At 35.2% G+C, this 72,089-nt stretch overlaps 1 long non-coding RNA gene across 1 annotated transcript; it reads right to left on the bottom strand.

Annotated features, from left to right (window-relative positions):
- Positions 1 to 19,071: 19,071 nt before the first annotated feature.
- On the bottom strand, positions 19,072 to 64,108 carry LOC134739212 (uncharacterized). The gene is made up of 7 exons (XR_010125804.1): positions 64,044 to 64,108; positions 59,597 to 59,634; positions 54,792 to 55,174; positions 43,910 to 44,045; positions 42,438 to 42,660; positions 37,010 to 37,170; positions 19,072 to 19,195 (listed from the first exon to the last, which is right to left on the bottom strand). It is a non-coding gene; the product is annotated as an uncharacterized LOC134739212 (long non-coding RNA).
- Positions 64,109 to 72,089: the final 7,981 nt, after the last annotated feature.

Here is a 72,089-nt window from a genome sequence, read left to right as displayed (position 1 = left end):
TGACACATTTCATGTCCTATTGTAAATACATATTTTCTTTAGCATCGTCATTGCAAAAGGAATCTGCATTCTCATTGCTGACTATTGAGGAATGATTATGATATAATAAAGTTTGACTGTATGACTAGTGGGCATTAAACCATATATATTGTTTCTCCTGCTGATCTCTTACAAAAAGCCAATTTAATTGCATAAATAAAAATTGGCAAAAATTTAAAAATGTGAAAAGTGTTTATCAAATGACTGCTAAGTTACCTGTTTTTCTATCTGCCAGGAGGTCTAGATGAAAGATTTGATTTCTTGTCAAGGAAAAGTGCTATGCTTCCACTGATTATAAAGTCTTTTGTAGATAATAGACATTAATTTTTGAAATCAGATAAAGACATATGATTAGAAAATGTGATTTAAAAAAAACTATGAAGAAAAACTACAAGGAGCTTAGATAATGTATAACAGAGTTTCTACTCCAATGTAAGGATAAATTTGAGAAAATTTTCCCTGAGGGAAGTGTATGTGAAATGAGACCCGGAGCATATAAGAGTAAAGTAGATGAAGAGCAGAGCAAAGAAACCAAACTTGTAAGTGGGAAGAATGGTATGCATGGAAAACGGGAGATGGTAAAGGACTTGGTGTTCACAGGAGTGAGAAGAGGGCTTATGTGGCTGGAGCTAGGGGTGGAGGCTAGATCTTGCAAGGCATTTAGGCAAGATGAAGAATTTGGATTATATTCCATTCTATGCCGACTGTAATTAGGAATAGGTAGAAAAGGTGGGAAATGTTTCAGGCAAAGGGATTGGCCTGTACAAAGGTCCACGGTCATCACAAAGCATGACCTGGATGTGAAACTGCACAGTGCACAAAATTGGAGGGACAGGAGTCAAATAGGAAAAGATGAAGCTGGGTGGTAAGAGACAGCCAGATCATGTAGGGCTTTTGGTCCATGTTAAAGAGTCAGAGTTTTAACTCGTAGGTAATGGAAAGACTAGAGAATTTCAGCACGATCTGTCATGTTAATGTCATCATATCTCATGCATTTTAGATGTTACCTGATGCAGTGTGCACTTCACATTACAGAAGGAAGAGAGCTGAGGTAAGTAGGCTGAACAAGTTAGTAAGATAATGCAAGAATCTAGGTACGTTTTTTAAAGACACAATATTTACTGAGGATTGTTACACGAAATATAGAAACACCGAAGGATTGCCTTTTAATGGGTACATAACATTTATTAAAATACTATATTTGAAATGAAACCAAAAGTTAGCTTTTTGAAAAGATAAACAAATTTAACAAAACTTTAGCTAGACTAAGAAAAAAAGAGAAGACTTAAAATTGTAATAGAAAGAATAGACACTACAATTGATATCACAGAAATACAAAGGTTTATAAGAGATTACTATAAAAAATTATAAGCCAACAAGTTGGACAACAGAGAAGAAATGGATACATTCTTAGAAATACGTAACAAGACTATAAGATCACAAACTATAGGGATCCAGGAAGAAAATCTACAAAACACCATTGTTCTTTGCAACAACACTGATGGAACTAGAGGCTATTATCCTAAGCAAAGTAATGCAGGAACAGAAAACCAAATAGAAAATCTGTACCCCTCCCATCCTTTCCATGGGAGCCCCCTAAGTGCCTTGTATCATTCTTAGGTTTTTGGATTCTAAGGTAACTGAATTCAATTTCTGCATTGAAATTTTGCTGCATTGAGCCATCAGAACGTTCTCAAACTAACATCACACCTTCTAAATTATTTGATCTTTTAAATATATTTTAATATTAGGTAGGACAAATCACATTTTCATGTTTTTTATTCAAAAAAGACATTTTTGTAAAGAGTAAATTACCAAATACTAAAACAGAAAATAACTTGGAAAGAGACCCAGTGCATATTACCTAAATGAAAATTTGAATGAGATGAGTGAGAGAACTTAAATTATCTAAGAAAGTGGATGTGATTACCACATTGTGTGACCTTATAATCAAATGTCTCCATCTCCTACCTCATTTTGTTTATTTTTTAAATAATTACAACTTTTATTTTATATTCCGGGGGTACATGTGCAGGTTTTTTACATGAGCATATTGTGTGATGCTGAGGTTTGGTATATAAATGATTCCATCACCCAGGTAGTGAGCATAGTACCCAATAGATAGTTTTTCAACACTTGCTCCCCAATCCTTCACCCCTCTAGTAGTTCCCAGTGTCTATTGTTGTCATCTTTACATCCATGAGTACCCAATGTTTAGCTCCCACTTATGAGTGAGAACATGTGATATTTCTTTTTCTGTTCCTGTGTTAATTCACTTAGGATAATGGCCTCCAGCTCCATCCGTATTGCTGCATAGGACATGATTTTGTTCTCTTTTATAACTGCATAGTATTTTATGGTGTATATGTACCACATTTTCTTTATCCAGTCTGCTGCGGATGGGCATCTAGGTTGATTCCATGTCTTTGTTAGTGTGAACAGCACAGCAATAAATATGCACATGTATGCGTCTTTATGATGAAATGGTATCTATTCCTTTATATACCCGATAATGGGATTATTGGGTCAAATGATAGTTCTGTTTTAAGTTCTTTGAGAAATCACCAAATTGCTTTCCACAGTGGCTGGACTAATTTACATTCCCACCAGCAGTGTATAAGTGTTCCCTTTTCTGTGCAACCTCGCCAGCATCTGTTATTTTTTGACCTTTTAATAATAGCCATTCTCACTGCTGTGACATGATCTCTCATAGTGGTTTTAATTTACATTTTTCTGATGATTAGTGATGTTGAGCATTTTTTATATGCTTGTTGGTCACATGTATGTCTTCTTTTGAAATGCGACTGTTGATGTCCTTTGCCCACTTTTTAATGGGGTTGTTAGATTTTGCTTGTTAATTTACTTAAGTTCCTTATGGGTTCTGGTTATTAGCCCTTTGACTGGATGCATAGTTTGCAAATATTTTCCCCCATTCTGTGGATTGTCCATTTACTCTGTTGATAGTTTCTTTTGCTGCACAGATGCTCATAAGTTTAATTAGATTTGACAATTTTTGCTCGTGTTGCCATTGTTTTTGGCTTCTTTGTCATGAAATCTTTACAAGGGCCTATGTCCAGAATAGTATTGCCTGGGTTTTCTTCGAGGGTTTTTATAGTTTGGGGATTTACATTTAGGTATTTAATCTATCTTGAGTTGATATTTGTATGTGGTATAAATAGGGGTCCAGTTTCAGTCTTCTGCATATGGCTAGCCAGTTATCCCAGCACCATTTATTGAATAGGGAATCCTTTTGCCTTTGCTTGTTTTTGTTAATTTTGTCAAAGATCAGGTGGTTGTTAAAGATCAGCTTTATTTCTGGGCTCTCTATTCTGTTCCATTGGACTATGTGTTTGTTTTCATACCAGTACCATGCTGTTTTAATTACTGTAGACTTCTAGTATAGTTTCAAGTTGGGTAATGTGATGCCTTCAGCTTAGGAGGCATCCTAAGGATTGCTTAGGATTGCTTTGACTAAGCAAAGATTAGCTTTGGCTAGTAGGTCTCTTTTTTCATTCCATATGAATTTTAGAATAATTTCTTTTATAATTCTGTGAAGAATGTCATTGGTAGTTTTTCAGTGAGTTGGAGTAACAACTTGCAGTTAAGGACATCACCTAATGAGAAAAAAGTTCCTGCACTTTCTATCTTCTTATCACAAAAATATACAGTAGGTCAGTATGCCCCCAAATTTGGACACTTGTTTTAAACAGAAACTCAGTGACAGATTAAAGGAGCAATACATTTCAGCACCTTGATTGGCTCAGTATTTAGCACATCATTGGAATTCAGTTCTCATCACTTATCTCGAATCATTTTCTCTCACACAATGTAAAATGATGAAGATTTAAATAAAATAGTCCCTCTTTTCATTGTAATTGCATATAACGTGTTGTTGGTGAGGGGCTTAAGAAAGAATAATAAAAAGCATTCAGTATTTGTTTCTTTGAAAAAGCAAAAATCATGTTCAGAAAGTGATGAAAATTAGAATTTTGGTCTCCAGAGCAACTGAATACAATTTTAGCAAACAATCTTTGTATGGATATCAATTTCTGCTGTACTTTAAGGGTGATCAAATCTGTGGTCGTTTTATTACCTACATGTAATTGTTCTCTGCTCAAGGATGTGTTGGTATATGCACAGAGCCTTAGGTTTCTTTATACAAGTGCATGTTTTCCTTTGCAATATTTTTGATGGAAGTTTGCATATTTGAATGTGCAACAAGGACATTCTCCATATAAATTGCAAACAACTATTTCATTTTCAAGGAGAGAATGGCTCTCCCTAGTATCAGTGTTGTTGAAGAGTATATCTTTTTAATTTCATACAACAAAATTTGCATATTGATGTAAATCTTATAAAATATTTTGACATTTCATATCTTTTTGGATCTTCAAAAAATCCTCAAGGATTTTTATACAGGGTATATATTTCTGTTTGACTGATGAAGAATCTGAAGCCCAGAGAGACCTGATTTGCAAAAGGTTGTTCTTACAGTATTGAACATAAGGTTGAGCTGTAGTCTTATTTTCTGCTCCTGCATAGAATCTAGCATGGTATATAACTTGAATTGTATTACAAGTTTAAGTATGTGCATATATATTTCAAATAGCACAGACTCTCTTCCCTAAAAAGTGTGGGTGTGAGTGTGCCATATTTCAAATAAAACAAACCCTCACTTTTAAAGAGTGTGGGTCTTGGCTGGGCACGCAGGCTCACGCCTGTAATTGCAACACTTTCGGAGGCTGAGGCAGGTGGATCACCTGAGGTCAGGAATTTGAGACCAGCCTGGCCAAGATGGTGAAATCCCGTCTCTACTAAAAATACAAAAACTAGTGAGGCATGCTGGCAGGAGCCTGTAATCCCAGCTACTCAGGAGGCTGAGGCAGGAGAATTGTTTGAAACCTGGAGGCAGAGGTTGCAGTGAGCATACATCACACCATTGCACTCCAGCCTGGGCAACAGAGCGAGCTTTCATCTCAAAAAAAATAAAAAATAAATAAAAAATAAAAATAAAAATAAGTCCAGGCATGGTGGCTCATGACTGTAATCCCAGTACTTTGGGAGGCCAAGGCAGGCGGGTCACCTGAGGTCAGGAGTTTAAGACCAGCCTGAGCAACATGGAGAAACCCCATCTCTCCTAAAAATACAAAAAATAGCCGGGCATGGTGGCACATGCCTGTAATCCCAGCTTCCTGGGAGGCTGAGCTGGTAGAATTGCTTGAACCTGGGAGGTAGAGGTTGCAGTGAGCCAAGATTGCACCACTGCACTCCAGCCTGGGCAACAGAGCAAGACTCTGTCTCAAAATAAATAAATAAATAAACAAATAAATAAAAATAAAAGAGTGTGAGGCTTTAAAAATCTTGCTTTCAATTGAATCTTGCTCTCTACTGAAATATAAGCAGGGAAATGGTGGTTTTGTGGTTAGAACACTTCTCTTCTTAGTACCTTTTTAAAAAGCGAAATGTTTATTTCTCATTCCACTGACATGTTTCATCTGTGCTTTACTCTAGTCTGTGGATGTGTTTTATCTCTGACCTTCGAGTTTTTGTATTCTGAGATCTATACAAAAAAGTCCATCTCCCATGTGGGCCCTGTACATTCTCATGACCAAAGACTGAGGGGCAAGAGAGCAGGTAGGAACTTGAAATGCCTTTAAGAGCTTTGATTATCTGTGGAATATGCCATGTTTACTAGTAATCTTAACCAAAGCGTGCTACAAGGCTATACTCCATGTCAGTGTATGGTAGATGTAAATTCCTCCCATAGGCCAGGCACAGTGGCTCATGCCTATAATCCCAACACTCTGGGAGGCCAAGGCAGGCGGATGACCTGAGGTCAGGAGTTTGAGACCAGCCTGGCCAACATGGTGAAACCCTGTCTCTATTGAATATACAAAAATTAGCCAGGTGCAGTGGCAGGCACCTGTAATTCCAGCTACTCGGGAGGCTGAGGCAGGAGAATCACTTAAGCCTGGGAGGTGGCGGTTGCAGTAAGCCGAGATCTTGCCACTGCACTCCAGCCTGGGTGACACAGCCAGATTCCGTTTCAAAAAAATAAAATTCCTCCCATAGGTGCCATTGACAAGTAACACAGCAATTAATGAGCAAGTATAAACCTCTCACAGAGAAGGAGAAGTTAATAGTTGTGAAAAATAATGTGACCTACCAAAGACTTCTCCCTTGATCACAAATATTTACATCTCTCTTCTGTGCATAAAATATTTTATTTCTTTCCCCAATGAATATACTGCAAAATTTTACCAATACCCCAAATCCCATTACAACTCCTCTTAATCAGAGACCTATGTGCTAAAAAGACAAATTTTGCATCCCCATACACACTAATATACAAACCATTTTGACGTGGAAAATGGGAAGCATCAGGAATAACTTGACTATAAAAGTTCTTAATTTCTTTTGGGCAAATGTTAGGCAATTTCTTACCCTAAAGATTGGTAATGTGTATTGATGGAGCCCAAGTTCCACTTCCCATAACAGGCTCCGATTCATTATTCTCGATGAATCTTTATTTAATCCTCTGAGAGTACCTTTCTTTTCCATTATCCTTTTCCAAATTTGAAGAGAGCAATGCAGAACATGGCTTCCTTGGGAACTGAGAAATTTTCTCAGCCTCCTTTACTCCTATAGATATTTGGGAAACCAATAATTGTTTCACATTCAAACAGTCACAATCTCTTTTAATTTAGAATACACCTGCATGTGTATATTATGTATTTTATACAAAATATAAAATATTTTTATGTAGGTATACATTGAAATACAATATGTAAGTGTACAACAATATATATTTAATGCAGTCAACTACATTTGTTATTATCTACCCCTACAATACTTTTTAAATTCTGCATTTCTCTGTACTGAAGAGAGCACTTTTAATCTCTTCTTCTTGAGCCTTTGGGTCCAACTAAAAAGATTCACTGGGGTCAATGTTAATTCATGCAGACATTTTAACAAAATAAACCAGAGCCACATCCTTGATTCTGGTTTATGCCTTGAGACTGAGTATGATTCTTCGTGTAGTTTCTCAGTTTTTTCTTTTACATATTGGACAGGAGGAGTTGCCACTCTCAGCCCTGAAAGTTTGAGAATTTCTGGATTCTTTACTTTTCCTTATTGCCCTGCTTGCTTGTGGGTCAAGCACATACAGTGGTGCTTGCCTTGTAGTACTTGCTTAATGTGACTAATAAACAAAAACTCAGAAAATGTTCCTTCTCAAAATCTATCCCTTAGCTCTCACAAGCTCATTAGGTACATTGCTTGCCTTTCAGGTTCTTAAAACCTTCGGTATTTTAAGGTTTACATTTAACCAAATGTTTACCAATGCATATCTAGTGCCATTTTTCCATTCTCCAATAAAATGTCATCACTGGTATGTTACACATTTCTAATGATATAGCTTAGGTATTTTGTTAGGGCAGCATCTATTTCTGATACTACTTTTTGCATAGAAATTAGTTTTGCTGTATAAAAAATAGCACTAAAACTTCAGTAGTTCACAGTAATTAACTTTCTTATTCATGTTACATGTAGGCTGACTCTGGTTGCTATGGTTTTATTTATTGCTGCTCTGTATGAGTTTTCCTACTGGAAAATAGTCTTTAGGAGCAGCATCTATGTAGAACGTATTCATTCTCATGTCAGAGAGGAAGAGGTATGATAGCATTTTTAAGCAGAAATGAATTTCTCAGTTCTATGATTTGGATATGTCTCCCAGAATGTTGGAAATGTACGCATATGTTGGATACTTAATACCCGTTGTAACAGTGTTAAAAGGTGGAGTCTTTAAAAAATGATTAGGCTCTTCTCTCTTAAAGGGATTAATGCTGTTATTGCTGGAGTGAGTTTGTTATTGCAAGTGTGGGCTTCTAATAAAAGGATACGCTTGGCCCCATTTCTTTCTGTCTTGCACACTTACTCTTCTTGTGATGCCTTCCTCCATTAAATGACCTTCCATGTCATGCTCCTGCACTTTCCAGCCTCAAGAACTGTGAGAAATAATTTATTTTCTTTATAAATTACCCAGTCTGTGGTATTCTGTTATAACAGCAGAAAACAGAGTAAGGCAGTTTCCAGGATAGGGTGCCAGGTTTGTTTTGTTGACAATCTTGTTTTGCTGTAAAAGAAGTCCTTGTGGCATTACTCTGAGTGTTCTTCTGCTGAGAGAAGCTCTACAATAGTGCCTACATGCTTTGTTTTGCTGATATTCATCAAATCTTAGATTTGTCGGAGTTAGCAGATCTCCAGAGATTAAGTAGGCAACATTATTATTATACAAATGAGTACATCAAAGGGTAAAGAGGTAAAGGGCGTTCAAAGAGTAAGAGTAATGCCGTGAATTAGTATCTAAACAAGGGATAGAATTTGGCTCATCTCATTATTAGCATAGAGTTTTGTCTACTATTCCACCTTATGTTTCTTCAGAAGAAATATAAACTTATTTAGTGAAACTATTGCTTTTTATTGTTATTGCTGTTTGTGTTGTTAATACATAGAATGAGCGATTCCATCTCCTCTTCTTCAATCTCATGCTTACACATAACTATCTGTCAGCTTAGGCTAAGTTATACAGCATGTCTGTGTCAGTTAATTTAGGCTATGTTATAATAACAAATTATCTCACAATCTTAGACTTAAAACAACAAAGACTTATTTCTCAGTCATATTCACATGCATTGGAGAGTGTTTGTGGCTTTGCTCCATGTTCATTGTTCTTCCAGAATGAAGGATAAAAAGAAGATTCTATCTGAGACATAATTGCTTCATGGCAATAAGAAAGTAAGATGAGGGCCATGCAATAGCTGTAATTTATTTTGCTGGGAGGTCACCCAAATAACTTCTGCCCACGTATTATTGGTGTATTAGTCCATTTTCACACTACTATACAGAACTACTTGAGACTGGGTAATTTATAAAGAAAAGAAGTTTAATTGGCTCACAGTTCTGCCTGGCTGGGGAGGCCTCAGGAAACTTACAATCATGGTTGAAGGCGAAGGGGAAGCAAGGCACATCTTACATGCTGGCAGGAGAGAGTGAGCTATGAGGGAACTTCCCTATACCTTTAAACCATCAGATATCATGAGAACTCACTCACTATCACAAGAATAGCATGGGAGAAACTGCCCCCATCCAATCACCTTTCACCAGGTCCCTTCTCTGACATGTGGGGATTACAGCCAGCCATGAGATTTGGATGGGGACACAGAGCCAAACCACATCAATTGGCTAAGCCTGATGTAATTGTAACGGATTCAGTAGTCCTTCTATAGGTAAGGATTCAGAGCAGAATAAGGGAGGGCAGCAAATATTTTCACTGTAGTACAATGTGCATGTACATACAATATCTCAGAGGAAATGATGTGTCCATCTTCATTATTTCATCAGAACAATAGATTTAAAAGAATGTTTGATCAAAAAGGGCTGAACATATGTAGAAAATGGAGTTTCAGTTGGCTTTATCATGATATGCGTATGAAGATTTCTGGTTGAAGCACAGAGGAGTGAGCTCCTAATAAATTAAACTTCCCACAAATAAGAGCTATTGACTCTCAAAAAAGAACTACCTGAAGGCACCGGACACTGGAGATGGAAGCTGAGCAAGAATTTTTTGAAACGGAATTGAAACTTGGAGCCTGTAACCAGCGTGGGAATTGAAATTTGGAGTGTGTATGTTATTTTTTAACTGCTCTACACAGAAGGCGATCTCAGCAGTGGTACTGGGCGTGAGGTGGCTATAGGTCTGATAGAAAATAATTCATCCTTTTTTTGGCAGAGGAATCAAGGAAGACAGTTAAAATACAAAAATAGCTTCTGAAAAGGAAGAATACAGAGAAAAAGAAACCTAACACCTAAAATGTTGACATTTGATGAATGCATGAATAAGCAAGCTGAAAGCAATCAGGAGTTAAGATTTAAAGAACTAAACTGTACTCTGAGCCACTGCCATCGCACATACATAGTCTTTAATCTGAGTTTAAGTCATTATTCTGCGAAACAAAAGCATTAACACTTTTTAAAGTGATATGAAAAAAGCCACAGCCTAGATTTTTATTCATAATTACATTCATAATGTCCACAATTCAATCCGAAAACCGCTTCATATACAAAGATCCAGGAAACAATGACCCATTTTTAAGGGGAAAAATGACCAAATGTTGAAATTATCAGACACTAACTTTAAACAGAGTTATAACTATGCTTACTCAGGTAAAGAAAGATACACGTGGAAGGAATAAAAAAATTAGAAAATACCAGCATAATTGTAGAAAACATAAAAAGGCATAAAAGTAATTTTAAAATTGATAAAAACACAAAACCTGAAATATAAATTTCCTGGGTAGGCCAAATTATTAAAATAAAGGTGTCAAAAGAATCTAAGTAAAACCAAATATAAATCAATAGAAATCATACAATTTGAAAAAAAGACAAAAAGTTTGTGAAAAAATACAAACTGGGCCAGGCGTGGTGGCTCATGCCTGTAATCCCAGCAGTTTGGGAGGCCGAGGCGGGCGGATCACGAGGTCAGGAGTTCAAGACTGGCCTGGCCAACATGGTGAAAACCCATCTCTACTAAAAACACAAAAATTAGCTGGGCATGGTGGCATGTGCCTGTAATCCCAGCTATTTGGGAGGCTGAGACAGGAGAATCGCTTGAACCCAGGAGGCAGAGGTTGCAGTGAGCCAAGACTGTGCCACTGCACTCCAGCCTGGTGACAGAGAGCGATTCCATCTCAAAAAAATAAAGAAAAAGTACAAACTGAGCCCCAGAGAACAGTGGAACATTTCAAAAGGTCTAACACCCTAATTAGGTAATTGGAGTCCTAGAAAGAAAGGAACAATTTGAGACAAAAAATATTTGAAGAAATGATGACCAAAACTTTCCAAATCTGGTGAAAGGCCTATATTTATAGATTACTAAAGGTCAGCAAACTCCAAATAGGACACATTTGAAAGAGCATCTACACAGGTATAGGTACCTCATAGTAAAACAGCTGAAAGACAAAAGGAACAAGAAAATCTTAAAAACACCCAGAAATTAATACTTTACATATGGTGGAACAACGGTTCAAATGACGGTGGATATGACATCAGAAACCATTAAGGACAGATGACAGTAGAGCAACATATTTAAAATGCTGAAAGAAAAAGAAAATAATGGTTAACCCAGAATTTTATAGTTAGTGAAAATAGAACAAAGTTAAAGACATTTTCAGACAAAGTAAAACTATGGGAAATACAAATAAAATTATTCAGGCATGAAGAGGGAATTGATACAGAAAAATTCATATCTTACAAATGAATAAAGTTTAAATGAATAAAGATAAAAGATAGTGACTGTATGGTTAAGTATAAACATAACAATTTTCTTATAACTTTTAAATATAGAAGATTAAAACAAATTTAATTGCATATTATATACTTTCAGCAAAGACATAGAAAATAAAATTTTAAGAATTTAATATACATTTACCCCCCCAAAAAAATTATGAAATGCTTACATAAAAACTTAACAAAATATTCACAGGACTTTTACACTATAAAATAGAGAATAAAAGAAATTAACAAAAACCTAAATAAATGGAGGAATATTACTCATTCATAAATTGGAACAATCAATATTATTAAAATGTAAATTCTCTTCAAAGTGACCTATGAATTCCATGCAATCTCAACAAAATGTCTAGAAAGTTCTCTTATAGAAAGTGACAAGTTGATTTTAAAATGTGCGTGGAAATAAAAATGATGTAGAATAGTAAAACCAATGTTACACAAAAGAAAACGTAGAAAAATACACTACCAGACTTCAGAAATTACAATAACACTGTAGTAATCAAAACAATATTATATGGGCATAAGCATAGATATGTGTATTGCTAGAGCAGAATAGAGTATCCAGAAATAGACCCAAACATATATGATGAAAAGATTTTTGACAAAAATGCCAAGGCAATTCAATACGGGAAAAAGTACTTTCCAAAACATGCCACTGGAAGAGGTGCAATGACTCATATCTGTAATTCTAGTGCTTTGAGAGGTCAAAGCAGGGGCATCGCCAGCCTGCACAACATAAGAAGACCCCATCTCTACAAAAAATAAAAGAAATTAGCTGGGCATGGTGGGACACACCTGTAATACTAGGTATTCAGGAGGCTGAGGCAGGAGGATCTTCTGAGCTGAGTAATTTGAGGTTCTGGAGTTATGATCGCACCACTGCACTCCAACTTGGGTGACAGAGCAAGAATCTGCCTCTAAAATGAAACAAAAAAGGCACTGGAACAACGTGATATCAGTAAAAAAATAAAAATATCTGAATCTTAATTCACATAACATTATTCTAAATGGATTATTCACTTAAATATAAAAGCTGAAACCATATAACTACTACTTAAAAACAAAGCTAAATTAATCTTGGAGACTTAGGGATAGGCAAGCATTTCTTAAATCAAACACCTAAGGAAAAATCATAGGAGAAAATTTCACAATTGGGCTTTATAAAATTTTAACACTTTTCCTCTTCAAGAAACTGTTAAAACAAAAAGCAATACAAAGAGAGAGAAAATACTCAAAACACATATATTTTATAAAGAACTGTGCCTAGAGTATATCAACAACTCTAATATCTTAACAGTAAGAAGACAACCCAACTTTTTAATGTTCAAAATATTTGAATAGGCATTTACAACAGAAAATATATGAATAGCCAATAAATACAGTAAAAAATACCCAACATCATTAGTCATCAGGGAACTGCAAATAAAACACAATAAACTACTACTAACCATGCATAAAATGGAAAAAAATTAAAAAGACTTATAAAGTATTATTAATCAATAAATTACAAAGTAAATGTACACATTCAATGGGAAACTAATCAGCAATTCAAAGGAATAAACTACTGATACATACAACAATATACATGAATTTCAAAATATTTTGCTGAGATAAAGATGCTAGACACAAAAGATGATCATATGATATTATTCTCATTATAAAACATGCAAACTAATCTACAGTAACAAAAATCTAGTAGATTTTTGTTTGCAGTTGAGGGTCAACGGAAGAACTGACTGCAAAGATATAGTAAGGGTCTTTGAGAAATGATGAAAAATGTTACTCTTTTCATTGTGATGGTAGTTTTATGGGTGTATACAGCTGTCAAACTCACTGATTTTACACCTTAAATAAATGAAGTTTCTTGCATAGGCTTTTTTCTCAAGAAATTTGGTATATTTTCATATACCACTGATTTTTGCTTTGTTTTGCTACCATAAAATCTAACAGTAATATTTTTTGTTCTTGTCAATGATAGTCTAGCATATTGCAGATCAGCCATTCTCCTGAGACAGCTATAAAAGATGAAAATAATATTTAAAAGGATTTATGGGAAGGTATTCAATATCTTCTAAGGCCATCATCCGACTTGGCAGGCCAGGATGTCAGAGAAAAGTCTAGAAAGGTAAATGCAATATTCAGTACACTGATGCTTTTTCTTGGTGAATTTGAAGATTTATAAGCTACATCTAAGAGGCAAAGAAGACAAGCAAAATTTCTGACATTCTAATGGAAGCCATTGAAAAAAATGAACGCATGAACCACCAAGTAGGTGGGTCTCTGGTGAATGCCCTTGGTTTGCCTGTGGTCCAGGACAATTTCCATGTATACATGCAGCAAAGATAACAGTATTGAGAAAGAAACAATAATTCTTCTTGGAGGGAAAATACATACGATATATAATAATGATGCTAAGCTTTGAAAATAAGTTGTATGTTTTTCACTGAAAGAGCAGAATGGGTCTTTTTAAGCAGAAATCTTTTAACATCTAGTCCTTTAAAAGGTTTCTGAGAGAGGTTTCTTTTCTCAGCAGGGGGACAAGACAAAGGAAATTCAGGGAAGTACAGAAGAGGTTCTATGCTTTTCTCAGAATACATAATTAATGCTTTTGCTTCCTCAGTTTCTTTCCCACAATCAATCTATATTCTTCCAAAAGCAGAGTAAGTCCCAAAGACTGTCCTTCTCACTATTTAATAGCTGTCAGGAAGAAATTTAAATACCAGGAGGATGAGAATCCCTCTTTTAGACCTCTGTCTCCAATATCATTCTTCAAAGTGAACTAATTTTGTGACAAATATTGTGCAGGAAAGATGTCATTAGCTGGCTTTAACCAACCACTATGCTGATCTTGGGGTCAAAAAAAATCATGTTTTTATCATTTTTCTGCTTACGCGAGACTGTGACCAGTTACTTCACCTCTGAACTTTTGATTCTGACAATGCCATCAGACTAGGATATCATGTCATTGAATTACATGCTTACAATGGCAGAAGAAACATTATAAATGGCAATCTATTTACTATATACCACACTGCCTTTAACAAAAGTAACATGTATTCTGCCTGCTCTGTGGATAGTCTCATGCTAAGCCTCTTATTGGTGAGTAAGCCTATATAATGTTGCCTGTATCACAATAATTTCTGTGAACCTTAAAACACTGCTGACATTTTCTTGTATTAAACATTAGGAACAGGTCCAGAGGGAACTGTGCCTCATTATTTTTCTTTGAACATTTCTTTCTTTCTTAAACTTCCTCATTAAATTAGTCATTTTCTTTCCTGGATGTAAAAGTAGCTGACACAAAAGGGCCACATTTATGGTATAGTGAAGAGTTTTACAGAATCAATTTTTAATTTTAAAATGACTAAATTGGAAGGGAGATGAAGCATGCAATTAAAACAAATTAAAATTGATAATGATTATCTGTGGAAAAAATTGTGTTCTGGTTTTTTTCCAGTATTCCATACCGCTTACAAAACTAATTCCAGTCCCTTCAAATTTACTTGTTATAGGTAGATTTTTTTGTTGTTTTTTAATACTCTCCTGTAACAAAAAAGTTGAATTCCTTGGCAAAGATCGATTGTGTGATATGAGTTTTGAGCCATAGGTTATGGTTTATTTTTAATTGCATATTTCCAGAATTTTGTTAAATTTTTTTACAAGTAATTTCTAAGTGATAGTCACAAACAATGTGAACGCACATATCCACACACAAGAATCCACAAACCACAAATGCATCTTGTAAGGTGTGGTGAAAATTTGTGATTGTTATTTTTTAATGTTTCCAACTCTATTCAGGTTGTAATTCAAATTTGCTCATACCAAAATCCTGAGCTAGTTTTAGTACTCTTTTTTCTCAATTCTTATATTTAATCTAACATGATTGTTGACATTATCCTTAAAATCTATCCAGTCTGACTATTGTTCATTATCCCAATTTCTGTCACTCTAGTCTAAGCCACTAGTATATCTACTTTGATCCCTGTCATGCCTAGCATTCCTGTCTCTGCTTTTATTATGCTAAATTGCATACCACACGCAAGAGCTAAAATGATCCATTTAAAACATAAATCATATCATGTTGCTTTCCTACATAGACTTCAATGACATTTCACTGAACTTAGAATAAGGTGCAAACAATTATCATGGTCTATGAGGGACTATATAGTCTGACAACTACTCAAAACATTGCTTTCTCTCCTTCCACTCTTCTCTCATTCATTTGACTTCATTAGTACTGGACATGTTGGTATTCCTTGGAAATAACAGTTCTGTCCTGGCTCAGGCCCTTTTGTGCTTGGTATTCCCTCATCCTGGAGTATCCTTTGCCCACACCTTGGTCTGAATTGCTGCCTTTCTTCATTAAGGGATCTGCCCAAATATCTCAACAGAGAGCGTGTCCCTTAATGATCCTACTTAAAGTGGCATGAGACAAGTAGAAAGTAGTCTATTTTGTTTAAAATGCTACAAAATGTTGAAACTTGGTATTTTGGGGAAAAATCGCTGATGATTTTTGCATGGTACTTTTTCTCATCTGCTAGAAAAGTGGGAGAAAATAATGTATCTTCATAGAGTGCGGCAAAAATCTGAGGAAATATCTGCAGGATAATGGCTCCGTAACTACATAACGCAGTAAATATATAAAATTCTATTTTATTGGTGTTGGTAAATAATTGGGGACAATATTTTTCTGACAGTGCTATTATGGCAAAACCATATATGCAGCACCTATATTTGTATGATGCTTTGGATTTTAGGGTTTCACAAGTATTTGTATAGTTCTTCAAAATCATCCTGTGACAATAAAAAAAAGTACTACCTGTATTATCATCATTTATATATGAGGAACTGAGGCCCAAAATAGTGAAACGGCTTGTATTCACAGCCTACAAGTGTTAGATTTTGTACCTTATACCAACTTTTATAACTATAAATTTAGTATTTTTATAACACTATATAACAGAAGATCTAAATGCCAGAGAAAAATATATAAACTCAAATAGTCAATCTAATTAGATCCATGTTGATGAATTATCTATTGATTTTGATTAATTATCTATTAATGTGTTGATACAAATACTGAACCATTTATGCTTATGCAAGAAAAGATACTTTTTCTATTGCTACAGTCATAAAAGCAAAAAAGAAATTACAAAATGGTTGGAGTGAGTTAAGAGTTGTCTTTGAGTTCCTGAGTTTGTCACCACAAATGGAAAGCTTTCATAGACCTTAAAATTAACTTCCTCCATAGCCAAATGACCAGCTGCACAAGACAGTCTACAGATCTTCATTAATTGGATTAAACAAGCTTGCTATGTTTTTCTTTCTAGCCACATGAGCTATATGAAAATCTCCAAAGATAATGCCCTTCTTGACAAGATTTATTCCTGACAAGCTGTCAAAGCAGCATAAAGCCAAGGCTCCAGTGAATGAATATAAGTGAAGATTGCCACCCTATGTACAATATCCAAGAAGGAGATTTCTCCAGGTCATAGATCCTGGAACTGTATGTTTAAGAAAGTTTTTAATCTATTAGAATTCGAGGTATGAGAGGCATTGTGTGGCTACTCACACCTTATTTTACCATTACAGAGGGAGCACCACCTTTTAATTATGACGGCTCTAGACTATCACTTTCAGGACCACTGCTTCAAACTTTAACATGTTATCATCAGAGAAATCGGCACAGAACACAAAGTTTTCAGTTTAAAGGTGTATGTCATTGTTTATTGTTTAAAATTTATTAATTGCTACTATTTTCAATGCTCTGTGTTAAATTCCACGGAAGACACAGAGATAATTACTGATTTTCTGCCCTATCATGATTATTGTCTAGAGGATGGATGAGATGTTTATGCAGACGAGCAGGCGATGAAGAAGAAAGTAATAATTTCTATAAAAGAATACTAAGTTTTGGAGTTTGGGAAAATGCTTATTTTTATCATGGAGTCTGGGTTACAGAGCTGGGTAGTTAGAGATTATTTAGTCTATTCTTCTCATTTTAGATACGAGGAAATCTAAGCCCTGGTTGGAAAAATAATTTTTTTAGTTCATCTTGCTACTTAGTAACAGATTCAGGAGCAAAAATAAGCTATCTGAGTTCCCAGTCTTCTGATATTTATAGGAATGGTTGCACACGATAGTTAATAATAATAGTTAGCCTTGGAGCTCAGAATTGAACACCTGGATGTATTTTATACCAGGCAACCAACTGGTTGCCACATTCACCATTTCGAATCCTGGCCAGCTTCTCACACCATATCCAACTATGACTTTTCCAGTGGGAGCTCTTCAGGGAAATGGGCCAGGGTTTTAAGAAAAGAAACAAAGAAACAAAAAAAATCAATTCTAGCCTTCGACAATCTGTACAACATCTAACTCTTAAATTGCTCAAGATTCTGCCTCATCACAACTCTATCTACAGCCTTTAACACCAGTGCCTTCAACTACTGTCATTGACACAATATCCCGACCAGTCTTCATCCAGAACCCAGGTTCATACTGCCTATTGGACAGTTACACCTTAATATCTAAATGACATATCTAAATGGAAATATAACTATAATAAAATGGGAAATCTCTAAAGCTGAGGTCATTACCTCTGTTGCTTTGGTATATTTCTCCTGTTCTATGCTCCCTCTCTCCATGCGATTAAACCTGCAAAATTTTAAAATAATTTGTCAATTGTGTTTCCCCATTCATAAGTCATTTCTATCCTTGTCTCCTGCTCTGTAAAAGCTTCCCTGGCTTTTCTTTTCTCTGTGCTCTACCACTTACTAGAGTTGACAAATTTCTTAAAATCCCTGGGTGTTAGTGTTTGCAATTGTAAAAGAAGGATGGTCATTTCAGTTACCTTAAAAAAGATTATTATGCTGGGATCATGGGGGTTATTGGATGACTTTCTGCTTATTTATTTTTTGTTACTTTCTACATTTTCTATAAAGAGAATTATTTACTTCAATAATAGCCAAATAAATGCACAAAATTAAAGCAAAAAAACATGAGAATTTTTTGTGCCACTTTTGTATTTTTTTGAAAACGATATTTTCCTGTTTTAAATTCAAACAGTAACAACTAGTTATACAATGAAAAGTCCCTCCATCTGTGGAAAAAACTGATAACTATTGAGCAAAATTTATTGCCTCTTACCCCTGGCACATAACCAAATTGCCACATTGTCAGACTCACTGGCACTTAGGTGTGACCACGTGATAGTTTCCTAGCCAATAAGTAAAAGTAGTAACGTGCAACCTCGAAACCTCCAAGCCTTCCCATAAAAATCTCCATCTGCAATCCTCCATGCTCTTTCTCCTTCTTCCAAATGAATTTTACTATCTATGAGAACTTTAGAAGCCAGTGGGAAAAAATATTACAAAGTTGGTCATCCTGGGTTGCTGAACAACTGTATGATATAAGACACCCCCACCCTCATCATTACAATTAATGCAGAATCTCAATGAAGTGACATGTGAGCAAAAAAAAAAAAAAAAAAAAAAAAGACTTCTATTGCATTTGAGCCATTATGTAATTTGGACTGTATATGTTGCAGCAGTAAGCCAATTTTAAATATATCTGACTTCCCAAATTAACCACTTATAACAATCAGAATAGACTAGGTTTATTCGGTGGTAAACAAAACCCAAAATTCACAAAAGTTTAAAAACAGTAAAAGTGTATTTCTTGTTTCTGCAAACTTCTTGATAGTCCTGGTGACTCTCAGGCAGTTGTCCTTGTATATGAGTCAGCCATCCAAGCTGCTTTTATCTTGTAGCTCTACATTTTCAACACAAGACCTTGTGCATTAACACTGTAAGGAAAGAGAGAGATGGCAGAATTTAAAAAGGGCTTTTCATTTTTGTCAGCTCAAAAGTCAGTCCCACTCATTTTATTTGCCAGATCTAGTTTCCTGGCTTCGGTTAACTGCAAGAAGTATGGAAACTATAATCTTCTGTATGTCCAAGGAGAGAAGAACTAGCTATTAGTGAACACAATCATGTCTACTACACAACTGTTATCTATTTCTAGAGAAATGAGTGTCTATTATATGGACAGTGTTTGAACTTTTGCTTTTTCATTTAGCATATTTTGCAGATTAATATACAAATTATTCCTTTCTAATGGCAGAATTTATTCACTATATCGCTCATTGTCGGAAATTTGACTTATTTCTAGACATTTTCTGTTGCAAACAGCATTGCTGTGAACATTATTTGAGTACATACTAGAATATATATGAGATAAATTCCTAAAAATAAAATTTCTAGGTCATGTTTGCATTTTTAATTTTGATATATATTTTTATGATACATCTTATATATAATTTCACCCAATGAGTTTGCATGAATTTACATCATTGCCAATGACTTAGGAAGTTGTTTCCTTTCAAGTTTGTAATGACAATATATTATTAAAATCATGTGAGGGTATTAGGTGTAATCTGCATAGTAGCCTATCACATACAGTCATGCATTATTTAACAGTAGGGGTGCCTTCTGCAAAATGTGCCATTAGGTGATTTCCTCATTATGTGAGTATCACAGAGTGTACTTACACAAACGTAGATAGTATAGTCTACTACGCAACTAGGCTAGATGGCATAGCCTAGAGGCTACAAAACTGTATAGCACATTACTGTGCTGAATACTGTAGGCAACTGTTGCACAATGTAAGCATCTGTGTATCTAGTCATAGAGAATGAACAGTAAAAATACAGTGTTATAATCTTATTGGCCTGTATATGTCACCTGTCTTGACTGAAACATCATTATGTGGTACATGAATATATTTATATTTAACTGAGTAAACTTTACTGAACATTGATTTTGTTTCTAACATTCAAATTACATAAAATATTACACATAAGTATGTACCCACATTTTAATTATTTTATTAGATTTTCCTTTTAGAAGTGGAATTACTGTATCTACAAGTGTGAACTATTTTAATTTTCTTGACATTTTATCAAATTGCTTTACAAAAAGGTTTTACCAATTTACGCTTCCTCCAGTGTTACGTGAAGGCCCATCTCACTTCACCTCCACCAATATTAGGTTTTATCATTTTTTAATCTTTGTAAACTTGTAAGCTGCATAAGGGAAATACTTGAAATTGACAATGCCACCTCTCTAACAACTAACTTATGGGACATTAGCATGGCAAATTCCATTATCATGAATATTCTAAGGGGTACTTTTTTTAGTGTTGCATCTTTTTACAATTTAGCATCTTTTGGGAGGTAGAGTCACTATTCCCCAGTGGCATGTGGTTCTTGTGAACATTTCAATCATGTTACCTTGCTACAGGAATTCCCTATTCCCCTGTTGCTGACAAATACCCTAAGCTGTGCCAATTCAAGACCTTCCTTAATATTAATCTATAGAACCTGGAATAAATAAGCTGTTACCCCTTTAAGGGAAGGGGCAGTGTTGCTAAACTGAGAGGAAATAATACTGGAATGGCCAGGGGCCGTATCTTTTTAAAATATGAAGAATGAAGCTAAGCACAGATAAGAAAAGAGAGATAATATTTTGGCAATTCTGAGTGCATAATTCCTGCCCTTGGTGCTTTGTTTTTCTATATCTCTTGCTTTCAACTTTAAGCTACTCTTTTCTTCCCAGCCAGTGAGCTTCTTTCGTATAAACTAAAATTTGAGCTGAGTTCTTGCCTTTTGCAACTGAAATAATTCCTACTAATACACACATTAAAGCAGTATCTTTACATACTTCTCTACTTTGCATTCTGATAACCAGAATCTTAGTCATCATAGACAATGTAAATCTTATTAAATTTCATAAAGAAAGCAGTATTAGATCCACAAGTGCCTCCCAAATATTCAAAGAAAGATATTTTTCAGGACTTGATATAATTTTAATATTACTGTATTGACTTGATTACAATGTATTATTATAAACTGGATATCCTTTTCTTGATATATAATAGATGAGTCCAAATCCTATTAGCTTTCAACCCTGCTGAGTACCTGTTACAGAATTTTACTCTTTGATGTCCCTTGAAATAGGAGTCAAAAGGCTATATTTTGGAGTTAGCATTGGACTAAGAGGCAGGTGCTTGCATCTGGACATCTAGTGAGTCTTTAAAGCTGAGCTAATCTAGAGTAGCTAGTTTTACAACATTGAATAGATTGTTTTAGTTCAGTTTCCTCACCTATAATAACCTCATTTGAATGACTGCTAGAATCCCTCCTTGTTCTAACATTCTAATGAATATCAATTTAATAGTAAATTTAACTGAAAGTAGCAAGTCTGATCTTAATCCAGTCCAGTTGATGTTGAATAAATAAAACATTGCTTTCATTTATTCTCCTGTTTACATGAAACTGAACTAGACACTTTAGAAATCTTCTGCTTTTATTGCTTTTATACAGTCACAATGACTTAGGTATTTCTGAATAGCCTAGATCAATTAAAGCATTATATATCATTTGACATTTCAAAATCATTAGTAAAAATGTTACATTTCTGGTGGATTGATTATTCTGTGATTATACAAGGTCTATAAAAAAGTTCCTAGTTATATTAATAAATAATTATATTTGTAGATTTATTATAAGAACTGTAGTTCTGAAACTCATGATTTTTCTGAATGGCAGTTAAATAGATATGGACATCTTTTTAGAAAATAATTAAATCAAAGTTTCCTTTGGACATGCAGTTGCTTGGCCTTTATATGGATTTTTAAGTTAGCATGCTAAAACTGTGGGGTCCTCTTTCTTTTCTTTATTTTTATCAAGTCAAGAACCCATCAAATGAAATGATGTTACAGTACAAACTACATTTAAGAAATAGAATGGAGATTAAGAGCTCCAATTTTCAACTGTTTTTTTTCTGCCACATTAACATAATTCCATTAAGAATATCTACAGAGAATTTCTGGTATGCAAGACCATACATCAGATATTGCAGAAGATAAAAGAAATGAAACAGAAGTAACTCTATTCTAAGGTGAATGCCTTCTCCAGCAAAATGAATAAAATGCACACATACAAAAAATTTATCATCATTACATATTTTTTGAGCATCTTTTGTCTCCAGGAAACTTACATTTTAATGAGAGAGACATACATAAAATAACTTTAAATAGTGCTATGAAGAAAGTAAAATATGACAATAAAATAGACAGTAACTGGGAAGTTACTTTACGTTAGATGATCAGAGAGATTTTTCCAGCGGTAGAATATAAACTAAGACCTGAATAACAAGAAAAAGCCAATCACAAAGATCTGAAGAAAGTATTTCAGGATGAGTGAATAGTTCAAGGCCTTAAGGCATTAATATAACATATATCATATATTACTAATAAAGGAGGATTATGCTGAGGCGCCCTAGGACAAGGGGCCATGAGAATTCACAGGGGTAAGAACATATGTAAAAGTAGATACAGAAGATTTGTGAGAAACAAATTAAATGAGCCTCAAATTTGAGCGGGTTTCATTAAATGGACATGTCAAGGTCAAGGAAGAGAACCCAAGATACAAGAAAAAGCATAAACTAGGAATTTCTAACACACAGTTATAGTCTCAGATTATGTAGTGAGGTTTACTATTTACCAAAATGAAAGAGTAGCATCAGGAGGTCTTTAGTGGACTTTTCCAAAAATATCATGAAAAAACAGATACTGACTTCTTTTAGAATCTCAGAGCAAGTACTTCCCCATAATATCCAAGATATTAATACTTTAGGAAATAAATCTGATTTTAATTATTAAAACTTGAAATTACATATTTTATTCTCTTGTCCTGTGTGATTTAATATTCACTTGCAAAAATCCTTCTCTCAGAATTTTCTGGGGAATAATTGTGATTATTTGAGAATTATTCATGAAAGGATTTGTATAATAAGAGCTAAAAGAAACTTTAAAGCTCACCTAACCCAAAACTCTAAATTTACAGATGAAGAGATCCAGAGAAGTAAATCTTGCCCATTAATTACTGAAGAGATAATCAAGACTTGAACCTAATTCTGCATTGATTCCTAATCCAATACTTTTTTATTGTTTCCTTATTTTTAATTATGAGCATAATTACTTGTATAAACATATAACAGTAAAATTATATATATGGTATAAAACATAATGTGTGTCTGTATACAATGTGTGTGTGCAGGATAATTAAATCAAGCTATTTAACATATATATTACCTCACATTTTTAACATTTTTTATGGTGTGAAGGTTGTTGGTCAAAGGACACAAAATTAGTCAAAGGATACAAAGTTTCAGTGATGCAAGACAAATAAGTCCTGGAGATTTACTGTACAATATAGTGCCTATAGTTTATTTTACATTGTATACTTTCCAATTTGCTAAAGGGTGTATCTTCTGTTATTCCTTCTATGACAGAAAAGTAACAATAAATAAAGAGGGCAGGAGGAAACATTGGGAGGTAATGGGTATGTTTATGGCATATATTGTGATGATGATTTCATTCCAAAATCTTCAAGTCATATAGATTAAATAGGTATAGCTTTTTTGTACGGTCAATCATATCTCAATAAAGTAATTTTTAAAATATCTGAGAAAACTCAGGGAACTAAAACACAGTAAGATATGAAGTATATCAGATATAATTTGTTTAAATGAAAATTTTAAATATCATATATTTGGATATTTGGATGCCTTTAATATTTTACAACTAGAGATGACCCAAGTTATTTTTCTTTAAATAATGTCACGATCCTTCACTTGCATTCAGGTATGATTTCTAACAAGGTCAAAGGAAAGGGTGGAATTTGTAAGATTTCTTGACAGAAAGGTATCAATCTATCTGAAATATCATACTCTCCTATCACTCACTCAGCATTTTTGAAATTTAGCCTTCTTTTTATCTAAAACCACAATGTAAAAATTTGTTGATGCAACTTCTGAATATTTCATACCAAATCCCTAAGTATCATTTAGGAATTAGAGAAGAAACTTTAAGACCCTTGTATTTATCTTTACTAGATTAAGGATGATTACAGGCCGGGCGCGGTGGTTCACATCTGTAATCCCAGCACTTTGGGAGGCTGAGGCGGGGGGATCACCTGAGGTCAGGAGTTCGAGACCAGCCTGCCCAACATGGCAAAACCCTGTCTCTACTAAAAATACAAAAAATTAGCCGGGCGTGGTGGCGCATGTCTGTAATCCCAGCTACTCAGGAGGCTGCGGCAGGAGAATCGCTTGAACTCGGGAGGTGAAGGTTTCAGTCAGCCGAGATCACACCATTGCACTTTAGCCTGGGCAACAAGAGTGAAACTCCATCTCAAAAGAAAAAAGAAAAAGAAAAGAAAACACAATGGTTTTAATTAACTTTTAAATATAAAAATATTTACAGGAAAGTACAGCAGGTGTATTCTCAAAAAAGGTTAACTCTGTTTTTTAAAAAAATTCTCTCTTTTAATGCTATTTGCATATGAAACTTGTACTCAGCTGCCTAATTTTTATCTTATTAAATGCAAAATAGATCTGTAAAATCCTACTAAAATAAAACTCAAAATGGACACACTGCATATACATACTTTTTTAAAACTCAATGTATTAGTTGCCTTACAAACTGCAGTTTGTGTGTGAATCATCTCATTCATCACTTAACAATCAGTTACTTTTGGATAGAATGCCTAAGCCCAACAGTGACAATGACATCAGAATTCAATTTAATGAGAATGGCTATTTCTGAGTGAAACGGAGAAAAGTGAGAACAAGAACAACATGACCAGTTCCTAAGAATGCATATAACTTCCAATTATGCAGGCTAATGGATTTTTAAAGATTGTCCTAGATCTTTCCTTTAATCCCATTGATTTGATTTTCCATTTCTCTCTCCGTTGTCTGTCAGATTCATTTTTGTTGTGAGCACTGTCATACAGCACTCAAAGCCAAAAATGTTTTCTAGCGAGTTGGGCTAGGCTTGGGTTGGCACTGCTTGCTCAAATATAAAAAGCAAATGAAAAGATAACAGGTATATTAGTGAAGTGCAATAGCACAAAATGGGAAAGGGATACACTTGTTGGATATGAAGGAGACACTTAAATTATCTAACATTCAATTGGCACAACTGCAAAATTAGAATATTAGATTTAACCTTTATCCTCTAATATTGTTTTGATCTTATTACTACTGGATAAACTTTTAGAATTAGATGATCTCTAACTTAACCTTAGAGATCACCCAAAGTAGTCCACACATCATTTGAGCTGGATGAAAACCTTTTTGCATTTATTTCTATGCAGTGGCTCCTTAGAAGTTTCTGCCAAATCAAAGAAATTTCCAGAATCACTCCTAATCTTTCAATGGTTGGGAAATTCAGGACTGCATAAGGAAAACGACTTCTCTACTTCATATGTTCAGCATCAGCAATCGAGGGAAACCTCACAACATCAATCACAGGTTAATTTTTTTTTTGAGACGGAGTCTCGCTCTGTCGCCCAGGCTGGAGTGCAGTGGCGCGATCTCGGCTCACTGCAGGCTCCGCCTCCCGGGTTCACGCCATTCTCCTGCCTCAGCCTCCCAAGTAGCTGGGACTACAGGTGCCCACCAGCAAGCCCGGCTAATTTTTTGTATTTTTAGTAGAGACGGGGTTTCGTGTTAGCCAGGATATTTAGTCTTTCAACTAAAATTGTCTGTTGGTAATACTCAGACTCTTCAACTTCAATTCAATGTGGTTCAATGTCCTGGCACAGGATTTCTGGAAGATTTTGTATTAAAAAAAAAGAACCCTTCTTGTTATTAACTCTGCCTGTTTTCTGTCAGCACAGGTAATTTACTGGAGCTTAGAATAACAGTATTCTGAAATAGTTCTTATAGATGATATATAACCATTTATGCTTCTATCAGTAGCAGTCCTTCCATTACTTTCCCGTACCCAGATATCTGCCTACCTAATTATTTAACCACCAATAAGCCCCAATATGTACAGTGAAGGTGAACCTTGAATGGTCTTGTGATTCTGAATTCAGTGTAAGTGAGGTTCTCGCCAGCATGGAAGCTTGTCCTTAACATAATTTCCACGAAAATGTATAATATTAAACACCTTTCTCTGTCTCTCCTTTACCTACCCACTAAGCTCTCTTGCGGATCAGACACAGTCACAAATTACCCCTTCTGATTTATAAATATCTAAGAATTTTGATTTATCAATCTTAATTAACTTGCTTTAGAAGTACTAACCAGAAAGGAGAAGCAAAATGAAAGAGATTAGGAAAGAAGCTTATGTGGAATTTTAAAGAATGCATTGCTGGGAGGTCAAAATTAATATTGTATTCCTTTTAAATATGCTATTCCTCATGGGCATGAAAATACATTAGTAGTTAATGCACACTCTCCTCAAGATAAAATAAAAGTTTCAAAAATCAAAATATCGATGACATTGTCCCAATAGTTTGTTTTTAAAGACAGGAAACAGTTTTCTAGTGACTTGGGCTAGGCTTGGGTTGGCACTGCTTGCTCCAATATAAAGAACAAATGAAAAGATGAGAGGTATATTAGTGAAGTGCAATAGCACCAAATGGGAAAGGGATAGGCTTGTTGAATATGAAGGAGACACCTTAATTCTCTACCATTCAATTGGCACAACTGAAAAATTAGAATATTCGATTTACCCTTTACCTTCTAATATTGTTTTGATCTTACTACTGCTGTATAAACTTTTAGAATTAGATGATCTCTAAGTTAACTTAGGATAACTAAGTTATCATCTGGGATCCATGGACCCAAAGTAGTCCGTACATCATCTGAGTTGGATGAAAACCTTTGTGCGTTTATTTCTTTGAAGTAGTTCCTTAGACGTTTCTACCAAATACAAAGAAATTTCCAGAGTCACTCCTAATCTTTCAATGGTTGGGAAATTCAGGACTGCATAAGAAACATGACTTCTCTACTTCACATGTTCAGCATCAACCATTGGAAACCTCATACCCTTAATCACAGGCTAATATTCTTTATTTGATATCAGACGATATTTAGTCTTTCAACTAAAATTGTTTGTTGATAATACTCAGACTCTTCAACTTCAATTCAATGTGGTTCAGTGTCCCAGCATAAGACTTCTGGCAGATTTTGGATAAAACAAAAACAAAAAAACTCAGCCCCGAAGGTGATGTCTCACACATTGTCCTTGCTGGGTTCAATAACACTTGTCCTGCTGAGCTGATGTAATCCACATCTCATCTCTCTTCAATTCATTTGTATTGCTTTGATCACTATTGCCATATATTCTGATGCTTTTATTCATAACTAAGAAAAACATTTTGGATGCTGCCTTTGGCTTTCTTCCAAAAAGCCAACAAGAGACACCTTTTAATTCAACAGCCAACCCCCTCTGTAGCTTAACCATTTCAAGCACATTCTAATGTTGATTTGTATATATTTTTCAATAGATAATGATTTTCTACCTTTAAAAATAGATACTCTCTTATTTCTTGCAATCAACTTGCCTGTCTTTTACTGTGCTAGAAGTTGTTATTCATCTTGTAATAAAGCAAGGTGGTCTAAAGCGAAGAAAGCCAAAGTCACACTTCAATCACACCACAGTGACATACAAGATGCATTACCCTAAAATATGACTTTAAAAGTTCCTGGCCGGGCGCGGTGGCTCATGCCTGTAATCCCAGCACTTTGGGAGGCCGAGGCGGGCAGATCACGAGGTCAGGAGATTGAGACCATCCTGGCTGACATGGTGAAACCCCGTCTCTACTAAAAAATACAAAAAATTAGCCGGGCGTGGTGGCGGGCGCCTGTAGTCCCTGATACTCGGGAGGCTGAGGCAGGAGAATGGCGTGAACCCGGGAGGAAGAGGTTGCAGTGAGCTGAGATCGTGCCACTGCACTCCAGCCTGGGCGACAGAGCGAGGCTCTGTCTCAAAAAAAAACTAAAAAATAAAAGATTCAGATAACTCAGGTGAGGTCTTGGGGGGAAAAGTCTCCTACAACTATTCTATTCATGCCACAAATTTTCTCTTAACTTTGTTCTTAATCTTTTAGATAGATATAGGGCCTTGACATTCTGTAAGTTTCCCGGCTCTTGGTATTGGGAGAAAAATGTCCTTATAAATCTCTCCCAGATAAATGTGGAAGGTTAAGCTGTCAGAACTAGAAATTGTGTACTGCAAGTGATTTCTTGTATGACATTAGGTAAACTTCTTCACTTTTCTTGTTCTCATCTGCTTTCTTTTTTTTGGTTTTGTTTATGTAGTGAATGGCAATTACGTTTTCTGTTCTTTCATAGAACATACGACTGGGACAACATGAGAGAAACAGCTTTGTGGGTTTCTACATACTACAATACTGTGATTATTAGAAAGGAAAATGCAATAGAAACAGTAGAAAGAACAAGTAGAACCTAAATGGTCTTCAACAGAGGTGTTAAAAATTTGACTGCAGTAATTGTACAGGGTTTAGCTGAGCGTAACGTGAGTGATTATCAGCTTTAACACAAAACATTTTCAGGCTTTTCTTAGTTGATGTGACTGCATCAAGGTGAGCACCTCCAATGTCAGCTCACAAAAGTTTTCACTGGCTGGGTGCAGTCACTCACACCTGTAATCCCAGAACTTTGGGAGGCCGAGGCAGGCGGATCACCTGAGGTCAGGAGTTCGAGACAAGCCTGGCCAACAAGGTGAAAACCCGTCTCTACTAAAAAAATATAAAAATTAGTTGGGGGAGGTGACAGGCACCTGTAATCCCAGCTACTAGAGAGGCTGAGGCAGGAGAATCGTTTGAACCCGGGAGGCGGAGGTTGCAGTGAGCCGAGATCGCGCCATTGCACTCTAGCCTAGGTGACAAGAATGAGACTCTGCATCGAAACAAACAAATAAAAAATATAGTTTTCATTTAGCATACATAGTTATTGTTTCTGCCTCAGGAATCATCATGTTCCAGGAAAATAAATAAGCCAGGTCTAGATATATCCTAAGAAATTTTGATAAGAAATAAGTAGCATCCTTAGTTCTGCTATGAAGATATTATTAATCTTACACTATATTTAATGAATAAAGTTATTGTGCCCTAGCAGTTGTAGCATTGGTTGTGTTAATAATCAGGATAATTATAAATATTCTCAAGATAATATGCCAGGAACATTTCTAATTTTTTAGTTTACTTTGAAAATAAAGTTGAATAAAGGACAAAATGGCCATTGTCACTATGAAGAAACTTAATAATGGTTTTCTCCATCTGTAAAACACACTAGCCTGAATTTTATTGTACTAATTTCTTTAATAATTATATAAAAATTATATAATTTACATTTATATGATAGCACAGAATATCTGACTTTGGTTGGTTAAAACAACCTATCTGAAGTCAGATATTACGTGCCATTGTATAAATGTTTTTATCTAACTGTTACTATTTGTGTTGGTTATCATTAAATACCACATATAGAGTATGCTCGACAATTTAAAAACTAAACATAGAAAAATACAAGGACTTCCATTATTTTGCAATATGGCAAACTAAATATTAATTGAATAACTTCCCATAACCATACAACTAATTTTGATGGATAAAATGTGAAAACAACAAAAATCCTATATACAGAATAGGCGAGAATTCTGTGAGTATTGGCGCTTGCGTTAACCTGGAGTCAACTGTCCATCACTGAGAGCCAAAAGCCTCTATTATAATCAGTCAACTGCACTGGAGAGAGGAGGTCAGTGACTAGGGTGCTAGCAGAATGGCAGCTCAGTTAAGAGAAATTCAGAGAAAAACAAGACTTCTGAACAATCATAAGTCAAAGTAGGTTAAAACCTGACTGGAGAGAGTTAGCAGAGATGTGTTTACCTGTCTCTGATTCCAAGCAGAGCTGATCAAAAAATAAAATGTCTACTATGAAAATTCTTTAAGTATTATTTTGTTTATAATTGACACATGGTAATTGTACATATTTATGTGGTACAGCTTGATGTTTCATTGCATGTATACATTGTATAATAAATAAAAATATTTAGCATATCTGTCATTTTAATTTATCATTTCTTTGTGGTGATAATATTCAAAATCCTCTCTTCTAGTTACCTTGAAATATACAATACACTATTAGCTATACTCACTCTACTGTGTAATAGAACACTGTAACTTATTCTTCCTGTCTAACTGCAACTCTGTACACACTGAGCAACCGCTCCCTCTTCCCCCCAACCCTCTATCTCTGATAACCTCTATTCTACTGTCCACACTTTGTTTTGTTTTGTTTTGTTTTTTGAGACAGAGTCTTGCTCAGTCACCCAGGCTGGAGTGCAATGGTGCGATCTCAACTCACTGCAACCTGCCTGTCCCTGGTTCAAGCGATTCTCCTGCCTTAGCCTCCCAAGTAGCTGGGATTTCAGGCATGCAACACCAGGCCCACCTAATTTTTGTATTCTTAGTAGAGACGGGGTGTGATCATGTTGGCCAGGCTGATCTCCAACTGCTGACCTCAGGTGATCCACCCGCCTCGGCCTCCCAAAGTGCTGGAATTGCAGGAGTGAGCCACTGTGCCCGGCCTCTTCTGTCTACATTTCTATGACAGTAACTTTTTTAGATTCCATATATGAGTAATTTCATGCAGTGTTTTTGTCTATCTGGGCCTGGGTTATTTCGTTTAACATAATGTCCTCCAGTTTCATTCATGTTGCCACAAATTTCTTTGAGAATTCTTAACAGCAAGGTTGCATGTGTATGAGTTTGGGGACAGATTTACCACTACCTTTGGGACAAAAATCTCCAAGTTGAAAATTTCTTTTAAAGTGGTTCCAGGTTGGTGTTACCCTCAGACTCCTAGAAAAGGTTAAAAAAAAATCCAGAAGAATGTGTATTTTCAAAACAAGTCTCAAAGAATTCACATAAAATTCTAAGTTACATGATAAGCCTAAAATTAATATATATATAAATAAGAGGAAAATATTTAAACATGTCTCTCCATATGAATTAGCAGAAAAATAATAAAATGTTAAACCCATAAAGTCTCCAAGTACTAGAATTTCAAACAAGAATATAATGTTGATATGTTGAATATTATTTTTTCTTAAAAATGCTTTGAAAAGTAAGGCCAAGTAAATCTGAAAAATAATAAAATGTAAAATGCAGACATTAATAACAGGATTTAGAAACTCAATGCACAAAAAATACAGTACAGTAGAAACATCAGAAGATGTATCCTCCATGAGTAAAATGGTGAATAGTAGTAAAGTAATTAAACCAACTGCAGAACAGAAACTACATGAAAAACAGGAGAGATTGTAAGATATATTGAATAAGGTAAGAAGATTTAACATAATCTATTTTTAGAGTACCTTATGCTTTAGGAGGCTTAGGAGGGAGAATTGCTTGAGGCCAGGAGTGTGAAACCAGCCTGAGAAATATAGAGAGACCCTGTGTCTGCAAAAATAAAAATAAAAAATTAGCAAGACATGGCACACACCTACATTTCCAGCTACTCAGGAAGCCGAGGTTGGAGGATCGCTTAAGCCCAGAAATCTGAGCTTGGTTGCAGTGAGCTGTGACTGCATCACTGCACCATTCCAGCCTGGGTGACAGAGCAAGATCCTGTCTTTGGAAAAGAAAAAAGAGGTGGAGGGAGCGGGGAGAAGAAGCAATAATTAAAAAACAGCAGAGAGTTTGATGACTGATGGAAAAAACTCATTCCTCAAATTGGTAACATAAATAATTCAAAAAGTAAATATTTTTTAAAAATCCAAATTAGAGCATAGTAAAATACCAAAGACAAAATTAAAAGCAGTGAGTGACAAAATATGGACTAACTGTAAAAGGTCTATAATTAGATATTGGCAACACTAAAATTCAGAAGATAATGTGATTATATCATTACAGTGATTAGCTAAAAATATTTAAAAAGTAATCTTGGAAAATCTATACCCAGTGAAATTATCTTTCAGTAATGAGGATAAAATAAAAGTATTTTTAGGCACACACAAAGTAAAAACATATTCTACCAATAAACTCTAAAAGAACTTCTAGATAAATTCTTTATTTAAAAAAAGTAATTCCAAAGGAAGGTCAAAGGTTCGAGAAAAAATACTGAATGAAGAAAATGATATTATATCCGTCAAACTAAAGGCAGAAATTAATTATATTAAACAACAGTAACAGTATGCAGTTTAAAAATTAATTAACATATATATAAATCATGACCAAAAAAGCAAAATAGTGGCAAGTGAGAGGAATTCTTATAGGGATAAACTGAATATAATTCTTCTTGTTAGCTTTAGAATTTATTAAAATGTATATATTAATTTAAAAAATTATAGAAAAACTACTAAAACATAGATTTGATATAAACTCTAAACCAGTAGGTGGAAAAATTACAATGACTGAAAAAAAAAGAGAAAGAAAAAATACCCTCACATGGACAGACAGAATTTATAAACAAATCGTAATCAACGTAGGGCTAAAGTAAACATTGTATTAAAATAAAAATAAAAATTGTCAGACTGTATTTTAAGAATATATTTTTTAAAAGTATTTCTATACAGAAGAGAAAAATTACACATGAGGCAAATTCAAGCAAAATAAATATATTGGATGTGTGTATATTAATATCAGATAAAAGGTACTTTAAATCAAACTACCAATAAACAGAGTAATCAGATATTGAGAAAAGATTCAATTCACCAGAAAGATCATAAAGTTAAATGAAACTAACAACAAAGTTTTGAAATTTATAAAAAAGAAAACTTTTGGAATCCTAAGAAAATGAAAAATTTATCATGAGAGGTTTTAACATATCTCTATCAGATATTAATGAAAAAATAAGAGATTAATAAGTGGAGGATTTGAAAAATTCAGTAGAATTTTCTGTGTCTTTTTTTCCCCCACTCGCTCTAGAAATCCAGTTACAATGATTGTAACAGAATAAATGGAATGAACCTATCACCTGAAAAGAATGGGAGACATTACCTATAGTGGATGAGTTAATTTAACGAATTTGTGGAAGACGGAATGCGAAAGTGATAGGACAGAGAGAATCACAGAAGTAACAGACTAAACTATACATAAGGGAAAATGTAATGGGAGAAAGGAGATCATTTTCCAGACAGAAATCCAAAGATGCCAAGCATAAAAGTTCACAGGTAGAGAGAAAGTCCAACAGAAAACAGGAAGTTAATTTAAAGACTCCCTAAAAAACCTGTCTCTGACATAAAAAAATATTAAAAGTCTTTCATTATAGTTTTGCAACTATAAATTTTCTCCATTATTAATTTAGAAACAGTTAACCTAAAAAAGATAGGCAGAAAAAGCATACTGTGAACAATATGCTTAATGATAGTTTTTAAAAAGTATTTCATGAAAATAGAATGTATAGCTCATACAACTGTACTTTACCCTTTTGCTAGCTAGATATGCTGAGGCATAAAATTACAAATCCACATTTCCTTGCAACTACTTATGTGAATGTAAAATGGAATCTCTAAATTCTTTTTTCTGTGTCTTTAAAGTAATACTGCAGCCAGTGGCATCTTCTTGATCAGCTGTGGTTTTAGAAATAGTACTCCTATGTGGAGGCAGTTTTGCCTTGTTCTGAGTGGCAGCCCTGAAGGCCTAACCTGCAACCTAGACCGGCAGTCCTTTTAGTGATTTTCTGACTTGCCATATCCTTTAATCAAATTCCTTCCTTCTTAAAGTACTTGTAGAATTTTCTGTTCACTATAGTTATTCCTGACAAAGGTATCCACTATCATTGCTTCTCACTAACTTTTTTTATTTGAATATCTTAGCCAATACAGTAAAATCAGAAAAAAAGAAATAAAAAATATGAGTAACAGAAAGGAAGTAAACTATTATTAGGTGCAAATAATATGATTGTGTATATCTATGTCCATTAAATCAAGCTTGTTCATTGGGTGGTATAAAATCCTCATTCTCACTGAATGTTGTCAGTAAGGTCAATTACTGTAAAAGGAGGGCATATTAATGACCCGATTTTAGCAGTATACTTGCCTACCTCTCCTTGTAGTAGGATCACTGCAACTCAGCAGAAATATGATTTAGAGTGGTCAGAGTATTTTGATAAAAATACTTTGTTGCCAACATGGTGAAGCCCCATCTCTACTAAAAAATACAAAAATTAGCCGGGTATGGTGGCAGGAGCCTGTAATCCCAGCTACTTGGGAGGCTGAGGCAGGAGAATCACTTGAACCCAGAAGGCAGAGGTTGCAGTGAGCTGAGATGGCGCCACTGCACTCCATCCTGGGCAACAGAGTGAGATCCACCTCAAAAAACAAAACCGAATAAACAACAACAACAAAAAAACACTTTGTTTTTAATTGTCTGAACTTTTTTTTTTTTTTTTTTTGAGACAGAGTCTTGCTCAGTCGTGAAGGCCAGAGTGCATTGGTGCCATCTCTGCTCACTGCACCCTCCGCCTCCCGGGTGCAAGAGGGTCTCCTGCCTCAGCCTCCCGAGTGGCTGGGATTACAGGCGTCCTCCTCCACGTCCGGCTAATTTTTGTATTTGTGTTTTTGGTAGAGACGGAGTTTCACCATGTTGGACAGGCTGGTCATGAACTCCTAACCTCAAGTGATCCACCCGCCTCAGCCTCCCAAAGTGCTGGGATTACAGACCTGAGACACTGCTACTGGACTGTCTGAATATTTTTATAAAAATTAGTCTTGGTACACCTCTTTGGATTGATTATTTTTTCTCTCAATATTTTGAAAATGTTATTCTATGTTTGGGTTTCCATTGTTGTTATTAAGAAGTCAGCTAGCAACCTATTATTTGTTAATAACAATCTTTTTTTTCTCTCATAAGACTTTTAGGAACGTTGCTTTTTTAGTTATTTAGTTTTATTACAATGTGAATATAGGAATTATTTTTTATGTATCCTACTATGATTCATTTGGTTTTCTGAGTCTAATGATTGGTGTTTTGTAAAAATTTATGGCAAATTTCTCAGGCATCATTTGTTCAAATATAGCTCTCTCCATTTCTTCAATTTTTAAAATTCAGGTGATTCAGTTAGGCTAGATTTTCTTATTCTCTTCTTTATGTTTCCTAATGTTTCATGCTTTCTATTTCTTTTTCTGTTATATAGTCTGATTAAGTTCTTGAATATATTTTCTAGTACATTCTTTCTTCAGTTGAATTAAAACTACTGATAATTCCACATATTGAATTATTTAAATTATTTTATTTTTCACTTTCAGAAATCTTATTTAGTATTTTTTCAAAGACATTTTGTCTTTTTCATTGTCATATATTACTTCATGATTTCAAACTGCATTAACAAATTTGATTTTACGTCTATCAATTATTGAAGATGTTTCCTCTTTCTATCCAATGTCAAGTTGAGACGGAATTTCCTCATATCTATTCTGGATATGAGATTTGTCCCTTGTCCTCTGTACTTCTTGAGGTCATTAAAATCTAAGCTCAGCTTTCTTTGGTTTGGCAAATACCCTCAGGTAACAACTTGTTTCAGTTCTCTGCTTATAACCCTGAGTTTCTACTTTCAATTATTTTTTGGCATCTAAAAATTTCTATCTTTCTTGCAAGATTGTCTGTGTTTTGAGAGGAATGGGTTTGTAAGAGTATTTTATCTAGCAATTGCAATTGAGTTTAACGAGTGTGTTCAGTTATCAAGTCTATCATACCATCTGAATCAATAATTGATTTTTTCTTGTTTATTACTTCTTTCCCCAAATGGAATGAGGTAGAAGGAAAGTGTGGTACTTGACCTGTCTTAATCAGCATTATATCTTGTGCATATAAAACAGTTTCTGATATGTATTAATATTTATTGAGTAAATACAAATTATAAGTATTTCCAGTTCATTTATTTTAATATTTATTTACAGTATATGATTTCAATAAAATATAGAAAATTATTAACAATTACTATAACCTCTAAGTGTATTTATAATACTTTTATGCATTTCCTCATTTTTCAACTGTGAATATGCATTAGTTTTTGGTATGAAGATATTTTTTAAGAATTAAATATGTCATATGATAAATATATTTTAAAATTGCTAACTACCCAAAGAAAAAAGTTACAGGTAATAAAACTACAAGTTAACAGTAGCTATCTGTGGGTGGTAATGTATAGGTTGTTTGTTTTTTAAAATTTATTCCATCTTTAAAATGTTCTACAATTAAATTAAACAATTTTGTTCCATAAACAAAATGTTTAATTTGATAGACACTCTGTATGGCCTAAAGGCAATTATTTTCTTTAAAATCCTATGTAAAATTTAAACATCTGTTTTTAAACTAAAATATATTAATTGATTAATATATGTCTGACTAATGCTAAGTACCTTATGTATATCGTATCCATTTTTACAAACCAATAAAATATTTTATGAATAATGAAATTAAATACAGTTAAGGAACTTTCCAGGGACATACATGTATATAAAAAATTATAATAGCAGATAAATGACAACTGCCAGGTAAGACATAGAGCTGAAACCCTTAGACAGTCTGTGACTTTTATGGAATGTCAAAGCCATGTCTTTAAATATCGCCCTAAACTTCCTCACCCCCTCTGAAGAAGTAGTGTTCCTATCTATACAACATCAATGAAATTTCATTAAAGAAGCAGTACTCTGGCTGTATTAGTTTGCTAGGGCTGTTATAACAAAATAACACAGACTGGGCAGCATAAACAATGAAAATTTATCTTCTTACAGTTCTGGAGATTAGAAGTCTGAGTCCAGGGTGTAAGAAGGGTTGGTTTCTTCTGAGGCCTGTCTCCTTGGCTTGTAGATGGCCAACTTCTTGCTGTATCCTCACATGGTATTTCTTCTGCGATCATGCACCACAGCTGTCTCCCCATTTGTCACTCTCCTCTAATAAGGACATCAGTCATAGTGAATTAGGACCTACCAGAATCACCTCATTTTAACTTAGTTACATGTGTAAAGATCTTGTCTCCAAATACAGTCATATTTTGAGATACTGGGGGCTAGAACTTCAACATATAAATATTTAGAGTAAGATAATTCAGCCTAACACTGCCATACTGAAATAAGTGGGCAAAAATGTAGTTCTATGTTATATATATATAATAGCACTCTATAATAACTTGAAGCTAAAAAAGACAAAATCCTTGCAACTCTGTAGAATACAGTCTTTGATTAACAGATATGGATATTTCTGGCTTGATTATGTTGGCATTTTCCCAATATATGGTTATAATTTGTTGTCATGAACATTTGTGGTAATTTAGTAGTTAAATTCAACAAGGAGCTATTGTGTTCCAGGTACCATGGGACATTTCTAATAAGAATCCTTGATGCAACACCAAAGAGGCTTACAATATTACTAGTGTGGGAAGAGGGACCAGAAAAGATGTATATTAAATATTGTAATAGCAGAGAAAGCACTCAATAAATGGCAGCTGTCAAGTAAATGATATAGGAGAGATACACAGTATATTGGATTTTAAAAAGAATTGATCTCATTTTAGGGGCAATATAATATCGGTGTGCTTATTATTTTAATTGTGTGGTGGTTTGTGTGGACCCTTTTCCTCTCTGATTTAAGCATATGAGGTAAACATCAACATAGCTTTTGGGAAGACGATGGTTTTGTTCAGACATTATTAAAATCTATTTGAAAACATTTAATGTTTTGGTGGTATCTGATCATGCGACAAAGAAGGAGATGCTTTATAAATTAATCTTATAGAATAGAGTAAGATTTCCTTTAGTATCTCTTGAAAAAAATAAATAAGAAGGAAAATGATTTCACTCACATAAATAATATATGAATTCAAAAAATTCAAGGTTAGGATGTTATGATTTTTAGAGATACAAAAAAGCAACAAAAGCTAGATAACTAAAGTAAGTGCAAGACATGATATAAAAATAGAAGGGAAGGATTATGAATTAGTACTTTAAACAAGGGAAATATTGTCTCTCAAAATTGTCTCAGATGGTGTGCTTGACAATGTCTTAATCACATAAATATCATACTAGTGCAGTGCTAAAGCAACTGAAGATGCCAATAACTTCTAAATCTCAGGGAAATTTCCAAGAAGCTGCCAGTGGAACTCTCATAATATGCATAATCTATTTGAGATTTAGTCGGTTGATAGAAATCAACTGATATAGAGAGGTCTATTTTATTATACCTATATGCCTGCTTTCCTACTTTATGTCCTCCTTTGATTAATACTATTGTGATTTTTATGCTTTAGAACAAAACAGAAGAAATCTATGTTTTTTTTTGTACTTTAAAAGCAGTGGTTCTTAAATTGAGTAAAAGTCCCCTTTAGGAATTTAACAAAAGCTTAGACTTTTAGAAATATTTATTCATTGACTTATTCCTTCAATACACATGTTGAATTCCTATTATGTGTTAGGTATCATTTGAAGCATTATGAATACAGCAACAAATTGAAAAGACAAGATATATTATAGTAATAGGAACAAAGCCAGTCAAAAATAAAATAAAAAGGTTATTGCAGGTTGTGATAATGTAATGAAAGAAATAAGCAAGTTAATCAGAGATGGAGACTAATTGTAGGAGAACTGTTGTAGCTAGTGTTTCAAGGAAGGCATCTCTGAGAATTTTATCTTTAAGCTGAAACCTGAAAGGTTAGGAGAACTCCAGGCAGAGGGAAGAACAGCTTCAAGCACCCGAGGGTGAGAAGGACTGGATATATTTAAGAAACAGAAAAGACAGCTGCAGCTACACCATAATGAGTAGAAGAAAAAGTACAAGTATGGAGCTTAAGTAGGGAGCATAGTGTTTCAAGTCTTGAAGACAGCAGTTAAGTAACCTGGGGCTCAACTGAAGCTTAATGAGGTGCTTCTGACAGTGTATAGGCATAATCCTATTAATATTTCAAAAAGATAGCTCTCTTTGTTGTGTGGAGGGTCAATAGAAGAAGCAAGAAGATCATTAAGTAAATGATTTTAACCCATCAGACATGGGAGGATTGTAGCTGGGGGGTAAGGTGGTGGGTGTAAAAATAAATATAACTGGAAAGATTTAGAATGGCAGAGATAACCAGGGGATTTTCTGGATTTATTTAGAAGATGAGACAAAGGAGTGATCAAGATAATGTCTAGTTTTTAGTCTGTAGCAAATATGTGATAGTGATGGTAGTTCCATATATAAAGATAAAACAACCTGGTAGAAAAGAGAATCAGGAATTTCTATTTTGCATTTATTGAGACATATAGATACATAATAATATGTATGTACAAAAAACCCTCAGTAAGTCTACAAAACAACTGCTAGAACTAATGAGTGAGTCTAACAAGGTTATAGGATAAAGGGTTAATATTAAAAATGTTTTGTACTGGTATATGTTGGCATTAAATAACTAGAAAATAATAATTGTTCAAAATCCATTCATGATAGCACTAAAATGCATAAAATATTTAGATAAATACAATAGAAAAAACAAAGATCTCACACTAAATATTATAAATATTCTTGTGAGAAATTGAAGGTCTAAATAAATGGGATGATATATTACATTCAAGGATTGAAAGTCTCAATATTGTTAAATGTCAATTACTCAAAAATTATCTATGCTTTCAATACAGTTCCAGTCAAAATCCCACAGGTTTTCTTGGCAAACTCTACAAGCTGATTCTACAATTTATATGGAAGTTCAAAGAACTTAGCATTACCTCGCTAAGCACTTTCTTTAAAAGAAGAACAAACTTAGAATAATTACCATACTTCATTTCAAGACAAAATGAAGCTTACAGAAATCAAGACACTTTAGGAGTGGCAAAAGTTTAAAGATATAGAGGGATGAAATACTTAGGAATCCAACATATAAGGGACGTGAAGGACCTCTTCAAGGAGAACTACAAACCACTGCTCAATGAAATAAAAGAGGATACAAACAAATGGAAGAACATTCCATGCTCATGGGTAGGAAGAATCAATATCGTGAAAATGGCCATACTACCCAAGGTAATTTATAGATTCAATGCCATCTCCATCAAGCTACCAATGACTTTCTTCACAGAATTGGAAAAAACTACTTTAAAGTTCATATGGAACCAAAAAAGAGCCCGCATCACCAAGTCAATCCTAAGCCAAAAGAACAAAGCTGGAGGCATCACGCTGCCTGACTTCAAACTATACTACAAGGCTACAGTAACCAAAACATCATGGTACTGGTACCAAAACAGAGATATAGATCAATAGAACAGAACAGAGCCCTCAGAAATAATGCCGCATATCTACAACTATCTGATCTTTGACAAACCTGAGACAAGCAATGGGGAAAGGATTCCCTATTTAATAAATGGTGCTGGGAAAACTGGCTAGCCATATGTAGAAAGCTGAAACTGGATCCCTTCCTTACACCTTATACAAAAATTAATTCAAGATGGATTAAAGACTTAAACGCTAGACCTAAAACCATAAAAACCCTAGAAGAAAACCTAGGCATTACCATTCAGGACATAGGCATGGGCAAGGACTTCATGTCTAAAACACCAACAGCAATGGCAACAAAAGCCAAAATTGACAAATGGGATCTAATTAAACTCAAGAGCTTCTGCACAGCAAAAGAAACTACCATCAGAGTGAACAGGCAACCTACACAATGGGAGAAAATTTTCGCAACCTACTCATCTGACAAAGGGCTAATATCCAGGATCTACAATGAACTCCACCAAATTTACAAGAAAAAAACAAACAACCCCATCAAAAAGTGGGCAAAGGATATGAACAGACACTTCTCAAAAGAAGACATTTATGCAGCCAAAAGACACATGAGAAAATGCTCATCATCACTGGCCATCAGAGAAATGCAAATCAAAACCACAATGAGATACCATCTCACACCAGTTAGAATGGCAATCATTAAAAAGTCAGGAAACAACAGGTGCTGGAGAGGATGTGGAGAAATAGGAACACTTTTACACTGTTGGTGGGACTGTAAACTAGTTCAACCCTTGTGGAAGTCAGTGTGGCGATTCCTCAGGGATCTAGAACGAGAAATACCATTTGACCCAGCCATCCCATTACTGGGTATATACCCAAAGGACTATAAATCATGCTGCTATAAAGACACATGCACACGTACACGTATGTTTATTGCAGCACTATTCACAATAGCAAAGACTTGGAACCAACCGAAATGTCCAACAATGATAGACTGGATTAAGAAAATGTGGCACATATACACCATGGAATACTATGCAACCATAAAAAATGATGAGTTCATGTCCTTTGTAGGGTCATGGATGAAATTGGAAATCATCATTCTCAGTAAACTATTGCAAGGACAAAAAACCAAACACCGCATGTTCTCACTCACAGATTGGAATTGAACAATGAGAACACATGGACACAGGAAGGGGAACATCACACTCTGGGGACTGTTGTGGGGTGGGGGGAGGGGGGAGGGATAGCTTTTGGAGATATACCTAATGCTAAATGACGAGTTAATGGGTGCAGCACACCAGCATGGCACATGTATATGTATGTAACTAACCTGCACATTGTGCACATGTACCCTAAAACTTAAAGTATAATAAAAAAAAAAAAAGATTTAGAGGGATGAGACAAAGTCACAAGTTCAGAAATAGACCCACACATATTTAGTTAATTGATTTTTTTTACAAAGGCACTAAGACAATTCAATAATGAAAGAAAATACTTTTCAATAAATGTGGCTGGAACAATTAAATTTCTAAATGGAAGTAAGATAAGAGATTCGTATCTCATGCCATACACTGGAAATTGATTACAGGCTTAGATGTAAATCCTAAAGTTATAAAATTTCTAGAGAGGTTAAGAAATGTTTTCTTAGAACACAAATATTATTAACCATTATAAAAACATTAATAAATTGTTTAATCAAAATTTTTACTCCTTGGAAGCACGGTTAATAAAATCAAAAGGCAACCCACAGACTGGGAGATAATATTCACAACACATATACCAGATGACATAAAGAACCCTTAAAATTCAAAAATGAAAACTGGAAACAGTGTATAAGAGGTTCTGTCAATTGAAATATGGAAAGTAAAAGCAATAAAACATACAAAGTTAGGAAATAAGAAGTAAAACTCTCCCTTACGGAGACAAAATTTTACATATGTAAAATATAAACCCAATAAGTTTACATACTCACCAACGCTTGATTTTTTTCAGTCTTTAGTCCTTGCCATTCTGAAAATGTATAGCGTCATTCATTATGGCTTTAATTTGCATTTCACTGATGACTAATGATGTTCAGAATCCTTTAAGCGCTTAGTGGCCATTTGTATGTCTTCTTTTCTGATATGTCTGTTCAAATCTTTTGCCCTCTAATATACTGCTAGTGAGAATTACAGACAGTTGTAAAGGTGTGGTCACTGCAGAAAGAGAAAGTGTTTGAAGCATCCAGGGTTTTTTTTTTCACAAACAAAAACAACAAAATTAAAACAGGTTAAGAAAAAAGAAATTCCTTTATATCCCATCTCAAATATAATCTTCTTTGTTTTCATTTCTTTGCCACTCATCTTTTTCACAAAATTAGAAAATGAGTTCCCTGTTCTATCTTTTAAACACCTACTATGTGTCATCATCTTGCTAACCAACATAGTTAAAAGCAGTAGCCAAGACAGTAGGTCCTGGCTGTTTTGGGACTTAGAATCTGTATGTTTTCAAAATACATAGTTGATATTTCTATTAGAGCACATTTACGGTATTTTATGCTTAGCATTTGTCTGTCTTCCCCATGAGGTTGCTAGTTGATTACTGAAAGGTTGTATGTTAACTTGTTTTATTCCACAACACCTAGCATAGTTGTTTGCACACACTAGGTACAGGGAAAGAAGAAGGGAGGGAAGAGGACAGAGGAAAATGATAATCCATTTGGTTTACTCTTTTATTTATTTGAATACTTCTCAGAATCTGAGACAAACAATGTTTCTATAAGATTATGAAGCCAGCACTCTTTAAAGAAAAATAAATCTCCCAAAAAGCTAATGTTGGACATTGAGTTCATATTGAGGTATAATTATCCAGTTAATTTGACATTTATCTGGAAGACTGGCTACCAAGCTGAAAGCCAGTTTAGACAATATTAGCAGCTATTTCATGGAGATTTTGACAAGTGCTCATTTGTGCCTGCATGTGTGAAATTCCTGCTGTGAAGTTGACTTCAGGACCAGATTTCAAGATCAATCTGTTCCATGTGCAACATCCCAGCTGGAGTACTGTCTTCCAAAGCCAATCTTTCAGCCAAGTGCTTAAGTGAAGGAGGTTAATTGCTCTAGGTTGAACACCCGACTTAGGCCCCTCTCAGCCTCCAAAACCGGAGCTAGCAACATGGACTGGGTGTGGATTCCATACCATGGTTACACACAAAACCCAACCCCTGAGTCTGCCTTGTGAACCCTTCTTAATATTCCCAGAAATACTCTCTTTCGAGGTAATAGAGTTTGCATATTTGTCCTCTCAAAATCTCATGTTGAAATTTGATCTCAGAATTAGAGGTGGGGCCTAGTGAGAGGTGTTTGAGTCATGGGGCACATCCCTTATGAATGGCTTGGTGCCGAGATCATGAGTTCTTGTTTTATTGGTTCCCTCGAGATCTGATTGTCAAAAATAGCTTGGCACCTTTCTCCTCCTGCCTCTTTCTCATGTTCCATCTCTTATCATGTGACACGCAGGCTCCACATTTCTTAGGCCATGATTGGAAGCTTCCTGTGGTCCTCACCAGAAGCAGATGTTGGCACTATGTTTCTTGTACAGGCTGTAGAAGCATAAGCCAAATATACCTCTTTTATTTATAAATTACCGACCTTAGGTATTCCTTTATGGTAAGGAAGAAAAAATGGACTAAGACATTTGGTGTTCTGGAATTAATGAGAGAGGATCTGCTGCAGCACATTCCTGACCACTGATATTTGAGAGCTTTACAGTGTTGCCTCAAAATTAGAGTCATAACTGAAACAGAAAGAGCCAGGTAGCCACAGCTTCAGAAATCAAAAAAATACAGACAAAATACTACTACTAATAAAAATACCAATAATTTTTTTTTACTTTATAATGTTCTAATCATATATATATAAATATAAATTCATAAGATAAAAGTGCTACTAGGAGAGCAGAGAAGCATTTAAGTCATAGTAGTACAGCAATTCAGAGCTAGAACAATCCTTTTTTCCCGAGTTTAACTTCATTTTAAAGATGAAGAAAGAAGCTTGAATGAGATTACAAATTTTATTGTATTATATAAATCATTAAAAACACTATCTTTACTACAGAAACATTAATAGTGATTTCACCAGTAAAAGGGACAGGCTAAACTAGTTCTGCAAGAGAGGTTAACCTGGGTTATACTTTTTTTTTTTTTCTCTAAAACCTTTGCCATTACTGTTTCCTCTGCCTAGAAATACATAGTTTTTTAGATACGTACATAGCTCAATACCTCACCTCTTTTATGTTCCTGCTCAACAAATGTCACTTCGCTGGTAGGACTTCTCTAATCATCTATTCGAAAATTGCAACCCCTGTCACTTTCTATTCCTTTTCTCCATTTTACTCACTTGATAATGCTTATCACATCCTAGTATCATACTTTGCATGTATTTCCTTACCTGTTTATTTCCTATTTCCTCCTCTAGTATGTAAGTGTCGATGGCAGGAACTTTGTCTTCCTGGTACCTTCTAACAGTGCCTGGCATGGATTAAGCACTCAGTAATTGCATGGGGGATTGATGGATAGATGAGTTTTCTCAGAAGCTCATGAAAGTCAAGCTCCTTCTTGTACTCTATCACTATCTCCATATTGCCCCATGGAAACACACACACACACACCACCTACACTAACACACATGCACATGCAACCACCACACATACACAAGAATTTTTGTCTTTACCAAATTCAGCAAGCTCTAAGCCGCAAGATCTCCACTAGGTTCTGCTCATTTGGGTGCAGTATGTTAAGGAAGGAAAATGGGCTCACTATTTGGTCATAGCCTTCAAAGAACCTATTGTCTGGTTATAATGAATTGGAGAAAAGTCCATCTGACACATTGACTGTTTACGATGTTTGAGGACACAGAAATATAAACTATTATATTTTGTCTTATGGCACCTTGAGAGTCTGGAAAGCTTTCAGGAAAAGGGAAATGAGCAGCATCCCAACCAGTAAACAAAGATGTATAAAGGCATTCCACATAAAAGAATCTATGCAAAAAATGACATAAAGGAATGAGAATGCAAGACCTGTACAGAAACAATGTCCAACTTTCTAAAGGACTGAATACATCAGGGGCAAGTTCACTGAACGAACATGTTGGTTCCAGTTTGTGGCATGATTTGAATGCCATTGGTAAACTTTTGGAATTTATTCTCTTGGTGATGGGAAGCTATTTATGGTTTTGCTTGGGGGAGAAACATTAAACAGCAATCTTACTACGTTTATTTAATATCAGGCATCATGCTAAAATGTAATATGCATAACCTTGCTTAAACCTTGCAATAAGTCAGAGAATAAGATTGTAAAATTGAGGAAACAGATTTTCAAAAAAGATAAATAAGATGAAAAGGTAGAACAGTTTGGAAGTACAAGAAATAGTTTAAAAACAGCTTCATCAATGTCCCTACAATGGACATGAACTCATGATTTTTTTATGGCTGCATAGTATTCCATGGTGTATACGTGCCACATTTTCTTAATCCAGTCTATCATTGTTGGACATCTGGGTTGGTTGGTGCCAAGTCTTTGCTATTGTGAATAGTGCCGCAATAAACATACGTATCCTAACTTTGGGTTCCAGGTTTATTCCAGTCCAGCTGCCTGATTAAATCTGCTATTTAAAACATTTCTTTGAAACCATTATTTATGAGATACTTTAGTGAAACAAAAAATCCAGTTATGGAGTTCATATAGGAATTTTCTGCAAAAAAAGAAAAAAAAATGAAATAACGAGGGCCTGAACTAGAACACGGGATGCAAATAAAAGGACAGACGGGATAGGTCGTGTGAAGTTATTACACAGATCACTGGACAACTGGGCATTTTCCCTCCGGGCTTGTTTAATTTTGAAGAAGAAAATAAAAACTAAATTTCATTTTATTATTATTAATTTATATGGTCAACTAGCTTAAGGGAAGAAAAATTAAAATAGCAGTAGAATATAAAACCAAGTGCCAATAAAGGCTTTTAAAAGAATGGATGGTATCATATATTTTCTTCTTTCTTTTCTAAAAACAAACGAGAAATAAAAGCTTTCAATGTTTTCAGGTTTTTGAATCCACCCACTTACACCTGTTCAGAAACATCTGTTTTCCTATAAAATGGAAACCAGAAAAAAATCAAAAGGCCAGCTAGTAATAACACATGGTGAAGAGATAAAACTTCTTTCTTAGTTTATTTAGTTTTTTTGTTTGTTTGTTTTTGATTTTTAGCATATATCTTTAAAACTAAACTGCACATGATTGGTTAGGTATCAATATGGGGATCTCCCCCATTGTGCTTTTGATTCCTGGAACTCTCTTATTTGTTAATGTCGTTAGCACATCACTTATTTTCATATGGTTTTAGAGATACGTGGTTATTCTGGTTATTTCATGGTGCTAATTTGCTAAGATTTGGCTATATAGAGAATAAATTCCATTATCTTAGAATACAGCTAAAACTCAAAACAAAACAGCTTTTATTTTGGAACTGCAATGACCTTAAGTACGTCTAAATTAATTATAATCTAGCACAACAATGAATCTTAGCAAGGTACTGTCTGGCTAAGAAGAAGATACATCTGACTTGAGAAATAAATAAAGGAGACAAGCCATACTTAAAATAGGGAAGAGACTATCCCAGACAAAGTTAACAAAAAGGGAGAAGATTCTGAAAGCAAACCAAGCCTGGAATTTTCAATGGATAGAAAAAAGTCCAGTGTACGTGTCTGAAACCAGAGAAGATGAAAGAAACAATGAAAGAGGAGCTGGAAAAGACACAGAAACAAGATCAGGCTTGCTTTGGAGGTCACGAAGAAAATATTCTATTTACAATGGGAATTCACTGGAGTGTTTTAATTAAGAGAGTAACAGATCCAATTTACATTTTAAAAAGTTTACACTGATGTGTCTAGATAATGAAAGTAGGAGTTCAGGGACTGAAGCAAGGACACCAGTTAAACAACTTTAACAATTCCAGATAAGAAATAATTGAAGTCGGGCTGGAGTACTGGAGATGATAGAAAGTGTTCATAGTTGGGATACAGAGTAGAAGAATAACAGATTTGGGTATAAACGAGCACGGAGTTTATGTCACTGAATTTATATTCAATTAGTCTACGTTGTGTAGAATTTATTTTTAAAATCGTAAAGAATAATCGGTGATATTTTTAACAATGATTAAATGAATGAAGCTAAAAACTGGAATTTCTCTATTTGGTACACATTGGTTTTTAGAACCAGGCTATTAAGTCATTTAATTTAATTTTTTGAGACAGGGTCTTACTCTGTCGCCCAGCCTGGAGTGCAGTGGCACAATCACGGCTCACTGCAGCCTTGATTTCCCAGGCTCAGGTGATTCTCCCACCTCAGCTGGGACTACAGACGTGTGCCACCGTGCCCAGCTAATTTTTATATTATTTGTAGGGGCAGGGTTTTGCCATGTTGCCCAGGCTGGAATAAAGCCATTTTAATTCATAAAAGGACACTGACAATATTCCATTTATACCAAACACAATTGTTTATTCACATGATTTACTTTTTATAAAACTTCTGAATATCTTACTGTGTCATTTATCTGCTCTTAAACTCATTGAATTATGTTATTTTAGCAGAGGTTTTATTTAAGGAACGTGTCATATACGAAAATTTCAAGAAAAATAGATAATTACGCAAAGAAATGCTAAAGAGTTAATTTCCGATGTACATGAGTTTAGGTTTTTCTGTACATTAGTAAAATATAACTGAACCATTTGATAGTAAACATGGCCAATACTTCCAAGCCTAATTTCAACTAGAGAAATGCCTATTTGTTTGGAATTGTGTGAACAGTTTACATTTTCTGCTAAAGTATGTTCAAATTCAAGTAGTGTTTGTATAATGAGAGAGTCCACCTTAAGTACTAATAATGGCTTGCTGAATGATCATCATCATAACAATGTGTTGTAATTTAGCACACCTGCCATTGACAGAACTCTAAGAATTTCACAAACAGCCCCTCATTAATCTATTCACTTAGCTCCTTTCCCCTTGAAAGCTTCTAAGCAATTTAAGAAATTATGCAGCAACTATGGGAAAGAGATTTTGGAACATTCAGTGAAAAAGAAAGGACTGAAACAGGGTTTCAGGGTTGCAAAGATGTAAATTCCAGGTGAAACAATCTGGAGAACTGACACAATTTTATATATATATATATAATCATTTCTGTTTTTTTTAATGGGAAACACTCTAAAATATTTAGATCAAGTTCTTCATTTTAAAAATTGAGCATCTCTGTCCAGTTTCTTACTCATCCGTTTTTCCTGGCAGTTTGGAGCTTACTGAAGACCTAGGGGTCTGTCACGCTGAAACAAATTATGTATTGCACCAGTACTATATAATTATAGCTAAAGATTATTTCACATTACACTAAATTTGATGCTATGTTCATGTACGATATACTTGGTATTCTAAAAAATTCTGAAGTGTTATTTATACTGTTTAATAATACAGCATAAAGTATACTCTGAATATCTTAAATAGGTATATGTTCTGGATTGGCATAAAATGTTAGACTAGTTAGAATGTTAGTAATTGTTCTTTAATTTTATAATCTCTTTATAGATCTATTTATATTATTAGATTATTGATTTTATAAGCACTTACAGAAGACCCTCCTTTGATAGCTATTATATAATTTCCCCAAAATGCTAAACCTTAAGCAAATATTTTTTATAGATAATAAATAACTCTGAAAAATATTCTGCTGATAAAATGAGTTAACATTCACCTGAATTTAAGGAATTGAAATGTTTTAGAAAGATAATATAAAGAGATAATTTATATTTACAAAGATTACTTCCCACGACAAAAATATTTCACTTTACAAAAACATTCACATTAGGATTTGTATAGACATCACTTTAGCTATCCCTGTGTAAACTGTATATTTTATGTTAAAATATTATTTAAAGCTCATACGATGGAAAATTGTTTATACTGGGAAAATATTTAAGTTCTTAAAAGGTAATAGGTTTGGATGTGGCTGAGAAGCTGCAAAGTTTCATGAGAATGTAGTAGCAAGCAGACACACCCAATTAATTATGTAAATGTTAAATCAAGCATTCATCTATAGGTGAAATAGGCTAGTCAAGAAAAAACGTCCTCTTGATTAGAAAATGGCAGTCATATTTGAAGTGGTGTATATAGATATAAATCTCCTTCTGAATAAATGGAATCAGGGCACCTCATTGGACTGAAAAATAATGTCACTTAAACCTGTCTCAGCTTAAGCACAAACCATACCTTCCTTATTTTTAATGAAAATCAAAATTACCTGCAGAAGAAAGACTAAAAAATTGACTCAAAACTTAGTAATTATTGGTTCTGGCTAGAAACCTGGGGATGTTTGACCCCAATGAATTCTAATTGTAGAAGGAATATTACAACAAACACCTATGTAGACACTGTCTCTGTTAAATTCAGTCACTTTATCATTATGTTATCAAAAAATAATTTTTAAGTGATACATAATATATAGATGGGGTTGAAGCCTCTCATGTTCATCTTGCGTTCCATGACCCATCAGAAACGACACTAACTATGCTTAATTTTGCATTTTTCAATACCATTCATGGTTGCATATATTTACATCCTATATTTGCCTTTATTCAGTTGGAACATTATTATTTTGTATGCTTTAGGCTTTATATAAGTGCTACGTCCTATACATATTTTTCTGCAACTTGCTTTTTGCCATGATCTTACATTCTTTAATATTTATCTTTGTTGATATGTGTAAATATAGTTGATTCATTTAAAGTACCCTGTAGTATATTGCATTATGCATATATTATAATTTATTCATCTATTCACTTAATGAACATTCAGATTTTCTTCTCTCATATTACAGCAATGTTCCTTTCTGTTTATGTCTTTTTAATCACATGCATGTTTCTCTGAAAATTGTTTTCACATCTTTAATTTTACTGGATATTATCAAATTGATCTAATTGTATTTACTATTATCTGCTCCATCAAAGAATAATCATTAGCGGTTTCATTCATAACTGTACATATTATTGCCAGGTGTTTAATTTTTGTATCATATTGGTGATGTATTATTTTATAAAATATAAATTATCCTACTTCCTAGGAAGCATGAGCATCTTTCAATGTGACCTGACCATTTGTCTCCATTTTGTGCTGCTATAACAGAACATCACAGACTGGGTAATTTATAACAAACAAACAGAAAATTACTGGCCCATGTTTTTGGTGGCTGGAAAGTCAAAGATCGAGGGGCTGGAATCTGGTGAGGGTCTTCTTGCTGCATCATCCCATGGCAGAAGAGCAAAGAAAGGGCAAGAATGAAAGAGAGAGAGAGACAAAAGGGTGCCAAATTTGTCTTTTTATGAAAAACCCAATACCAAGATAACAAGCCCATTCTCATGATAATGACAATCCATTCACAAGGGCAGAGCTGATATAGTTTGGCTGTGTCCCCACCCAAATCTCATCTTGAACTGTAATCCGCATAATCCCCATGTGTCAAGGGAGGGACCCAGTGGGAGGTGATTGGATCATGGGGGCAGTTTTCCCCATGCTGTTCTCATGACAGTGAGTGAGTTCTCATAAGATTTGATGGTTTTATAAGTGTTTGACAGTTCCTCTTACACACACTCTTCTCTCTTTCCTAACAACTTTCCTGCTTCCCCTTCCTCCATGATTGTAAGTTTCCTGAGGCCTCCCCAGCCATGCGGAGCTGTGAGTCAATTAAACCGCTTTCCTTTTAAATTACCCAGTCTTGGGTATTTCTTTATAACAGTGTGAAAACAGACTAATACACAAAAGCCTTCATAGCCTTATCACTGCTTAAATGTCCCATCTCCCAACAATGCTGCATTGGGGAATCAAGCTTCTAGCACATAAACTTTGAGGGACACATTCAAACCGTAGCACCACTTATTTATCCTCTGATATGAACCTTACCCATTTTCTTTGAGATTGTTTTTAAATCTTAAAGATGTTTTAGTTAAGGATATGAATAATCACATCACAAAGACAGATAATTAAATAGTCAAGTAACATGTCAAAAAATGTTCATTCTAAAGAATGATCCAGGATATAAAACCCATATTCTTGGTATTTGGTATGAGTATCTGTTTGGGTTTATTCCCAATTACATATATTATTGTTAAATTTTTATCTTTTACTTAATCTAAAGGAAATTATTTCCTGTTTACTGAGCAGAAGCATCATTTAATTTTCATAAAGCCCTAAAAGTTAAGAATAATTAATACCACATTTCATTGACTTAGACACGGAAAAGTCCCTCAACTGGCTCAAATTCACCCAGCCAGAAATGAAAAATGTCAGGTTTGAAACTGAGGGGTATGGTTCTATGCTGTTATTTGTTTAACCACTCTACTATCCTTTCTCTCTAAATGAACTGTGGCAAAGGTTTTCTTCTTTTCTAATCCTAGTATCTCTTATTTCTTTATCTTTTCCTTCCAGACTTTTAAGAAGATGAAATAATGCTAATAGAAGCTCTGGTATTAAGAATATTAATAAATTTTTATCTATTCCTACCTTTAAATGAAACACAACATATCAGTTTTAGGAATAACATTTGTTTTTAAATTGATAGAGTAACGCTATAGCGTAGTGATTAAAGAGAGTAGGACTAGAGCTAAGATACCTAAAATGCAAAGCCAAGTGATATGGTTTGGCTGTGTCCCCACCCAAATCTCACCTTGAATTGTAATAATCCCCACATGTCAAGGGCAGGACCAGGTGGAGATAACTGAATCATGGGGGCAGTTTTCCCCATAATGTTTTCCTGGTAGTGAATAAGTCTCACAAGATCTGATGGTTTTATCAACAGGAGTTCCCCTCTACAAGCTCTCTTGCCTGCCACAATAGGAGCAGATATGATAGGAAGAATCAGGCTATTGCCCAGGCACTTGCCCACCCTCCATCCATTGACAAGAATAAGGTTTACATTTCCACATTGTGTGCTCTGACCTGGGTTTTATTAGCTCCCCCTGTAAAATAAAGGGGATGAAGTAGATAATTTATGGATCTTTCTAAAACAACATGTAGATTGCAACTGATAAATGAAAGAGGTAGAATAACAAGTCAGAAAGGAGTTTTCTAATCAAATACTGATTCTGAATCAACTGACTCCCCCTAAGAAAAAACAAATAATATTTGCTATTCTACACTGTATACAACATAAATTTCAAAGTAAAATCTTGAAAAATAAAGCCTTAAAATTTTAGAGGAAAACATTTTGTGTTACGTTAGTATAGCAAAATAAATTTAAAAACAGGGATTGGAAAGTACAAAACTTAAAGAAAAAGATAATTAGATTTGACTATCTTAAAATTAAATGTATGAAATACTAAAATATCAATATATAAACTTTAAAGTACAATTAAAATATATAAAATGTTAATACATAAATTTAGTAATAGCTATCCATATTATATATATAAATTATATAGATATATACACAACAAAGTGAAAAAAATGTCAGTGATGAGCAGAATATACTAATATCAGTAAGTTAAAGACAAAAAAAAATGCAGAATAGGAGATTTTTGGTAGACTTTAAAAGACAATTAGAATTTTCCACGTAAAAATTATTTTAGGCCAGGCACATTGGCTCATGCCTATAAATCCTAGCACTTTGGGAGGCTGAGGCAGGAAGATCTCTTGAGCACAGGAGTTTGAGACCAGCCTGGGCAACATGGTGAAACCCCATCTCTTAAGGAAAAAAAAAAAAAAAAAAAAAGAGCCAGGCATGGTGGTGCACGCCCATAGTCCTGGCTGCTTGGGAGGCTGAGGTGAGATGATCACCTGAGCCCAGAAGGTTGAGGCTGCAGTGAGCCATGATCATACCACTGCACTCTAGCCTGGGCAATGGAGTGAGACCTTGTCTCAAAATTATACATATGTTCTTTAAAATTCAAAGATGATAAGCAGTTACTCTGTTTAATTTCCTTCTGGGGTAATAAAAACATATTAGAACTAGATAGAGGTGGTTGTTGGACAATATTGTGAGTGTACTAAATGCCACTGAACTGTTAACTTTAAAAGTTAATTTTTTGTTATATAACTTTTCCTTAATAAAATCAAAGACATTAGATAAAAAGAATCTTGTTAATTTGATCAGAGAACTTAAAATTAAGTTATGGTTCTCTTAAATTAAATTATATCATAAAAACAGAGAACAATTTGATATGTTTAAATATAGAATGTGGCTATTTTGATGTACTAAATATGGAATAAAAAGTTATGATTCTAAATTCCCGACAATATGAAGGACAAAAAAAGTTAGAACACATCCTGTTTGCCAGATGTCTAGCACAGTAAGCCAAGGTGTTGCTTGATAAAATATTTTGCACACTGCAGAAAATGTTTTTGACTTTCACTGAAACTTATCAAACTGGCTTATTCATTCTCTGATGGCTGCATGTTCAAGGTGCAAAAATTATTCCCATTTTCTCTTCTTTTAATTCTTTCTCTTTCCTTTTAACATCAATTTACCAATTAACAATTCCTAAGCCACAGATAACTACACAGATATTCCCATTATCTCATTTCCACTTCCTCCGGAGGATTAGCTGACATAGGAGTAAATCTGAGATCAGATTGTTCAGGATGAACTTTAGAGAATTGGTCTGGGAGTGCAATGGTTAGAACATGCTCTCAAGGTGCCAGACTCCCTGGCTTTAAATCATAGCTGGCAATTGATGTGGATTCCCTACATCAACTATGTGACATTGGAGAGGTGACTTAAATTCCATGCACATTAGTTGCCTGACTTGTAAAATAAAAATGAGGATAGTAATAGTACCTACCTCCAAGCCTATTTTTTTTAAAAAAGAGTTAATATAGAACATTTAGAACAGTTTCTGCCACATGGTAAGAGGATAGTAAATTTTAGCTATTGTTATGATCATCATTAGTAGCACAGCTTGAAAGCAAAGTTTGTTTCCCATTAGGGCATCAAATCCTGCTCCTATGGGGTCTAATGGTTTTTGAATTATGAATCAATGAGTATTCAAGAGAAGAAACTGCAGCACTAGGAGTCACACACCAACACTCACTCTTTGATTGACTGTAAATATTTGATGGTATACAATTGTGAGAGCTGATTAAAAATACATGTAAGGCTGCTGTCCTTGTGTCTGCTACTAGGCTGAGCTCAGAAAGGGAAATGAAGCAACAATAATATGCTTGTTACATCTGGCGGTGGGGGTGGGGTGGTTATACAGGGGTCCTACACACTGTTGCAACTTGCTCACATTGTCACTGGTAGCCGACTTACCTTGTTAGTGTGAGGCAGTAGACAGGCCGATTGTTACTGAGGTTTCAACCAGATTCTTTTTCAGTTACTTTGATTTTTGTCACAAGTGCCATTTACCACTCTGATGAAGGACTCCAGCATTTCCTGCAGGATAACCAAATCATTCCAGTTGGAGGCTTGAACATATTGAAAGATCAATGTGAGTCTCAGTTCATCAGGGATCCAGACATTGATTATGGGTTTGTCCTCACTCTCACCACTTTATACCCATCTTACATATCTGACTGCCCGTTGAGTCAGTAGACCTTTCAAAATTCATGCAGAACTCCTTTTGTTCCAAGTTTCTTCCAGTAACTTGGAACTCTTCAGTGAAGGGAAATCTTAGAAACGTAGCCCCAGATTTGCTGTTGAGAGAATACAAACCCATCACAGTCCACCCCTTTTTAAGCTGGCTTCCAATTACACCTCTTTTAGCCATACTGAACTTCTAAATAAAGACAGTAGCAAACCCATACTTTCACCTAACATAATGCAACTATCCCTCACAAAACCAAAAACATGCTAGCCCTCTCTCCAAAAGAGTATACAAATTTTCTTCATCTATTTTGGACTGATGTTGATTTCTCTTCTAGTTGAGTCACATTCCCCTTTTGATATTCTGAAATGTAAGTACTAAAATATGAAATTGACTGCTATTAATACACTGTATTGTAGACAGCAAGGAAATGGGAGAAGCGAGGATAAAAAATTGCTACTATATACACAAATCTATTCATATCAAAGTAAGGAAAGTTTTGCATGACCAATGCAGTGTTCATTTCTACAACTGGTCATATCAACTTAATTAGGATTTATAACTACCTTTTTCCACCAGTCATTCTATAACCCGTTTACCCTCAGCAAATACCTCAGCTGGTTATGGTTTCTTGCTGTGTCGGATGTCCCACGTCATTATTCTTGAAGGATCTGGACCATTATCAGGTCTGCTTACTTCAGGCCATTGTAAATTTTTTTAATTGACTTTAATCTTGGGATATGTGAGTACTGGGAGGCATTCCACGGGATCTCCCTAGATTATTACAGAAACATTTTCCCCATGATTTTGTATTATATTTTTTATATGTATTATATTAAATACATGTGTGTTTGTATTTACATATATATCAAATAGGGTATTTAGTATAGATGTTTGACCTAATGCCATTGTGTGAGCTGTTTATTTAGTCTCTGTGAAGCTGGTATATACAACCTGAATTCCACAGACCAGTAAGCATAAAAGGAAAGATGGGTATGAAGCTGGTAAAAGCTAAGACAAACTGGAACCCACAAACACAAGGTGGAACACCTGAGGACAGAGAGGAACCCACATCAGTCTTTACCATCTCTAAGCCTCCAACTTTGATGCTGCAAGTGTTCTGCAAGACATGCTGATGCCTTTCAACAAGGAGCTAAAAATGTGCCTCCCTGGAAGTCAGATAAGTCAAATGAGGTTTCAGATGAGCTACATTAACTAGGAATTATGCATGGAAGGCAATTCTGGAAAACACACTTTTAGCCTACCTAAGTTGGTGCAATATGGTACCACAATATACTCCAAGTCAGGCGAGAAAACAAACAAACAAACAAAGAAACACTCTGTATTAGAATGCAAGAGGTTTCTAATCTAGAATTCATCCCCAGTGGTGCTTTTGTTTGTTTTGTTTTGTTTCATTTTTTCAAAATCAGAGATTAAGTTCTTTTGTTAAAAATGAGAAACACTCTCCTAGAAGTTAATGTTCTACATTCTAGACTTGGTTTTGTAACTCAATAAGTTTGTGACATTCAGGAATTTACTTTTCTAAACTAAGACTTTGCCTCCCCACCTATAATTGGAACAAATAACCCAGCCTCTTCTTATTCACTGATTTGTTGATATAAACAAATCAAATAATGGATGTTGAAATGTTCTGTAGCTTACAAAAAGTAATATACAAACTATGAATAGAATTATTAAATTTGTTTTTGCTTTTGTGAACAACAAAGACAAATGATGTCATCAACTACAGAGAATATAATTGATCTCGATTCCTTATGTGGCCTCAGCCCAGGTCCTTAATGACAGTTTTTTCAGCATTTCAACAAGCTGCCTGCTTTATGTGTGAGGTATTTTTTTTCCATGTGGCCAGCAGCAGGAAATGAAATCCATTACAGCCCCATGTAGGTGGTTAATTTGTTTGAACTGTCATTTAGCTAGATCTTCAGTATCTTCCTAATGACCTCCCTGGTGCAATGCAGTGCAAATCTTCCATGTTACTTGTCATCAAAGCAGCTGTTTTCAAAGATGCTATTTGCTTTTATTTTATGGATTAGTATCCTTTTTTACTTTAATGAAAAACACATTATTATACACAGGGCACTTGGCCAAGCACTGGAGATGAAGCTTGGGGAGGGGGTGATTTTTTTTTTTTTTTTTTTTTTTGAGACGGAGTCTGTCACCCGGGCTGGAGTGCAATGGCATGATCTTGGCTCACTGTAACCTCTAACTCCCGGGTTCAAGCAATTCTCCTGCCTCAGCCTCCCAAGAAGCTGGGATTACAGGTGTGTGCCACCCCGTTCAGTTAATTTTTGTATTTTTTTTTTTTTTTTTTTTTTAGTGGAGATGAGGTTTTGCCATGTTGGCCACGCTGGTCTCGAACTCCTGACCTCAAGTGATCCACCCACCTCGGCCTCCCAAAGTGCTGGGATTACAGGTGTGAGCTACCACACCTGGCCACAAATCATTTTTCTACCTATAAAAAACTCCACCTACTCTAAAAGAAAGACCACAAATAAGATGAGAGAGAGACATTTTTATCAGAGTCAAAAGAATGGGAGTTTGTTTCAATTGAGGGCAATTAGAATATATCTTAAAGGAAGATACACTGGAACAAGGCCTCAAAGAATATTCCAGATTTCCTTAAGTAGAGAGGGTATGTGCATTTCAGAGGTATGGCAGAGGGAAAACTAGAGAGAAAAGATTATGTCTGTAAGAAAAAGTCATGAGCCTGGTGAGTATAAAGTTGAATAACATAAGAAAATGATTTGTGTATGTCCCAGATAGCAAAGGCCACCTAATCAGTTAGAACTTACCCCAGGAGCAAAAGTGAGCTATGTGAATGGGCTAGTGATACAATCAGAGAAGTGCTTAGAGGGTTGTTCTGTTTTTCTACCTATAAAAAAAAAAAATCTGGACTAAGAGACCAAAGTCTTGGAAAATACTTGGCTTATTTATGTATTAGTGCCTGTATGGGGAAAAGATTTCATGAGGATAGAGATTTGGTTGAAAAAAAGAAAGGATATGAAATGCAGGCAACAAAAATTAAAGACATTGTGTTGTATCAAATCTCTGTCACTTAAAATTATTACCTTCTCTCCTTTGAAGTAAGACATTTTTTCTTCACACACACAAAAATATGGTGACAGGATTATCTAACACAGCAACATATTTTGAAATAATACTACTGGAAAAAATCTTATGGACAATCATGGGAGAATTAGGATTCTGCAAATTCCCTAATGACCCTTCTCCCCATCATTTCAGCTCTAAAAGATTTGGAGGATCACTTTGGGATACAGAGGTAATAATTGAATGCTGCTGTGCTCAGGGAATGGCTTCAGATTCTCCATGGGTGAGTTGGGCCATCAGCTCACCTCTACAGTCAACAGTAAACATGGTGGCATATTTGAAAGTGGAATAATTCACATTCCTTCCCTAAAACACAACATATGAAGACGTACTCACTGATGTGCATCATCGACTTTTATAACATCAGGTGAATGCAGCACAAGAGCTGGCCAAAGGCCAGCTGCCATTTTACCCCCATCACTTGCTTCTTCCATCACATTTATCTTTTTAATTTTGCAAACATCCATGCTATATTAATTATATATGCTTGCATAATTTTGCACATGCCACATGCTTTTCTCTTTGCCTCAAGTACTGTAATCCTTCCTTCACCCTGTCTGAACAACTATTTTTCTTAGTCAGAAATTCAAGAAAAAATATCACTTTAATTTATCTCTCTAACTTTAAATGTTTTGAGAAATATTTAATTATTCACTTTTATCTGTTAAAATTGTACCATGTGCATACCTCTAGTGTTACATTTAATCACACACTGAATTATTTCAGTTCATATATAGTATATCCCTCAGCATGTATATACTGTTCCATAGTCTGCATTTTATCCAATAACCTATATCTAGCCATATTTTATTGCTCTATCTTTGATTATCCTTCACCATAACTTTCTTACCTATGTCTAGCTTATATTATTTTATAGTATATGAGGTTTTATAGATTACCTAAGTCATATCTGGTGCAAGATGAGGTATATATAAATGCATAAATGTGTGAATAAACAAAGCAATAATCTCTCCTCTCCTACTGGCCTGTTCAATCCTTGATGCATCCACTGCCTTTGGGTGACCTTTGATATTTCTGAAGGTGGCAGAATAAATGGCATACAGCAAGTGCTCACTTGAGTTTGGTTAAAGAAGCAAACAGTAACTTTTTGAGAGCTACTTCTTAATACTTTTAAACAAGTGAATTAGCATTTCTATCATAACTGATACTTTTGCTGAAAGAAAATGTGCATGCTTTTAAATGTGAATAAAAGGTTATTCTTGTTATGTGGATTAGTAAGATTTTTTTTCAAGTGTCTTTCTCAGTGGCATCTACAGATCAACTTTAGGCATTCTATATAACAAGTATATTATAGATCTACATGCTAAAGACAAAGGGTAAAAAACGATCAGAGTCATTTTATGTTAATGTAAACTGACCGCCTCCTGCTTTAATCACTTACCTACATCCTGTTGATCTCATGGCTTCACTTTTTTGACACTAAAAGAGAGGGGAAAAAAACTAAATTTCTCTACATTGAAACATATAGAACACTGAAGTTAGATAAAGTGTGATTTTTTTTAACTGCTTGGCTTATCTAGGTTTTATTGTCAGTTTTTTATAACTGGTTCCCTGTGCAAATGTATTTGATGGACTAAACAGTATATACCTGTACAAATGTGCATGAGAACTTTAAGAATGGTGGTAGATTAGATATTCATCATAATGGTTTAGTCACATTGTGCATAGCTTTAAAATAAAATAATTGTATAATAACAGTTAAAATAAAAGAACTGTTTAATAGTCTAGTGAAGTTGGTAATTTACAAATGAACATGTAATAGATATGTAACAATATGATAAAAAATAAATTAATGCAAGGGAATGGAGTGAGCTGTTGTGCTGCTGTAGATTTGTTGGTCAAGAAAAAGAGATCTCCCTGAAGAGGTAACACAGGAGTAGGGGAACATCTGGGAGGCAGGCTTTCCTGGCAACGGGAAGGGCACTTTTATAATGCTGGACCAAAGATTCTCTACAATCTATCTCAACTCAGTTGAATGGCAAAAATTGTCAAGAGTTGGTTGACAAGATAGATAGCCTCCTCAACTTGTCAGAATCTCAATGTTCCTGAAAGAAATTCCTGCTTTTTACTAGTTTGTTGTAGTTGTTATTGTTATTGTTTCTGTTAAATTAAAAGTCCTCAATGAGATATTTGTTGAGATCAGTAATTTTATATTGTTTCTACAAGATTTGAAAATAGTAAATGCTTCTTTTCCGAAATCTTGTTTACTTAGTAAGTTGGCATCATTTTGAATGAGAAAACAGACTAAAGTAAAAGTGTAAATAGAATGACATAGCAAAGTATGAAAGAATCAAATGCAATACGACGAAAAAGTTAGTGTTAGCCCCAAGCACTGATTACTGAAAGCTTTGAATGAGCAAATGTTTAAATGAGAAGTGAAACCAGTGAGTGGAAGTCAGACTACGAGCTATATATCAGAATCAAGCCCCTCTGCCTGCTCCAGACTCTGGCAAGCCTCATCTGTAACAGTTGATTCTAAAGGGGTCAGTGCTGAATAAGGATTTATTGTTTATGATGATGACTGTGATGTTAAAGTAATGGAGAAATTGAAAGTTGCTTGCTTAATGGAAAAATACGTAGAATTGCAACTTAAAAAAAAACTGCCACCAAATTAGGACAAACTGGAAACAAAATCATTTCAGAGATTGATGACATGTCATTACAGGCTTGAAATATTCATCTTATTCCTTTAAATTCATATTTTTATCAACCACTTAGGCCAGTGACATAATAAAATCTATTAACCTCAGTTATTTTGTCCTCTAAGTAACACTGGATAGTGCAAGAACAATTTTAAAATTGAATGGATTTCTTTCTGCATTATAAGATATGCTGTTTGACCTTTCATGTTTTTAACAGAAATGCTTAGTTATTCTAAAAGTGGTTTGATACACTATTATATTGGCCATGAAATATTTCTTCTTGTAACGTCTCTTTTGTCCTTTCTTTCATATTAGCATCTATTTTATTCTTTTAGTTCAATGCCTGAGATCTCTTCAATGGAGAAAGACTTCTAGACCATTTGTAAATTGAAATATTACACCCAGGAAAAATGCATTGATAAGAAAAACATTTAAAAGCTTGAAACATCTTCTTATTGACCTTTCCTAGGCTCCAGATACAGATATAAATAATAAGAGAGATAGGAAGGAAAAAGATTTTGAGCCAGAGGGAAAACCTTGCTGAAGGCCCAGTGAGTACAGAGGACAGTGAGAAGAGAGTCCTGGCAGGCGCAGCTCAGCTTCAAGGGAAGAGGAAGAGAGTGAGGAGGCGAGAGTGGGCAAGGGGCAGGCAGCAGGGGCTGCTGTCCTTTTGAACACTGTGAGCTTTCTGTGTATGTCGTACCAACTTAATAATGTCATGGTCAAATAAATTGATATGGTTTGGCTGTGTACCCACCCAAATCATATCTTCAATTGTACCTCCCGTAATTCCCACATGTTGTGGGAGAAACCTGGTGGGAGGTGATTGAATCATGGGGGTGGGTCTTTCCCATGCTATTCTTGTGATAGTGAATGAGTCTCTCATGAGATCTGATGTTTTTAAAAATGAGAAGTTTCCCTGCACAAGCTCTCTCTTTGCCTGCTGCCATCCATGTAAGACATGACTTGCTCCTCCTTGCTTTCCACCATGATTGTGAGGCCTCCCCAGCCATGTGGAACTGTAAGTCCATTAAACCTCTTTTTTTTTTCCAGTCTCAGGTATGTCTTTATCAGCAGCATGAAAACAGACTAAATAGAAAATTGGTACCAGCAGAGTGGGGCGGTGCTGAGAAGAAATGACTTTGGAACTGGGTAACAGGCAGAGGGTAGAACAGTTTGGAAGGCTCAGAAGAAAACAGGAAAATGTGGGACAGTTTGGAACTCCTTAGAGACTTGTTGAATGGCTTTGACCAATATGCTGATAATGATATGAACAATAAGGTCCAGGTTGAGGTGGTCTCAGATGGAGATGAGGAACTTGTTGGGAACTGGAGCAAATGTGACACTTGCTATGTTTTAGCAAAGTGACTTGTGGTATTTTGCCCCTGCCCTAGAGATCTGTGGAACTTTGAACTTGAGAGAGATGATTTAGAGTATCTGGTGGGAGAAATTTCTAATCTGCAAAGCATTCAAGACATGACTTGGGTGCTGTTAAAAGCATTCAGTTTTAAAAGGGAAACAACATAAAAGTTTGGAAAATTTGCAGCCTGGCAATGTGGTAGAAAAGAAAATCCCATTTTCTGAGGAGAAATTCAAGCCACTTTTCTGGCTGCAGAAATTTCCATAAGTAACGAGGAGCTGAATGTTAAACTCCAAACAATGGGGAAAAGGTCTCCAGGGCATGTCAGAAGTTTTCATGGCAGCCCTTCCCATCACAGGCCTAGAGCCTTAGGAATTAAAAATGGTTTTGTGGGCCAGGCCCAGGATCCCTGTGCTGTGTGCAGTCTAGGGACTTGATGCCCTGCATCCTAGCTGCTCCAGCTGTGACAAAATGGGGCCAAAGTGCAGCTCAGGCTATGGCTTCAAAGAGCGCAAGCCCCAAGCCTTGGCAGCTTCCACATGGTGTCAAGCCTGCCGGTGCACAGAAGTCAAGAATTGAGGTTTGGGAACCTTCTCCTAGATTTCAGAGGATCTACAGAAATGCCTGGATGTCCAGGCAAGAGTTTGCTACAGGGGTGGGGCGCTCATGGAGAATCTCTGCTAGGCAGTGTGGAATGGAAATGTGGGATCAGAGCCCCCCACACAGAGTCCCTACTGGGGCACTGTCTAGTGGAGCTGTGAGAAGAGGGCCACCGTCCTCCAGACTCCAGAATGGTGGATCCACCAACAGCTTACACTGTGCACCTGGAAAAGCTGCAGACACTCAACACCATCTCATGAAAGTGGTTGGGAGGGAAGCTGTACCCTGCAAAGCTACAAGGGTGGAGCTGCCCAAGACCATGGGATCCCACCTCTTGCATCAGCGTGACCTAGATGTGAGACATGAAGTCAAAGATCATTTTGGAGCTTTAAGATTTGACTGCCCTGCTGGATTTCAGACTTGCATGGGGCCTGTAGCCCCTTTTTGTGGCCACTATCTCCCATTTAGAATGGCTGTATTTACCCAATGCCTTTACTGCCATTGTATCTAGGAAGTAACTAACTTGCTTTTGATTTTACAGGCTCATAGGCAGAAGGGACTTGCCTTATATCAGATGAGACATTGAACTGTGGACTTTTGAGTTAATGCTGAAATGAGTTAAGACTTTGGGGGACTGTTGGGAAGGCAAGAATGGTTTTGAACTTTGAGGACATGAGATTTGGGAGGGGCTAGGGCCAGAATGACACGGTTTGGTTGTCCCCACCCATATCTCATCTTGAATTGTATCTCCCACAATTCCCACGTGTCATGGGAGAAACCTGGTGGGAGGCGATTGAATCATGGGGGCAGGTCTTTCCCATGCTGTTCTTGTGATAGTGAATGAGTCTCATGAGATCTGATGTTTTTGAAAATGAGAGTTTTCCCTGCACAAGCTCTCTCTTCGCCTGCTGCCATCCATGTAAGACATGACTTGCTCCTCCTTGCCTTCCGCCATGATTGTGAGGCCTCCCCAGCCATGTGGAACTGTAAGTCCATTAAACTTCTTTTTCTTCCTAGCCTTGGGTATGTCTTTATCAGTAGTGTGAAAACAGACTAATACATAAGTGGATAATGGAAAATATGGTATATGTAAGTTGTAATGTTACTCAGCTTCACAAAAGAAGGAGATTCGGCCTTGTGCAACAACATGGATAGACCCTGAGGACATTATGCTATGTAAAATAAGCTAAACTTTAAAACTACAGTACAATACTGTATGATCTTACCTACATGTGGAATCTAAAATAGTCAAACTCATAGAAGCAGAGACTGGAATAGTGATTGCCAGGGCCTGGGGGAAAGAGAAAAATGGACAGGTGACAGTTAAAGGGTACAAAGTGTCACTTATGCAAGATACATTCTGAAGATCTATTCTACAGCATAATGCCTATAGCTAATGTTATGTTAATAATACAAGTTTCTGAAAAGGTAGATTTTATGTTAAGTGTTCTTAACACACACACACACACACACACACACAAACAAACAAATAATAATAGAAAGGGTGAGAAGGAACTCTGGGAGATTATGGATATGTCTAAGGCCTCAGGGTGGTGATGGTTTTATGCATGGATACATATCCCCAAGCTTGCTGAGTTGTATACATTAAAGATGTACAGCTTTTTACCTGTCAATCATACCTCAATAAAGTGGGTAAATAAATGATTTTTATTAAAAAATAATGGTTATGGCATTATATTACCTTGAAATATAATTTTAAGTGTTTATTTTATGGGAAAATGAAGAATTTTGCTCTATCACCTCTGTACCTACAATAAAAGTTACTTCTGAAAGCAGGAGATCAAGTTATGGGCCTTGAAAGCCATCAAATGTTATAAGGAGGGAAATCAATTTCCAACTGGTTCAAGAAACAAATGCCAAAGCCCTGAACTAAGGCAAAGATGAAGGAGAAGAAAAAAGTAAGACTGAAAAACCTTAGGTACATGTAGATAAAAGCTTTAGATAAAGCATCAGAAACTGAAGGTTCTACTAGGAGCAGGCAGGTCACGTGTATCATGAGGGTGGCCTGGTGAACACATATCTCATCAAAATCTTCAGCTGATGGTTCCATTCAGAGACAGGGCAAAAGAAGTCAGAAAACTAAGCTTTATTTAAAAACTCCCAATTTTTATAAGGTTGACATTTAATTCAAATCAATTTAAAATATTAGGTAGCCAAGTTGAAATGGAGCTGATGGTCACATCTGACTGTTTTTGACTTCTGAGTTAAAGCCATATGAAAACAACTGAATTGCAAAGCTCTGCATAACTGTGAACTGACAGCTAACATGAGCTGTGCAGGTTAACATAAAGATAACTCAGGAAAATTCTTGAAAAAATTCCAGTATTTGGACTGACTGGCAGATAAAATTGTGTCCAATTAATTGGGTACATTAGATTAAGTCAATTCATAACACTTATTTTGAAGGACTTTTTTATATGTGGAAAGATGTTCATAGTGGTTTTATACATATGAACACAGAAATAAATTCTATCATTATTTATGTGCAAATACAGCCAGCATTAAAGCTCATAATAGAACTAAATCATGTGTATATGTGTATGTGTATGTGTGTGTGTAGTGTATCTGTTATTAGGAGCATTGAATCAAAAGTTAGAATGCCTGTAATGGAGTAACAATTACACATTTAACAGCTATGGAATCCAAGTTATTTCACTTTTTAAATCGTGAATGTACTCAATGAGGAGCAATAACCCCTATTACTGCCTAGCAGAATTACTGCAATAAGGATCAAGTTACATTACGGGTTAAAGTGTTTCATCAAATATCATAATGTTTTAAATAAGCCTCAACATTTAGAAAATTCACTCTTTTATTATTCAAATAATTTATTCTTGAAAAAAGTGGAAATATAAGACCTATAATAGCTGGCAAAACTAATCAGCCTTATAGCAACAAACCACAGCAGATAGGACATTGCTATACGACCTAACCTTACCAACTTGTCGATGTGAAAGTTAACTGGCTGGGTTTGTTCACAATATATATCAGTATCATTTGCTTACTGAAAGGAATAAACTAAAAGAATTCACTGATAGGGGCTTGGAACAGTTTTGTTTTATGTGATTCCGAAAGAACATCCTGCAAATCAGCTATCCTTTATGTGGGATTCTTAAACATAAAATACAGCCTGCAGTGATGCAATATTACATAATTATCCTAGTTGAATAACCTCCTTCTAAAAGCACAGTAAGGAGAAACTCAGCATGAATTTATATGATACTCATTATTCAATGGTGTCAACTCTATGGTCAGCCATCTCCAGAATTTCTCTCTGTCATAACAGAGAGAAAGCTCTGTTAGCCTTGGGCATCATGGGAATTTGTCCCTCAACTCCTCACAGTTCATTGGGTGGGACACCATAATAACACTTAAAATTTTATCCACAGCTGTATAACTAATCATTACTGATATAGGATCAGATTCCTGTGTTTGCAAATTTCATGCTTTCACAACAACAAGGATTAAAATGGAATTACCAGTTGGGGAATGTCAAGAAAACTGGATATTTAATTCCATTAAGACTATCTTTAAACTGTCATGTGAGCTTGGACAATTTAACTCCTCACTTTAGTTTCTTTATCTATAAAATTAGAAAGTTAGACTAGGTGATCTCTAAGTCTCTATCAAATTATAATATCCTACAATTTATGTGGTTTATTAAATAATTCCATTTTGAATTGAAGAACAAAAGCTGATATCAAGTGTGTATCAGAGTTAGGTATATAGTAAACAATGAACAATTATTATTGTTCTTCTACTTTGGCTCATTGTTTTCTTTCAAATATTTTCGAATGATCACTGCTTAAATAATTTTACACCATGTCTTAGGTAAGATGTCATTAAAAGTTTAAATGTACTCAGTCATTTTCCTTGATTGAGAAGTGGAAAAATAGTGCACGTATTTTTGTCTTTCATTTAGTCTAGATAGGTTTGTGTATTCATTTCAGGAAGAAAAACAACCTTCAAAACCTGCAATGCATGTGTGAAAGTGTATCTCTTAGAACTACTTAAGGAAGTTTTCAGATAGCAAAGATCCTTGCAATGCCCATGTAGAAATGGCTAAACTCTGTAGAACTGGCTTAACAATACCAGAAACTGCAGAGTCAGGTAATAACTTGTAATGATCAACTGAAGTGATTTTTTATTTCATGTGGAACTTCTTAATAAACAAGTCTTAGAGGAAGGCATTGCTTAAAAATAACAAACACCCAGCTAGGCACAGTGGCTCACTCCTGTAATCCCAGCACTTTGGGAGGCCGAGGTGGGTGGATCACCTGAGGTCAGGAGTTCAAGATGAGCCTGGCTAACATGGTGAAACCCCATCTCAACTAAAAATACAAAAAAATTAGCTGAGTGTGGTGGCGGGCGCCTGTAATCCCAGCCACTTCGGGAGACTGAGGCAGGAGAATCACTTAAACCGGAGGTGCGGAGGTTGCAGTAAGCCGAGATCGCATCACTGCACTCCAGCCTGGGCAACAAGAGTACAACTCCATCTCAAACAAAACAAAACAAAACAAAAAAACACCTTATTTGTATATATTTCACCTTATATGTATATATTTCACCATGTATATATTTCCATATGGAGGAGAATAGACAGCTTGTCAAACAACTTCATAATACATTATTACTCTATAAAACTAAAATTTATAGCCACATTGTTCTACATCCTCCAAAAATAGTTAAGAAATTAAGTTTAAAATCCTACGTATGTGATGGTTAAGATTGCGTATCAGCTACAATTATTGATTGAATGTATTTTGCCTTTTTAAAAGAGTCTGGTGGTTGGAGGAGTATGAAATGTAAGACAGGTCCTGTCCCTTTCACATGCCTGGGAAGACAGCATTGCACATGCAAGTGTACTGACATATACATTTACACACACACACACACACACAGTCAGAGAACTACAAAGTGCTCAACTGTATGAAATGATCCATGCAGTAAGAAGTTAGAAAAGGAAAATACTGAAAGATAGTCACCAAGGAAATCTCCTAAAAAACTGGTAGGACTTGAACTAGAGCATGAAAGATGGCTAGGATTTGGAAAGGTAGAAAAGAGAGTGGAAGGAAATTCTCAGGAAATACAAGAAGGCTATGCCTTGACCATCTGGGGACCAGCCTTCACAAGGAGTTAGGAAGGAGAGGAACCATCAGGAAAATTGTTTCTGAAGTTTTAAAGATAAAATGTAGTAATGCCATGAAAGATGAACTAACTCCGAATAACAGGTAAGGGCCAGGAGACCAGTTAGGAGGCTCTTAAAAAAACTGCAGCACAAAGTGAAGAGGGTCCAAAATGAGACTAGAGAAAATTGGCAAAACATAGCATTTAAATGCAGAAGTGCTACATGGAGTAAAGTAGCAGTTTACGTACAAAGGTACATACCTATATTCCAAGGCATGTGCCTCATGACTGAGGTAAAAGAAGCATTATAAAGAGAAATAAAGTCTTTAGGAAAAAGGACCAAATTGGGATAGATGTTGAGATAGAAGAAATAAAAGAATTATAAGCTAAAAGTTTGAATCTTAATGTAGCAAATATAGAAATTGGGTATAGAACTAAATTTGGATATGATGAATGTATTTGGAAACTATCAATGTGGAACCATAAAAGTAGATATATTCTATCTGAAAATAAATATAATGGTGGTTTGTAATACTTTTAAAGTTGCAGACATTTGGAGAATACAACAAAAATTATAAATCTTCTCCCAAAGTGAAATAAATCTTTATACTGACATTTACATAATTTTGTACATATTTTCAGAAAGCATGTGGGCCCTATTTTCCTTACCTAAATCCCAGGATGGCAAGGCTAATTTTGAATAACCAAAAGTATGAGGAAATGACAGTTGAAAAAAAGATCATATCTACTATGTATTTGGTATTTATTATATGTCAGAATTGTTTTAATATCTTACACATGCCATTTTTATAAAGTATTTATTTTGATCTCCATAATAATCAATGAGGTAGGAATTCTTTTCTTCTTTTGCAGAAAAAATTCACAAATAGCAGAAAGAAAATAAGTGAATTGATTGTTCCTATATCTTGCCTTTAAACATGTTCAGCCTTGTTAGAAATTATTATGATATTCCTTAAAACGGTAAGAAAGATTTTATTCAAGACTATTGCAATAGAGAAGAGACTATTGAAACACAGCAAAGAGATTGAACTCAACTCCAAATACAGCAAACACCACTGGGGACTCATAGCCCATAAGCATAATGAAAAGTCAAGGATAAAAAATTACTAAGAAAAACTTGATCAAATATCAAGGGCAGGGAGGGATTCTTGTTAAGGCAGGACAATGTCATCAAATATCTAGAGTGAGAGGATTCCTAATAACAAGACTCTTGGCTAAAACTGGGTACAGCAGGCCAACAGCGGGTCCCAAATATGAGGAATAGTCAAAAAGAGATGGCTCAAAAAAGCTTGACTAAAGTTTGGAGGGAGCCTTTGTTACCCTCTTTACTTTGCATTCATCTCTTAAAAATATTTATTGAGTTCTAATTACATGACAAGCACTGTGTTCAGTGTCCTGAGATCAATTATACAGGTTTGTCCCTGTACTTTTGGAGTCTGGATAATTGCTACTCCTTCTTTATGTTTCAGCTCAGAGATCCACTCCCTTGTGAAGACCTCCCTGAGTTCACCTCACCTTGATCTAAGTCTGCCGTCATAGGCTTACCTCTACAAGCTGTAACTTCCTATTTACCTGTCTATGTAACCTTTTATACTACAAGTTCTATGAGATTATGGGCTATGGCATCCTTGTTCACTCATCCCCAGTAAACTAGCACTAACACTGCCCAAGTAGTAACTCAGTAAATATTTGATAAAATTTGTAGAATAGAGATAATAAAAGTCAGAAGCCAACAAGTGATGCCAAATGCTAGCCAAGAAAGAAGCCAAGGATGCATCGTTTCTTAGATACAAGGAATTTAGAAAAAGCCAAATAAGTAAGGAATTAAAAAGATGCTATCAAAAGGAGGACTCTAAGAGCCTTTTGAGCTACCCAAGATTTAATGTTCTCAGTGGGCCAAACAGCAGACAGTATGAGATTTCAGATACAATTCATTAGAGCACAGAATATGCACTTGATCCCGCGGCAAATGACTCTTGACCCTAGAAGAAACTATAATACTTCTAGCTGATAGAAGCTCCCATAGGTCAGTTTAAGTCATGGTTTAGTACATTTCTTTCTGTGGACCTCATTTTCACCATTAGCGAAACGTGGGCCTGGGGGTCGGGGGGCAAAGAGTGGGATGCCTGAATACACAGGGCAATACATATGAGTGATAATTCTAAGAGGCTGTGACTCCATGGCCTACAAGTGTGTTTTTGCGACAGTAGATGGTTATCAAAGAAGTTCATTAAAGAGACGATGACATATGGGTCATGGTAAATAGGCCGTCTAATTAATGGTATGTCATATTTCTCTTTGTTCAGTCAATTCCAGGCACAACTATTATTTCTTATTTTTAACTGAATGTCAAATTATAAAAGAGCTTTGAATCAGACAGTAAGAATAGTTTTTTTTTTTTTTTTTTTTTTTTTTTTTACTGAACAGCAGTGGACCCTGAAGGTCAGAGTGGACTCTGAAGATGAACTGCCTGGACTTGAGTCTGAGCTCTGTCATCTGTTAATTAAGTGGCTATAGGCAAGTACTTAAACTTTCTATACTCTAATTTCCTCATGAGATAAATGGGAATGACAATATCCTCCTCATGCAGTTTTTATAAATATCACAAACACATTCCTGCGAAGGGCGAGTGTTACCTGGGACATAATAAAAGTTCCACAATTGCAGGCCGGGCGTAGTGGCTCACGCCTATAATCCCAGCACTTTGGGAGACCGAGGCAGGTGGATCACGAGGTCAGGAGTTTGAGATCAGCCTGGCCGATATGGTGAAACCTCATCTCTACTGAAAAAAAAAAAATACAGAAATTAGCCAGGCGTGGTGGCGTGTGCCTGTAGTCCCAGCTACTCAGGAGCCTGAGGCAGGAGAATTGCTGGAACTTGGGGGAAAAAAAAAAAAAGCTCCACAATTGGTTGACATTACTAAAGACGAAGAAAACCAAAATGGTTATATAATAAGTGTCACACACAATGTCAGGCCTTTTTACATAAATTATATTGTCTGATTCCAGCTATTACAAAAATTATAGATCAGAAGTCTAACATTCAAGCCTTTTCTCATATCTTTGTGTCTGAGTATATCAATGAATCAAGTCATCTGAATATGTGAGACTGTACTTGGTATCACCCCAATTCTGGGTATCATATGAATCTTATGATTAGTACTATGAGAAAAGGACCAGGTTAAAAACAAAAGAAATTCAGAAGTCTGTTCATCACGAATCTGTACCGTGTTTGCCATGTTTTGTTTAGTTTATCTCTAAATTCAATGCCGTGGGTGACTTTTTTATACCTAATTAACCTAGTTGAAATGACAACTCAGTACACAATCATATTATGAAGATCAAGAACATGCTTTTATTCCACTTAGTATCTCTGAGAGACCAGAATGATATCTCAATGTTAAACAGTTTTAATGTTTGCTATTAATAATTCTGATTCCCGATGGATTTTCTATTTAGTCTAAGTTCATAAACTTAAGACTTCTATTTCTAACCTATCTATTCAGCACAAATAGGACAAATTTAATCTTGTTAACCCATGTCTGCATAATGACTTTCACTTTTTACTAACAATGACACAATGATAATTTATACCCCTACAAATAAAACTATCTTGAATGGTATAAAAAATAAAGTAAGGCTGGATCAGGATGGAAATTTTTTTCAACTTTTCTCCCATCTCTGGTTTCCTCCCAAATGATCATTTCATGTTAAGGATTGTTCATCAAATCTCAAACAAACAGAGTTTTAAGTATCAGTATCAAGCACCTGCACACTTGAGAGCAATGATTACAGGGGGAAAAAAAGGATTGAACATCAGTGTTATTTATCATCACTCCTAAGTTACTGAATATAATGTTCCTTTAATTGTTGACATTTGTATTGCACATTTAAGCTTACAACAAAATGATGATATATATTATGTCCTTACACAACCCTATACATAGTTGCCATTTTTCCCCATTTGATATGCCATGAAACTGAGATGCACAAAACTGTGTCAATAATAGAATTAGGGCCAAACCTTCTGAGTTCCCTCCCATCTCACCACCATCCCCGCCACCGGATCATCTTCTCCTAATTCAAATACCACTTTCTTTCCAC

This window comes from Pongo pygmaeus, chromosome 2, assembly GCF_028885625.2.
Source record: "Pongo pygmaeus isolate AG05252 chromosome 2, NHGRI_mPonPyg2-v2.0_pri, whole genome shotgun sequence".
Lineage (NCBI taxonomy): Eukaryota > Metazoa > Chordata > Mammalia > Primates > Hominidae > Pongo > Pongo pygmaeus.
This window is presented reverse-complemented; position numbering and strand designations above follow the sequence as displayed.